The following is a 72089-nucleotide window of genomic DNA, read 5'->3' as shown; positions in this document are numbered from 1 at the left end:
CATGTTTAGAATAAAAGATCTCAGCTCACTGATTTGATCGGGGCAACAGTGCCTAAACTGTTGCATAATTTGGCTGAGAGATCTTTTACTTTGTGGTAATCTTAGATGAGTTGTTTTATGGACAAAACCCACCAGGTCATTCAGTGTTCCCTTAGTGCTAATGTATAAGAAATGTTGGTGTAGTATAACTGAAGTAATGTTGTTAAGTCCTTAAAGTCATATTCTTTTTTTGTCATGACTGTATTTTAAGCTATTTTTTTTTATTTTTGTATGATATCTGATTTATGTGGATTATGGTTGAAGTGAACTAAAGTATAAAATACTTAGTCAGTCATTTGTTTAATAGTAACTTAACATTATATAATTCACATATAAAACTATGAATTGTCATTTTAAATGGTTTAAAAGCATGTAGAATAGCATATGTAGGCAAGTTTATTTCTCCTTCTTTTTTCTTTTATCAAGAAGCAAAGACAAAAAGGAAAAAAAAGAAACAGGGCAGGGTTCGGTGGTTGAATCATCCGTCCCCACCAATGCCAAAACCAACTCTATGCCCTTGTTACATACACTTTATGGAGAAAACACAAAAACATTTTTTTTACTGTACAACATCAATTTAGAGTAAACTTGTTTTGTTTTAGATAAATAAATATTGAAATATATTTTGAATTAGTTAAATGTCAAAATAAAGAGAGAGAGAGAGCTGTCTATTTTTTATCACTTTCATGAAGGAGTACATATACACAAGTTTATTGTTAGTTAATAAGAAAACTCCAGACGATTCCATTCTGAGCTGAAGAAGCTTCTGATAGGTTTGTAGAGTCCATGTGAGTAAATTGGTGGCACAGCTGTGGATGCATATACGGCAAAACACAGAGCATGTTTCTTTGAAATGGGAAAATCAAGAGATGTCAACCAAAACACCAGGAAAAGAATTGTGGAGCTCCATAGTGTGGCTCAATTTTGAATACAATTTGGTGCCATTTACAATTAAGAAATAGAGATAGTTTATCTCTTTACTCTGAACGTTAACAAATATGTTTTTTACATTTATCAATCTAAAAATATTAACATTTAGTCTGATTTGATGTTACAACTAAAAAAGTGTTTTTATCTGAAGAGTTTGTAAATATCTGGTTTCAACTGTATATTTGATGATTGTCAGCACAAAGAAGGAGAGAGAGGAACAGAGAGGGAGATGGAACAAGAGCAGATTAGACAGACATGTTAGTCAAATGGTTGTTTACCAAAAGTATCACCGTATCATAGGTACTCATGTATCTTGTACCTAGTGTTTCTTTTTAGGTTTGTTATTTTTCAAATTCTATATTTATTAAGTTACGCAGGCTAAATAATTATATAAACTTTTCTCAATCTAAATATTGTACTTAAAAAATAAGTGTAGTGCAAGTCTATGATGATTTTTAGTGCTACTATCATCTAGTAGCACTAAATCCTTCAGGGCTAAGCCCCGGGTGTATCAAATGTCTGTCCCCGCCTCTGCACTGAACAATGATGCACCTTCTTTAGCAGCAGGTTTAGATGGGGAATTCCAAATTATTTAACTGGTTTATTCACTTATCCTCCAACCTCTGCCAATTTCTTAGAATTAAATGCATTAAATGTATAAACCTGTTTCCAGTCATATGCCCTCATATTGCCCTCAGCATTTAGCAGCAGAATTCAACCCACAACACTGACCTCAAGTAGTAATCTCCATGCCTACACAGTGCTGTTGGCCCTGTGTAGGCACAGCCACTCAGGGCTTGTGTGAGACAAATGTGGGTTTTCCCTATCCACACAGCCTCATCGTTCAGCTGCACCGACTCTCCTGGTATCTTTGGTCGACTCAAATGCCCAAGATTGATGTCAGTGCAAGTGGAGAACCTGCTTTTTAAACTTGCTATTCAAAGTTCAGAAGTTGAAGCTTCACCACCAGCTTATTTGAATCAACAGCTGATGTTCACCATCCAAAGCTCTGAAACCTGAGCTACCTCTAGAAACTAACACAAAAACACAAGCCTGACCCTGGTTTCTGGTTGTGGTTGTGTTCTTCGGTTTCTCTGGGATGTGAGTGTGTGACAGGCTACGGTTTCTCTTAAAATGTCTTCTAACAACAACTTTTTTACTCAGTTCTTTTTGGTATATATATACCAAAATACCAAAAAAGAACCATTATTACCTCTCACAAGTTGCCATAATAACTACAGTAATTTAAATGTTACACATAAAACTGAAAGGTGAGAGAAGTGATAAAGAATTGTACATGTGAGCAGTTATAATTGACTGATATCACTCATCGCGTGAGCCTGGACTTAACCACAGAGCATTACACTCTGACTGGATAGGTGAACCTGCTGCTTCTCTGTGATTCAGTTTTCACTTTGTGTCAGAAGGAAAGAAGAGACTCATAGCTGCTGACCTACTTGATTCAACTGAAGACGTCAGGTTTTTGTTGTAATTTCATTTTTTTTTTCCAGTTGTGATTAGTTTTCAGTAAATCAAAAGGAGGAAAAGACAAAAAAAAATAGATTAGACCTTTATTGTCACTGTTACCAGAACAATGAAACACAGTTTGGCATCTCTCCATTGGCAGCATGTAGTTTTACATTGTTTGTTTTAGGATAGGAGAAGTAGATAAAAATAGACATAAGTTTCAGGAGTATCTACTCAGGGAATGTGTGTAACACACTATAACATAAGTATCTACCCAATAACACAAGCATTTACATTTACACCAGAAAGATATGCACAAGTTATACATACACATGCGTACATATGCATACATATACACTTATACACAAATATATATGTATATACACATATATATGTGTATACACATATATATGTCTGTATACATATATATGTATATACACATATATATGTATACACACATATATATGTGTATACACATATATATATGTGTGTATACATATACATGTATATACGTATGTATATATGTAAGTTTTTGCATTTGTCACCCTGCAGTGTGAATGTTGAAGAAAAAGCACTTATTTGAATGTGCATGCATGGATGTGTAAATGGGACATGTTGTATAAAGTGCTGTACTCTAAAATAAGATGTCCATAGATATATCACCTGCTGTGTCCATGCAGGGTGAGATGGACACAGAGGGACAAGAGGCTGGTGACTCGTGTTCATCAGTGACTCAGTTTCTTGTCTCTTTCTCATATTGAAGATGCTAAAGTTACTGAAAAAAAAAAGACTTTTGAAAGCATCATCAGGAAAACGTTGATGATAGCCTGTGTGATTTTGATGTGAAAGTTTAGAATTAATGCAAAGCACAATAATGTCTGAGTCAAGATTGTTTCCAATGTGTGTCAAAAATAGATGATTAAAATACACAAAACACAAAATTAAGTAGGATCACCACAAAACAAATAAAATACAGCAATAATCAGAAGATCATTTGTGACTCTTTGACTGATTGCTCTTTTCAAAGAACCAGTAGTTATGTCATTGTTATTTACATCTCTGAAGTGACCACATCTTTTTTCTTGGTTATGTTGTCAAGAAAATGGATTGATGCTGCACATTGTAAACTTTGTTCTTAATCTTCTTTTAATAAACTTACAGGTGCTGAATGGTTGGTATGAATTCATGGAAAGTGTTTAACTGTACTGGGAAGTTCAGCACCTATGAGGACTTTTTTCTTTTTGTTTTTAATTGCCAGGCTTATTCTGAATTTAAATGACCAAACAAACAAATAAATAACTTCATAAAACTTAAAACAAAATGTAAAAACTCACTTCCACAAACTCGCCAGAACATGATCAAAACACTGTGATTTTGTCATTAAGGAAATACTACAATCTAACAGCTCACCTGTCACATGTGTGGAAGAACACATTAAAAAATAAATCCATGTTATTTCAACAGCACTGTCAAGTTTCCTCTGTGTGGTAACGTTCATCCAATATTTCTTAAACATTTATATTTCAGTTTCAGCCATGATAATAATGAAGGTGAAAACTTAGCTCTTTGTTTCACAAATCCCACTGCCATTTCAACACCTATGTCACCTTCCCCCCGTTTTATGTGAGAGTGCAGAGCCTGAAGTTGAAGTAGGTTAAAAAGTGAGAGAGCCACCATCAAGTTACACAGCAGGTTTTACCCTTTGTCAAATAACTACAAGCCTCAGGTGGGCAGGCTGAGTTCCTTGAAAGTACATTTTTTTAATGTTTGCTTTTCATATTGACATGAATATTGTGGAGTTAGAGTATTTCTCAAATTTAATTGCTGTTTTTTTAGTTTGTTATTGCCCTCGTACCTGTTGAAGGTAAACTATAATGCATATACACACAGACACACACATTTATGTGTTCCTTTATTTGTAATGGTAGAGGTGTTGGGGTAGTATTTGGTGACTAATCAGCGTGGGTGGCTCTAGGCTGCAAAACTTCGTGTTCAGCTCCCACTCTTTCATGAGTCATTACTCTCACACTCATCTTTCTGCTTCTAAACAATGCTGCTACTTTACAAAAACAGAACAGAGGAGAGGAGAAAGAAGAAGAGGAGAAAGAAGAGGGTCCCAATGCAAAGCACATAACGATGGTTATTGCAGGCAGCAACGTTTTATAAAGACCTGATGTAGTTTGCCATGTTTTGGGGTTTCAGTTGTGTCTCTTCTCTAGGGTTGGTTCAGCATGGAAACAATGACATATCCTGGGATATTACGTGGCATCCAGTAAGATGACCAGTAATGTCCTCATTTACACACTTGACACTGTTACAATTAAAACAAGTATGCCCAGGACCTGACTGTAGAAGATGATTTGTCTTCTTGTGAAGATGTTCAAACAGGCAGAAACGATTTTAGGATCTGCAGGTAAAGCTAATTTAACATTTGATAATGTGAGCAGTTATTGCTGACTAATATCACTCTGCATGGGTAATCGTGGGCTCTACCACAGAGCACTACGCCTTTCAAAGTGATGTAATCTAGCTGTTGCTAGAAATGAGGCTTGCAGTGGGCAGCGTGGGGGTGTAGCCTCACTCAAAAACCAGAAACTTTTTACCTTTCAGTGACAAGTTTCTGGTTTTTAATCTACCAGCCAACTGTGAAACATGCCTGTTCTCTTTTTTTTTTTTTTTTTTTTTTTTTTTTTTTTTTTCTTGCCTGTCCCGTTTGGCTCTTTTGCCATCAGAATTATTGTCTAAAGGCGAAGAAAGATGCCCAACGGATTTTCTTTACCAAATTGACCATCCCAGCTTTGCCGTAATGGTCCATTTGATTCACCTTTTATTCTTTATTTTATTTTCACTTGCTGAATACGGGACAGAAAGAAAAGGGAGAAAGAAAGAGGGAAAGAAAAACAGTTGAGAAGAGGGACGGGGGAGAAGGGCAAAAAACAAAAACCAACAGAATAAGCAGAAAAAAAATAAAAAAAAAATACATATATCAATCACCTGGATCACTTGTTGAGAAAGAAAAAAGAAAACAAGCAGAAGAAAACGAGAGTAATACAATAAACAACATCACAATGATATATGGGAATATGACAGTAAATACTAAATATTAAACATTATTGTGCAGCACGTAAGATCGACAGCCCAGTGTGCATTGAGGTAGGAGCCAAAAAGGGTGTAGTTTGTGTGTGTGATCACCCGTGTGTACACCTGTGAGCATGGACGCGCTTGTTTTCTTAAAAGGTTCCCTCATGTAATGATCTGCTAGAGGGTGTGGGGGGCCACTGCCCCGTCCTCCAGGGCATGAAGCAGGTATGGAGGAGATCAAAACTCCAGACATCCAGAGGCCCTCAGAACACAAGAGACCAAGGAAGACCAACAGAGGGGCAGCCGAGCTACTGTCCCAGAAAGAGCTGAGGAGAGTCCCAGATGAGGGGTCACCCAGCAGCCACGGAGCAGAAGCCAGGGGGGGTTGCAGTGACGTGCCCGTGAGCTCCGCCGGCAGCCAGCTGTGCCTGAGTGACCGAGCCCCAGGCCGAGAGGCTGGGGGCACCCCACCTCCAAAGTGCACTGTGTAGGCATGGAGATTACTACTTGAGGTCAGTGTTGTGGGTTGAATTCTCCAAACATGCCTGTTCTCTGTTTGACTTATCTTTAAAAAAGGTGAATTTTGGGGTATGTGTCATAAAAAAGTTTTTTCAAATATTCATGTATATCTATTATGTAGGTCATAGGGACAGCAGTCTAAGCAGAGATGCACACATCTCCACGTGCATGAACAACATCCCCAGATTCAGTTTTCAGTTTTATTTGTCATTTGCAAGTTAGCACAGGGTCAACATTGCAAGGAAATGTGTTTGACAAGCAGCAGTCACTCAGCAGCATGATACAGTAGGAGAAAATACACCCTATATTCAAGACGATCAAATGCCTTTTCCAGGTCCACAAATTCAAACTCCCACACACCTTTAAATATCCTCAAGAGTACAAAGAGCTGGTGCAGTGTTCTCCAACCAAGATGAAAACCACATTGTAGTTTTTATGTTCCATCTTTGGGGACTGAGAGAGTGAGTCATGGTGCTTTCCGACGTATGTTTCAGATCATTCATGATTGTGACTGATCTTTTTGTGAAGTTATAAAAGTTATATATAAAAGTTGATATGAAGTCACGGATAGTGTTTAATTTTACTGAGAAGTTCAACACCAGTGAGGATTTTCTTCTTTGTTTTTTTAATATCAAATTTAAATGACTTTCATTTTTCCCCCCTGAACTCAGGTCAGTTTTATGTGGTTGCGGGTGTCTGTGGCTCAGGTGGCAGAGCAGATCAACTACTGATTGGAAGATTGGTGATTTGATTCTTGGCTTCCCCAGTGTGCATGCCAAATATTCTTGGGCAAGATATTAACCCCAACTCCAATGAGTTTATCGGAGTGTGAATGTGTGAATGTTGGTTAGATTGCACTTGATGTTAGAAGTGCTTGTATGAGTGGGTGTGAATGGGGTGAATGAGGCTTGTTGTACACAGCGCTTTGAGAACGGGCGAGTAGAAAAGTGCTATATAACAATCAGTCCATTTACCATCTCTTCAGCCTACCGTGGCTACTCCAGCTGATGATGTCATCTTGCCTTGTCACATGGAAACAAAAGTTGATATAACTGAGTGTTCTAGCCCGACCTCCAGCCTGAACCCCACCGTCATCTGAGTTTAGATGAATATGATCATCTCAGCACAACAGGGAGGTGACTGACGTGAAGATCCAATCACACGTCAGGAGGAAGCTGTTGTTTACAGATGGCAAGATGGAAGATACAGAAGTTTTATCTCAACATCAAAGACTCAAAATCAGTCTTCGTTTCTGCTTTTTGCTTGCTGGTGAGTTAGAAAGAAAAGAGTTTTTCTTAAAAATGAAGAAAAAACACTTAGAGTCATTTTGGTAGTAACTTATTGCTCCTCAAAGAACTACTAAATATTGTTTTGTAAATAATTAAATGTCTTCTGATATTTCACCACCAAATAGCCATGACAACAGAGACAACTCTGAAACTCTGCAAACTCCTGATCTGATGTAGATGTAAGCTGCAGGTGAGAGCATGAGAACAAAAAAAACAAAACAAAGAGAGTGAAAATAATTTATCTAACACATTTATAGCAAGAGAGTAGAACACAATACACAACATTAAAAGACCAAAATAAAAGCAGACCTGATAGCCAGCTGGGGATTGGACCAGGGACTCCGCTCTGACCACTGACATCTATCCAGGCTGCGCTCAGCCCATTGGGCCCAGTGAGTTATTTGAACTGCCTCCCTAGGCCTGGCTCCAGGATGAGGTTTTAAGATCTGAAATTCCTGTTCATTTTAAAATCTCCAATTTAAAAAAAAAAAAAAGGAACTACAAAAACCATATGGGAGCCAAACCATTTAACAAGAAGTCACTCTCATGCTGCTCTGTGTATTTTCCTTTTGACAAAGCAAAGCTACTGTGCTTGAATCACTTTTAGAAAACGTCTACTTAAAAGCAGGTAAAAGTGCGGACTACCCAATTATTCTTTATTACTAACTGTCTGTCAAATTTCAAATGTGTGGGATGCAAGGATTCTGCTGTGCAAGCATGAACAGGAGGCTGCAAGCTTGACTGCTTGTCACTGCCTTTGTTGTCCTGTTATATTTTATATAGCACAGAGCAGATGGGTGAGTTTATTAAACTTCACTGAACAATCCGCAAATTTCATTAAAAGTTTAATAAACTGTCATCTTGTCTTAATTTTTAGGTAGCACATACCTTAAACACTTCAAGCTTTAAGCTAATGATAGTTATACAAGTGCAGATGCATGCTGGTGCAATAAGCTGAGAGGATTTCTATCCCTGTAAGTGGTTTGACCAAAATAGTGACAACAGGTTGAAGTACTGAAACAGCATCAATCATCATCATCACCAAAGAAGACAGTTAATTTCAAAAGTGTTAAGTGGTGTGTTGTCCAAGTTAGTGTTTTTCTGAGCTCATCTGCACACGAACATCAAAAAGCATTTATTGTGTTGTGTGGTGTTTTTTTGTCTGTTCATTTTGTTGCAGTAACAGTTCACAAAGGTCACAAACACAAACTGATTGTGGTCACAACTCAAAGTTTTAGCTTTGGTGCATTTTGGATTTTATAATGTGGATGCCATTTTAGAGTCACACTTCCTCTATGGGTGGTATGGTGATCCATTAGCTAGCACTGTTGCCCCTGGGATTAAATCCAGCCTGCTGTGTTTCTGTGTGGAGTTTTTAATGTTTTCTCTGTGCTTTGTGCATTTGGGGTTAGGGGAGGAAGTCGTGAGACAGACACACTGTGCAAGAGAGCCAGAGATGACTGCTTGCGGTTTGTGGATTCACCACAAAGTCCGGTTTGAACCTACAAGACCTGCAGGATGGGCTTTAGAAAGCCAAGCTCACAACTAAGGAGAAGTTGTGGGTGTTTCAAAAGAATTTTTCTGCGTCCTTTTACAGACTGTCGGTATAAAAAAAAAAACCCAGGGGGGGTGTGAGTGAGTAATTTTAGATATTTTACATTTTAGAGACATAAATAAGGATCTTTTAACAAATGTGTTCTTGTTCTCTAATCTTGTTTTCTAATTCAAACGTGCTTTTACCATTAAAGACCCCCCCCCCCCCATTTTTTTTTTAACCTGTGTGTATATTTATAGCATCCTCCTTATGCATTTCATGCATGTGTTATTTTCAGACATATGGGGGTTATGTCACCCCCCCTTCTCCTCATCAGTAATGATCTAGTCCGGTATTTACTTGGGCATGACTTAGCCAATTAACCAATACCTACCTATTATATGTCATCTGACCTATCTATGAAGTTTTGACTGGTTAATTTGAATTTTTTTCTTTTTCCTGTCTTGTATTTAAGCAATTTTTACAATGTTTTACTATGACCCTGATGAAGGCCACAAGCCGAAACGCATTGGTCTATTATTAAAGTTGTTCTTCTTCCACAAGTATTGCTGGAGTTCCTGCTTTGTGACAGACTGTCGGTATAACATAAGGCTAACACACAGAGACTTTGCAACCACACACTACACAGTAAGTTAAATAATAACTTTGAAAGCATGTGTTTCTCTATTGCTCTTAAAAAATGCCAGATGTAACTTGTTTTAATCAATAAGTTTTTCTTCTCATCAGGACAGTTTCATTTATTTTAGGCACCTCACCCAGTCAAGGCTACTTCAGATGATGGTGCCATCCTGCCGTGTCACATGGAGCCAAAGTTAAATGTGACAGACTGATGGTGGAGTGGTTGAGGCCCGACCTCCACCCGGACCCCAAAAATCATCTGAGCCTAAATGAATATGTTCATCTTTACCGGCACAATTGTGAGGTGACAGACATGAAGATCCCATCGTACATCGGGAGGACAGCGTTGTTCACAGAAGGCCTGAAAGAAGGAAACATCTCACTAAGAATCACTAATGTGACACTAGAAGAAAAGAAGAAAGATACAGATGTTTCATCCCAAAGTTAAAGAGTCAAACAAGGTTTTCAGTTGTCCGTCTGATTGTTGGTGAGTTATACCTAATGCCAAAAAATAGTAAGCAAATTCAGTGCCTCAAATAATTTTAGCAACAACTTATTTGGCCCCATGACTATTGTGTTATAAAATCTTGAACTTTTCTCAGCTAAACACAGAACAACAGAGATGCCACTCAATCCCAAAGATGTAAAAAGTCCTGCTCTGACTGAACAGATGGTTGGTAAAGGTGAGAAAATGAAAAAACAAAACAAAACAAAGCAACACCTCATAGATCAACATGTTTCAGTGTTATTTTTAAATAACAACTGTATAGTAGTGAGGTTTTCACAGTTTTTACTTTATTTGTTTTGTTTTGTTTTTTCCACACTTTTAAAAAATGAAATAAATTCTGGTTATTATTGTTAGCAGGTAAGTCTGGCACTGTTACATGGCTGTATGGTCAGGATCATAAGGATACAGGGTATAATGCTTTATGGACATCTTGATGATTTTTTAATCTAACTGAACACCAAATCTTCATGTTCTGTCTGATGTTACTGTATGTCTCATCTCTGATTTTTTCCTGGCAGGTGGTTTGTCTGATCGCAGCCAATGGATTACTTACAAAAAGCTGTTTGAATCTGAATTCATAGACACTCTGATGAAGGAATGGTCAAGTGACACCCAACAAAAGCAGTGACAGACAATATCAGTGATGTGGTGTTTCTTGGCACCTGATCATGAGAAAGGTCATTCTGTATCAACTTTACTTTTGACACCTGTAAGATGAGAATAATAGTGAAGAAGGGGGCAGAAAACAGGTTTCTAAGTGCAAACAGGTGGAGTAGCCTGGGATGTTTGTGTAAGATATTCCATTTATATCATAATAGAGCCCGGGGTTATCAAGGGGGGCAATGAATTGAATTGAATTCCATTTTATTTATGTAGCAACAAATTACAACAGATTAGTTTCAGCATCACTTTGAGACAGGATGTTTCTAGTTTTAGAGATATTGTCCAAATGCAAGAAATAAATACATATTTCTTTAATATGTGCATTGAAGTGCATATCCTGGTGTATCAAAAAATGATACAGTGAGTCCATTTAATCTCATATATAGAAATCTTAAAAAAAAAAAAGAAAAACCATTCCAATCTTGCAGTAGAAGAAGAGGATGACAGAGTGCTCAGTCTTTGTTTTTCAGCATGTGCTGGCAGTGTAGATAACAGCGTGATGATAAACCTATTCTGCTGCTTTGGAGGGAGCTGACTAATTGTAAAATGTACCTGATCTCATGAGAGTACTCCAGAATTACTTGACTAAGTCAGTCTCTTGCAACCCTTTTCTTTTCACGTCTCCAAATCAGAGTGAATATTCATTAATATACCTGTCACGCGTGGGTCTGTTTATAGAACCTGGGTAGATATGAACTTCCCACTAATTTACTCATGATGAACTCACCTCCTGTTTGATATTTACCTCTCATTTTTCCCACCAGTTTTCAGAAACTGCATTTAAAACTCTTCTTCCATTTTACCATCAAAAGCTTTAAAACACAAAATTAATGCTATGTACTTTCCAAAAAAACCCAAAAAAAACCTCCCCCACGTGTTTGGCTCAGGCTTCTCCACATAAGAAGAAACAATCCACGTGTCTTGGAACTATCTTGTCAACATGACATCATCATAAAAGTATCCTTATGAGAAAGCTTTTTTTTTTTTTTCCTGAAGAACAAAACGTGTCACATTAAAATCTGTTCTGAAGTATTTTTTCTAGTAGAAGATGAAAGGATGAGACGGCAGGAGACTTTAATGAGAGCAAATATACAAACTGGTTTCACTTTTAAGGGTCGAATTACAATCTCTGAAAACTCCACCTATTGTCAGCGCTTCCAGACTGCGGACTTTTTCAAATACAATACGGTTCTGCCCCCTAGTGGGCATTTCGAGCTAAACCTGTTTACTTTATTTTTCATAACAGATTCACCTGTGCAAAAAAGAAAAAAAAAATCTAAACCTTTTTCACAATTGTCAATAAATCAATAGTCAATTTAAAGACTGAGTCATCAAAATGTTATTTTTGGCTTTTTTTTTTTTTGTTTTGTTTTTGTCAAAACCTTACTGACGCTGCAAAAACTCTTTTAGGAGTGACAATCAGGACTCACCAGAAATGAGTACATCAGAGGAACAGCTCTGGTAGGAGAGAAAGTTAGAGAGTATCGAATATCTTGTATAAATTGTGCAAATGTTCATTTCTTTGCACTCTATTTATGTATGGTGTTGACTGTTTCTTACCTTTATTGCCTCAGTCTGATTTTACTGGTCTAAAACCAACTGTGATTGTACACAGCTCAAAGGTTAAAGAAACACTTTGAAAACATGTCAGATTTTAGTAGGTGGAAAATTCACACTCATGTGGACTGGGTGATGTGTTGGGAACTAAATGATTGGTTAATGGAAAAGAAAATGAGGAACCTACTGTGGGCTGAAGTAAAACTGGTGGATCTGCTAAATCTGGCACTATGATATTCTTCCAAATTCTAATCAAGCTCAATATGGCAGTGGGCAGTGAGCACAGGCCCACTAGGGCATCAGCCCCTCAACCTGAACTCATAAAATCTGTTTCTGATTATCTGGTCAGTGAAATTCACACCAGTGTCCTCCTTAAGGGTCATTTTGTAGCTCTGGCAGTGCCCATGCTGTTCAAGCTTGCAGTAAGGAGCAGATACTGGTCATGCTGATGGGTAAATGACCATATAGCAATGTCCAGTTCTCCTAGAGTCCTAGAGGATCTGTCTCCTGGAATTTCCTCCATACTTATGGGACTGTTAAAACCTTCTGGCAGTGGCTCGTATTGATGTGCCAGACAATATTGCTTTCAGATACTTTCCATCTGCTTTAGATATTTTGTAATTACACACTGCACACCATGCTAAAATATGCCGGGAGTTACTTTAAATAGTCTTTTGGGAAATCACCTTGTTGGTTTAAAAATAGCTGGTTCTTTATGAAGTTGTTTGTCATGTGTAGACACAATACTGGTTCATCCCTTGAGTAAGATCCCCTTTTCATGCTTGAATGATTCATAGGTCAGCGTTAAGTTGCTTAAGAGACAAACATTCCTGTAAAAATGGCCACATACAAGAACCGGACTGAAAGTAAGTGAAAAAGCAGCCAGTGTTCAAAGAAAACCATGAAAAACCTGGCAACACTGTATGATTTGCCCCACAACTAAGAGTGTAATTACACTGTAAATCTAATTTCAAGGTGCTTTACTGAAATTGGAGTGAAGATGGCACCTGTGTGTGTTATTTGCCGTCATCTGTTACCTGTTCTGTTTGTGGTCACTTTGTTTACATCTTTTTTTCTTCAAAAAGGTCTCTACTCTTCTGCTTTGTGACTTCTAATCACTCCTAAATATCCAAGCTGCTGTTGAAAAGCACTCCCAACTGGCCCCAAGATGTCAGCAATGTCATATACTTTTTATAATTTCATATAATTTTAATTTTAAAATCCAAATTTAAATACACTTAAATACACCGTTGACTAATACCTTTTTAAATTTTATCAACTCTTTTAATCTTGTTCAGTCAGTTAAAAGTCCAACACATGAACTTGGAAATACTTTGGATCTTGTGGTCTCTAGTTCCTTGCCTGTAATATTTGAGATACCCCTTTCACGTCACTCTGTCAGACCTGATGTGCCCAAATACCAATCTCACATCATTGCCTCAGATACAGCTGAGCTTGATTGTTTTATCAAAATTGTAATTATGCCTTACTTTTAAATAGGTCCATCAGCTTGACCCCTGACGACTTGCTTTCTCCGTTCAATTCAACCTGCTTGGAAATCCTGGATTACATTTCTCCTTTCACAACCAGGAGTCTAAAACCTAAAACCCAGTCTTGGTTGCACAATGCTACCTGATAACTAAGACAGGTGGGTAGAAAACCTGAGCAAAAATGGAAAAAAGGTAGACTTCAGGTGTCTTTTGATATACTAAGTGAATCTTTGTTAAATCATCAGAAGCCTGTAAGAGCACCAAAGGAAAGTACTTCTCTAAGATCAAATCTATTTATTATTTAATGTTATTTGAAATATATGCTCATAAAAGAGTTGATTAACCCCACAGTGTGAAGGGTTAACTAAGAGGGGTAGAAAGAGTTTCAGACAGGACAGGCTGCTAGGCCTTGGGTGTAGCATTAGTGAAGGTCACAGATGATCTTCCTATGTTCTCTGGCAGTGGACTCATCTCTGTGTGAGATGTGCTTGTCCTGTTAGACCTCAGTGCAGTGTTCATTACTGTTCACCATATTTTATTACAGTGATTAGAGCATGCTGTAGGTATTAAAGTGCTTTTCTACTGTCAGCACTTAAATCACTTTTGCTTTATTCACCGATTCACACCATCACTTTTTTTATGCTTTTTCTGTCTTACATTCACACACATTCATATTCCGATTGATGCATCGGAGAGGAACGTGCGGTTATTATATTGACCAAGGATATTTGGCATGCAGACAGGTATCAAACCACCAACCTCCTGATTAGTAGGTGACCTGCTTTATGTTCTGAGCAACAGCCCTCCATATCTATCTGATAGACTTCAATTTGTTTCATGTAAATGGAGTCACACACTAAGGTTAAATATGGAGTTCCACAGGGTTCCATGCTGGGACCAATTCATTTTGCATTATACATGCTTACCTTAGGCAGTATTATTAGATGGAATGGCATACATTTTCACTGCTATGCAGATAATACCAGACTTCTTATCTATCCTATATTGAGTTTTCTGTGTTGGCGTCCTGTTAAATCCTGAAACAAACTTAAAATCTCTCTCCTCAAATTCAAGGTCTTCAATATTTAGGCCCCATCTTATCATCAAAATCAGAATATTTTTTAACCCCAGGGGAAATTATTTATTATCTTAAAGACCTCATAGAACCATGTCACCCCAATAGAGCACTTCCCTCTCAGATTGCTTGCTCACTTGTGGTTCTTAGTATATTTAAAAACAGTATGGGAGGCAGAGCCTTCAACCAGGATTACATTTCACATCAGGTAGACTGTTAATCGTCATCATGCTCCTTATTTCCCACACGGCCATTGATGTCTTTCAGTAAGACAACTGAGTCACCAGATGAAGCACCCTTGTGAACCCCACCCAGGTCCCAAGAAGGCTGGGTACTATGAACTTGTTCTAAGCACAAATGAAAGACAGGACCCATTCCCTGATTGAAAGGCACAGGGAACCACCCGCTAGTCCACTGAGAAAAATCTTAATGTAGACACAGCATTCCTCTTACTGAGGGCAACTCCAGACTGGTACAAACTCGATCCCCTCTCCAGAAGACTGATCTGTGCAAAAGGTGAGGCCAACCATATCAGTGTCTCTCCCTAAGAGAAAGGTCATTTTCCATGTCCCATTAGCAAGCCTTGAAATCCAGGGATTGGACCACCAGCTCCTCCAGTTGGTAGTGGACCTAGAGAAGAGTGGACTGATGTACATTTTCTCACAGGGCACTCTCTATGAAGCTCACTTACAAGGCCTGGCTCCAGGGTAAGCCCTTAGTAAACCTATCCCAGGCAGTGCTAAACAGGTCCCTTGTTTTTTCCTCTGTTATAGAGGTCAATTGAATTGCTCTTTGTCTGACCCTTCACTTCACCAATTTACCTTGAAAGACCCCACCAGTGGGTGAAGCAAACTATCTGGTCAGCATAGCACCTGGGATCACTTGGGCACACAAACCTCTCCACCATGGTAATGGTGTTTTTTTATGTATTAAAATCCACTGTGGTGGTGTATAGGAACAACAGTAGAAAAACTGTGTTGTTGTCTGAGTATATGCAAACCACATTTACATAAGTGGGTATCAAAATTTTAGATAGAGCTTGTTGACATTATTTGTTTCTTACGCAATCCGGGATTGCAAAACAGCTCAAACACAAACTCCACAAATCTGAATAGAGGAAGACAGTAATTGATAAAAATCAGACAAAGAAATAACAAAAAACTCTATCTCATGTAACTTTATATTAAAAAACTCCCCAAAACTCTCAAAAAAGAAAAAAAATAATCAGTTATATATTTTTGATTCAAATTTTAAGATGGATTAAATATTCTATAACTTCACTTTGATATACTTTATATCTTTAGGGTGGAGAATGTAAGTGTTTGACACTTGCGGTTTTAAAAAATAAATTGATGACGTACATCTTGGTCAAGTGACTTTTTCACAGTCAGCACTGAGGTGTGAACAAACTCCCCTAAAACTGTCTGTGAGTCAAACACCTGCCAAGCAGCATGGAGATAACAGCTCTCTGCACTATTATTGGTATGTACTACTGTAAATGTGTGTGAGGTCTGTGATTTGTTTCTGTGTGGGCATCTGCTTTTGTTTTATAATTTATAATTTATAGTATTTTATTACAGGTTTTTATAATAGGTACATTACAAAAAGGTACTCTATGCAAGGTACTGTATTTCATGTCGATTTATTGTAGATTAATTTAGTTGAAATAAATACAGTACATGTAACTTGTATTTTCATTAGTTTTAAATGTGTAAACTCATCTTATAAATTTTATATGGCATCAATACAGCTACAAACTTATCTGCACAGATGAAAAACCAGATGTTCCAGTGTTTAAAATGAAACCTTGTGGGAGGTAATGGAGATACATCTTGCAACTATTTTGTGGGTAGCATGCAGAAGCTGCAAAGGTGTAAAGAGGAAGGAAATGTCAGTGTTGTGGGTTTAGTACCATGTTTGGTGGCAAGAATACAGTTAGTATAAGATCAGTAAAATTAAATTTGTTTGAGGTAGTGCTTCATCTGTGTTCCAAAATACAGCTGTCAGAGAAAAAAGTAACAACATTTTAAAAAGTTTTCATGTTCATTTTTGATTTTCTCAAATAAAAAAGGCAGCCCTTGTTATTATTTTGAATTTTATTTATTTCTGTTTCCCCAGTCAGTAATGTTTCCACGTTTGTTTTTATTTTGTCTATGTCAAGTTTGTTTGTTTCTGTCTTAGTGCTACTTTTCTAAATTATTTTAATAGTCCCTTGCCCTATGTGCATTGTGTTTATTTTAACTTGCCTCCTCCTGTGATTAGTGTCACATGTGCTCCCACCAGTTTCCTCTTCCTTAGTCACCTGCCTGAGTGTTTATTTAGTCTCTTTATCCTTTGCTGTCCCTGATCTGTTGCAAGTTCTGGGTTTTCCTCAAGCTTCCGAGTTTTATGGTGCTAGCTTCCTGCCCAGTTTGTGTGCAGGATGTATCTTGATTTAAAGAAATAGCTCATTTTTATGTTTACACACATTTTTATGAAATTTGGCATGGCATCTTATTACACTTCTGCTCACACACCACATATATGACAGCTCAGTTTCAAGAGCCAAGCAATTTTTTTAAAAGTTGAGCACTTTGCTTAAACTGGGATGGCAGAGAAATCAATATCTTAAAAAAAAAAAAAAAGGTGCATGGTAAATCAGTGTAGACTGAATAGTTATTTTTGGTGATTGGTAATCTCTGTGATATGCAGGTATGACTGTATATCTACACCATCACCTTTAATTAGCTTTTTTTAATGCAACACACAACTGAAAAAAACAATTATCAGCAATAAAACTCATAAGATTTTCTCAAATGAAGTGGGCAGTTACAATTGTTCATGGAAAAACAGCACAGCAAAATGTTATACTATAGTCGGGAGTTATACTATATAAATCCATATATCCATTTGAATTCAATTGTGAGGAGCCCCCTGCCAGTGTTTCCTTGGATGCATTGGGTGGCCAGACTAAACTGTGCCCACCTCATTGTTCTGCCCTTAAATACAGCTCTGTAAAGACAACTAACTTGTCTCACCTCTCTGTTTCTTTCAGCCACTCTAAGAATATTTCCCAACAGATCTCAGTTCTTCCTGTATGAGTCTGTTACACTGAGCTGTGGAGAGCATGAAAACTCTCCTGACTGGACAATAAAGAGAAACACGTCTATAAAAACAAATCATGAGTGTTCCAAACACTGGGGTTCAAAAAAATGAGTCACACTGCTTCATTCAAGATGCTTACCCCTCAGACAGCGGGTTGTACTGGTGTGAATCTGGAGCTGGAGCATGCAGTGAAGCTGTCAACATCACTGTGACTGGTGAGTTTATACAAACTACAGAGGATTACCATTAAATTCAACAGGGAAAAAAGCAAGACCAAAGCCATTCAATAATAGCCATATATAGTCTGTGATGTTTATATTGTTTCATCTATTAGCTTGTTACACTAATGGGCTAGTTACAAAACGTGCCATCAAAGTGACACTTTAAGGTTTAAGGTATAAAGTATGTATTTACTTTACTATGTAATTGAAAATACTCTTCCAAAAAAATTCCTCATTGATAGCAATAGATAGATAGTGTTTGAAAAGTGAATACTTGAAAAAAAAAACCAATTAAATACTTGCTGTGACAGTTGAAATAATTAGCTAATAGTACAATATGATATGTATTGATATTGAGCAATATGATATTGCTCATCTTGTAACCGGAAGGTTGCCAGTTTGATCCCCAGCTCTGTCCTGGTCGTTGTGTCCTTGGGCAAGACACTTTACCCTACCGCCTGCTGGTGTTGGCCAGAGGGGCCGATGGTGCGATATGGCAGCCTCGCTTCTGCCAGTCTGCCCCAGGGCAGCTGTGGCTACAACTGTAGCTTGCCTCACCAGTGTGTGAATGTGAGAGTGAATGAATAGTGGTATTGTAAAGCACTCTGGGTGCCTAGAAAAGCGCTATATGAATGCAATCTATTATAATTATTACGTTATGGTATGGTATGAATAAAAATGTTAGTTAGCTCAGTTATTAAGCTAAAAGTACAGGCAGCATTTAAAATAGTATAGGTCAAATTAATTTTTTTCCAGGGGAAATCGGTTACTAAGTATATTGAAATTAAAAGCTTCTAAAAGCATTATCATCTTGAAATGGTTGAAATGAATTCCTTCAAACGTGAAAGGTGTTGAGGTTGAAGAAAGGCATTTTTCTTTTAGCCCATATGATTGGAATATGTCTTTGCTTACGCAAGAAGCTCTATGAAAGTTTGGGCTTCACCTCTGCTGCATGAATTTCTTTTTTCAAAAGTGCACCTTTAAAGCTCTAAATATTTATTTTTTCATATAGGAGGCAAAGTGATTCTGGAGAGTCCGGTGCATCATCTGCAGGAGGGCGATGCCGTCACTCTGCATTGCACATATAGGGAGACTTCTTTATCCAACCTCACAGCTGCATTTTATAAAGATAACCTCCTCATTGGGCACAGCTCTACAGGAGTCATGACTATCCCAAAGATTTCAAAGGCTGATGAAGGTTCCTACAAGTGTAATATCTCTGGTACTGGAGAATCACCATACAGCTGGCTGGCTGTCAGAGGTGAGATGATGTTAGGACTTTTAAGCAAATATTTCAGATGTGCTCTCTGTACTTAGCTCAGCTAAAAGCCAACCACATAGCTATTGCTGTATTTGTATCGAGACCAAACTATATCTTTCTTTATTTCCTGTGTTGAAGGTGGGCAGCCTGAACCTTTTCACTCCCCTCTTCTGCATGACTCACTTCCTGTGTTGAGGGTTTCTGTCTCTCTGGCCGTGGTGATGGTGCTGCTGCTGTGAATCTACATCAGCCACAAAGATCAGTTTGTTTCTCAAACATTTGATGAATTTATTTTGAAATGAAATTAAAGAAATTGTAATGGCTAACATGTTCATTTGTTCCTCTGAGCTCTTAGAGTATTTTGTCAAAAAACTTCATTGACCATTCTGCTGCCAAAAAATACTCACTGTTCACTAATGCTAAAATTACTCATGCAAAAAAGTATCAGTGCACTTTATAATACAGCTTCAGATCTTTTTTAGGGAGATGTAAAATTGCCTTTGTGCTGTGTTATATGATAGTTCTTAACCTTTATGTCATGTGTAACTGTAGTTGTAGCCTGATTTCTTGTGATCAGAAAACTGTTGGTTGCCTACCAAAGTGGAAATGTTGAGTCAGTCGATTTTGAGAGTCATCATGCATCTTAAAAAACACATTGTCTTTAAACGTAACAAAGCTGAAACAATACATGTATTATTTGTGGTAGAATCACAGGGGAGTCCAAGGTTTCTTTTTTAATGGTGGTGTCTCTGTTGGGGACCAAGAACCAGACAGGGAGCCTTCATGTTTAATCAAAATCTAATTATTAGAAATTGTTTTAGTCTCTTTATCCTACTCCAGTTTGTCTTTTATGTTAATTGGTTTCTGTTTTCACACTGTTTGTTTATTTTGATGTTTCTTGTGGTTCCAGTGTTTACCTCTGTCTGTTCTGATATTTATGATAGCTGTCACCACTCAAACAAAAGTTTTGTATTTAAGCAGCTTAAATTAACATGAATGGTTTCCTTCCATGTACCAAAAATGTTTCTGATAACACCAGATTTACACAAAGGTTAATATGCTGTATCTTTATTTGATGTCATGAAGCCTGATGCAAAGAAGCAATTACAAACTGAATCAAATCAATAAACGTTATTCATATTCATCACAACATGTATAAATGTATAAAACTGATGATAGATCTCAGCCCTCAGTAGTTTATACATTTATGTTTTTATGGACAGTTGCAATCAGGGGAAAGTTGTTGGTGGAGCTCAGTGACAGTTGTTTCTCCAGGACATTGTCTTTCATCGAATGCTTCGATTCCCACTTTTATACGGAGGCTTTCCAACGTCTTAGTCTGTGTGTAATCTTCGTTATATTCATTGCTCCGGCCCCAGTGTGCACTTGCCAGCCATTTTTCAGCCTATCACTGTAGCAGCAGAATGCCGACCACAGCCTATGTGGAATATTGATCCTATTGTTATGGGTTTCTTGTGGCTGGACTGTGCTTCCGTCACTACAAAGGCTTCTGTACAGCTGTTGTTACCGCAGTAGTTATTCATAACACATTTAATGCAGTTCTCCACTCTCTTCCAGCTTCCCCTGTTGAATGAAGCATTTTGTGAAATAACATGATCAGGGTAAAAGTAGATCTTCTTTGAATTTCGGTAAATCCATAAGTACTTGGAAATAACTGTCCTTTGGTAAACCCGCTGCTATTGGCATAATCAATGTACTAGCCTGATTCTTCAAGCTGAAACTTGTTTCTTCTCTCATGTCTTCATTGTTTTCAAGCTGTGTAAATGGAAAGAGTACAATATTGATGTTGTTGTAATGTTGTGATGAAATACACTAACTGTTTCCAGAACATTGTGTTGTTTAAAACCTAATTACAGGTCCACTTAGGTTGTTACCTGCACTTGTAATATCTGATAATGTGGTCTGTTTTTATTATTATTATTATTATTATTATTATTATTATTATTATTATTATTATTATTATTATTATTATTATTATTATTATTATTATTATTTATGACGATTATTATACCCCTGGTTCAATCATCCATTTGTAACTGGATTTCCCACATTTTTCCCCTCTGAACTTTGTAGCAGAAAAAAATGGAATCTTGTTGCGGGTGTTGTAGAGCGTCACAAATGTAGTGGTGCCATTTAAAAACTCGCAAATCACTTTGTATCTGGCCTGGTCCAGGATGATGCTTCCCTCTAAAATCTTTGTGATGTTTGGTGAATTTTTGTTAAGAAAGAAACTGTCACATTCTGGCATTGATTTTACTACCTTAGTTTTGGTGGGAACAGAAGGAGGAGAGCAACGTGGGGCAGGAGATGGTGTGTCACCAGTGATGTCATTGTTGGACCTGTGCCAGCAGATCAGGGGAGAAAAAAGCAATTATACGACATGTTTTTCTTATCTGCTGTTATATAAACTCTTGCAATAGTATGTTATTTATATATATATATTTAACATCGACAGAATTACAAATAATGAGGTTGGTGTCTATAATATCACATGATTTACAAGCTTCGACTGCAGACTGCTCAAAAAGCATTCTGAATGTTTTCTACTCATGGGTTTGTCGGCTGTCTGTATAAAACACTGACTTTGCAGTTTTGATGTCACAAGTTTACAGTACCTTGAGTTTAGCAGTTGTAACATTCCTGTCTAGGTTTGTTTGAAAATTTAATGAATGACGGGTGGCTCTACAGATGCAGTCACTCAAAATTGTCACTTTCAGCTAGAGGTCAGTCGACTGTTAACTGACAGCCAGCTGCCAGCTGCCAATCAGGCTTTGAAGTCTGCCACTTGATTGCAAAATCCCAAGAAACGGTATAGAAAATGTATAAAACAGGTATCAGCTGTTAATAATCTCCTGGTTGCATAGTAAGAAAAAAAATTGTATTCTGTGGGGGCAGGGGGCACTGATTGTATAGTTGTTGTGCAATTGGAGCACATTTAATTTTGATTTTGCATTTTATCTAAGAACATTAGCAGTGCAATGAAACAATCATGCTTTCATTTCCATAAACGCAAGGCAGTAATAATCACTGACCGGTATGCACTACTGGTTTTTTATTTGCTGCAAACACATATCTATATCAATATTTGATAGAAAGGCTGAATCTGCCCTAATTATAAAATCCCTGAACAAATTTAAAACATATAAATATGGTGTGATATAATATGATATAAAAATGGTGTAGCGAGCCTTTAAATGAATGTGCCTCCACCACACTGCTCCCCCTAGTGGATACACAACATATTACCACTTGTTTTGTCTGTGAAGGTTCTCAGTCATCCAGGTCATCGTAGTCTAAGGAGCTTGAAAGAAAAGCGTCTGGACTTCTTTGAGTTGCTTGAAGACGTTTCACCTCTCATCCGAGAAGCTTCTTCAGTTCTAAGGTCAAATGGTGGAGAGTCCCAGATTTAAACCCAGTGGGAGTTTCCCTCCAAAGAGGGACAAAAGGACCCCCTGATGATCCTCTACCTAATCACATGAGCCAAGGTGTGAAACTGGATGTGGGTCACAATCAGCCAGGGTTTCGGGTGAGCTCATTGTGAAACCTGGCCCCACCCTATCATGTGATTTCCTGAGGTCAGATGGCCCAGGATGTGAGTGGGCGTTAACACGTCTGGGAAGGGAACTCAAAACTGGATTATAGATGGCAGACAGTTGGTGTCGTAAACCACCGCCTCTGTTCAAAGATGGTCGCTCACAGTGGACATAGATGTCTTCTTTCACTCCTCTTTCAAACCATCTGTCTTCTCTGTCCAAAATGTGAACGTTGGCATCCTCGAAAGAGTGTCCTTTATCCTTAAGATGCAGATGAACTGCTGAGTTTTGTCCCGTGGAGGTGGCTCAAAAAAAAAAAAAAAAAAAAACCCTGAGAATTGAACCATTTCCTCAAAGAGCATGCCCTCTTCACACCACTGTCACTCATTTGTACTCAGACCTTTCCTCTAACTGCAATTGCTCATCCACGTCAAGTGCATTTGCTCCTTTTACAAACACAGCCAAAGGAAATCAAGACTAAAACTTATTAGGATCAGACATTTAGGGTCAGATTTCTCTCAATTACTTTTTTATTCAGTCCTTTATTTCAGTCAGAAACAAAAGCTCTAATGGACTAATAACAGTCATCATAAAACTCTGTAGAGATTTGCATGCATTTCTATTTATTTTATTTATTTTTATTTTATTTTAAATGCATTTTTAATGTCTTTGGAGCAGAATTGTCTGAAATCATTGGCTTCTACAAGCTGAAAAATTAGAGATTTTAAAATGTACTCAAGCAGTGTGTGATTTTGTGAAACATTATGACATCATTGTAATGTTGTAGAGCATTGCATTGAAAAACCAAGTGTTCCTCTTGACCCTTTACATGATATATTACTCAAACATTTTTCTTTAAAATATTTTGCAAGATCAACTTTGACCTTGGGTGCCAACAGTAAGGGTCAACGTCAAATGCTTAGCCAGCTCAGGTACTCGTGTCCCCCCGAGCCAATCCATAAAATATTTGTGGGTAATATAACGTTTTTAATGATTTTTCATATTTTGAGTGACCTTTACTTGATTTTCACCAAACTTTAAATCAGTTACAGTTGCTACTGTCATCTAGATCACACAACACATTTTGAATATTGATGGGTTTAGATTTTATTATTGTCATTTGTATTAGGAAATATTTAACCATATATAAGAGGTGTATAATCGATTGTGTAGTGATAGGATGTGGGATCTTTAGAAGTCTGCAAAGGCTTTGTGTGCATTCCAGAGTGTTGTCTGTGAAGGTTCTCAGTCATCCAGGTCATCGTAGTCAAAGGAGTTTGCAAAGAAAAGCGTCTGGACTTCTTTAAGTTACTTGAAGACGTTTCACCTCTCATCCGAGAGGCTTCTTCAGTTCTAAGGTCAAATGGTGGAGAGTCCCAGATATAAACCTGGTGGGAGTGTCCCCCCCACAGAGGAACAAAAGGACCCCCTGATGATCCTCTAATCGCCTGAGCCAAGGTGTGGAACTGGGTGTGGGTCCCAATCAGCCAGAGTTTCGGGTGAGTTCATTGTGAAACCTGGCCCCACCTTATCATGCGAATTCCTGAGGTCAGATGGCCCAGGGTGTGAGTGGGCGTTAAGGCGTCTGGGAAGGGATCTCAAAACTGGATTATAGATGGCAGACAGTTGGTGTCGTAAACCACCGCCTCTGTTCAAAGATGGTCGCTCACAGTGGACATAGATGTCTTCTTTCACTCCTCTTTCAAACCATCTGTCCTCTCTGTCCAAAATGTGAACATTGGCATCCTCGAAAGAGTGTCCTTTATCCTTAAGATGCAGATGGACAGCTGAGTCTTGTCCTGTGGAGGTGGCTCTTCTGTGTTGTGCCATGCGCTTGTGAAGTGGCTGTTTGGTCTCTCCGATGTAGAGGTCTGGGCATTCCTCGCTGCACTGTACAGCATACACCACATTGTTAAGTCTGTGTTTTGGCGTTTTGTCTTTCGGGTGAACCAGTTTTTGTCTGAGTGTGTTGCTGGGTCTGAAGTCTGAAGTAAATTCCAGAGTGTTCTGGCATTCACACCTACACCCTGGGAGCATGGGAGAGGTCGTACCTTCTTTTATTGTTTTATGGTAGGATAAACGTAGCTATGTCAGTGCCTTTTGCTTAGATGAACTGCTGGACTTCCAGACCAGCAGGTTTAGGGAAGTCATTTATGGGGTCACACACTGACCACACACACACACACACACACACACACACACACACACACACACACACACACACACACACACACACACACACAGAGACAAGGTATTCTTTGTCCACATGTATACCTATATGAAACATCATATATTAATGAACCTATGCATATTCATGTAACCACAATAAAAGGAGCGCTATGGGGAACCTGGCCGAGAGTCCGACGGAGGCCAAGTGGGCGGAACGGCATCTGGCTCCGGTCTGGTCTCCCTCATGCATGAGTAACACAAAGAACTTTGCCTACTTGTGTCTTGCTTTTGCTGTGTAGTAAATTGTCCTTAACGTTCCAGCGAATAGGTTCATGCTACAAACCTATTAAATATGATATCTTGAAAACTGAGGACTGCTAGCAAACAGACAGACAGACAGCATGCACATTGTTGCTGTCACATTTAATGTCAAATATTACAAAATATCATGGAGGTTAGTAATTTTTATTTCATTGAATTTTTAGATTTAATGCATTCATTGTGAAATATGAGAAAGAAAACTTGAACAGTCTGTAAGTTAGTTTGGAACTACTAATAAATTGTCATAAGCAGAAGATTTTAAAGACAAAACAAATCACAAAAACAATTATTTTTACACTTATTGTCAATTAAGATGAGACAAATATACATCAGAATCAAGTACCAATGAGTGAAAATTATTTGTTATAACAATAATTTTGTTTAATATATTTCCCATGAAACCTTGTCACAAAAGTACAATTACATTTAATGGAATTTAATCAAATGACATTTACTGGATTGTTGTACATTCATTTATACTGAGCATACTTTCCTTAATGATTTTTTTTATTTGAATAAATAAGCTAGTTTTCATACATTTCAGTTGTATTTTACCCAGATGTACTGCTTCTCATTCACTGAGGGCAAAGAATTGCTTTTTTATGAATAATTGCTTTTATGGTATTGGTATAACATTTGGTAGTAGATGTGGGACATTGTGGTAGTAACATGGTCAAATGCAGGACTAGAAGTGCCCAATGTGGAAGATCAGTACTGGCACTGGGAGGGGCTGCTGCGTTAGCTTTAGAAGTGGAAGACACAGATATTGGACTTCAAGGGTTAGCAGTGGTTGTAGGAGAAGATGTACTTGGTGTGGGTGAGCAGTTGCAGTTAGAGGAGAGGTCTGAGTACAAGTGAGTGGCAGTGGTGTGAAGAGGACATTGCGTTTGAGGAAATGGTTCAATTCCCAGGGTTCTGTGGAGTTCTGTTAAGGTCTGTGTCTGCTGGTATTTAGGGCCATCGGCCACATTCTCCCCCCAGTGTCCACTTGCCAGCCAGCTGTTCTGCCTGTGACTGTAGCAGCAGAATGCTGACCAGAGCACTAAAGGAATATTGATCTTGTTATTGAGACTATTGTTGCTGGGCAGTGCTCCAGTAACTACAAAGCCTTCTATTTTTTCATTGTTGTTAAGGCAATATTCATTCAAAACACATTTGACACAGTTTTCCATTCTATTCCAGCTTCCCTGGTTGAAATTACTTATTTGTGGAACAATGTTAGTCAGTGTAAAAGTAGACCTTTTTTCAATAAGAGTGGATCCGTATGAGTTTGGAAATAGATGTCCTCTGTCAAACCCTTGGTTGTTTTTGAAATCTTCATTTCCAGCCTGGTAGTTGTAGATGATGTTTTTGTTTGATTTTCTCATAATGCCTTTGTCTCGTTTGTTTTCAAGCTGTCAAAATGTAAAAAGGGTAAGATAGTGATGAATGTATGGTTACTGCTAAATAAATTAACTGCACAGTTAATATTTTTTCATTTAAAGAAAAGAAAAGAGGACTTAAACCTCGGATAATTTCTGGCTGATAATGCTTGTTTTCATTTACTGAGCAAACTTGGGTTGACACAATTTAAGCTAATTTTAGCCAAACTCATTTAATGTAGGATGTCTTTAGGAAAACACATTGAACAATTCTGAATATCACAATGTAATGGAAAATATCTGTAGATTCCTGATTAGCTACAATTATAGCATGTAAGTAGGACTACACTCTCATAATATTTTATTTTAGTCTAAAATTAATTGTTAGTTTTACTGGTAACTAATATGTGTTATTGCTACTGATACCTGTGGTTCAATCATCCATTTATTCTTGGGCCTCTTGCCTCCAGCTCCCCCTCTGTACTTTGCAGCAGAAAAAACTGGAATCTTGTTCTGGGTGTCGTACAGCGTCACAAATGTTCTGGTGTTATTTAATGTCTGGCGAATCAGTTTGTATCTGTTTTGGTCCAGGATGATCCCTCCATCCAAAATTCCTGGGATGTGTGGTGGAGTTTGCTGAAGAAAAAACTCCTTACAGTCTTCCACTGATGCCACCACTTTAGTTTCAGTGGGAAAGACGGACAGAAGGAGGAGAGCAGCAAGGGGCAGGAGGTGCTTCGGTAATGACATCGCCAAACACTTGATCATCTGTGCAGAGGAAAATAACAAAAACAATTCTAAAATATTACTCTTAAAGGGAAACAATTATCTTCCTTTAGCTGCTCCATTTAGGGGTTGCCAGTGCAGATCGTCTTTTTTCATCTCACCCTATCCTCAGTATCCTCCTCTGTTGCACCAACTCTCTGTTTGCCCTGGCCTCATTAACATTTTATAAGCCTTTCCAGTCATGCTGCCTCCTTCTCCATCCACTCCACCTTGCCTTCATCGTCTTCTTCATCTTGCTTGTAGACTGTTTACCTTCACTAGCTCTGCTCCTTGTATCTTCACTGTTACATCCGTGTCCCTGTCATTCACAGACATGTATTCTGTTTTCTTTCTACTGAATTTCATCCCTCTTCTCTCCCAAGCATACCTCCACCTCTCCAGGCTCTCTTAAACCTGATGTAACCCCGGCCTTCAACCCATTGGTCGTTCCTGCACTGACCTCATGCATATCCCGCACCACTCTCACATAGTTCCCTGCCACTCCTGACTTCCTCCACAGTTTTTATCATAACTCTCTGTAAGCTGCAGTGTTGTTAAAATACATGGTTATTAATTATTAATCGGAATAAATAAATAAACGAAAACAAAAAAAATAACAAGTTGGGCCCATAGGGAGTTTATAGAGTGCCTCTTGGCAAATCTAATGTATTTGGATCAACAGTCTTTTCAGATCAGATGGTTCTGCTTACTAAAGCTGAAGAACAAGACAGGCTCAAAATAAATGGTCCCTTGCTATAACGCGCTTCACCTTTCGCGGCTTCGCTGTTTCGCAGAGTTTTTGTGTGCAATTTTGCATGCTTTTTTCTTTTTACAGCGCATTGTGTTCTGCGTCCTGATTGGCTGTAGACCAGTGTCAATCAATCTCCTCCTTGCCGTGTCTCCTGTACAGTACAGAATGCGTTCAGTTTGTCAAATTTACATAAATCTTCGGTCCCTAGCAGTGTGACTCTGAAGTGCTGTACTGTATGCTTGTAGGTTTTCTCCCAAACAAACACAACAATGTCGACCAAGCGATTTGCACCGTCAAAGGCACCTGCAGTAGCACCCAAAAGGCAGAGGAAGATGCTCACCATCGCACAAAAAGTTGGACTTCTGGACATGCTAAAGGAAGGTAGAAGTTACCGTATTTTTTTTGGATTATAAGGCACATTAAACGAAATAAAACAGTCCGATATGTGAAACTTTCCTCATCTTGTTCTACTTGCTTCCTCTACTTCCGTACCATGGATTCATTAATGTTGAATTCTCTCACAGCTGCTCTATTTCCATGTTCTGGACCTGAAAACAGGATTTGACCTTTGGTTTTATTCTAAAATACTGGACTTATTTTTCTATTAAAGTTTGAATTTTGAGAGTTTTTAAACACCAGAAAAAGTGTGAAAATGTTCATGCCTGTCTGAGTAAAGTGTATAAAGTGTGTAGTGAGGGGTTTTACTGCCTTAAAATATCTATAATAATTGTAAAATATAAAGTTCACTACTTCGCTGATTTCACCTATCGTGGGTTTTCTTTAGAACGTAACTCCGGCAATAAACGAGGGACCACTCTATTGAAATTATTTTTAAAAACTACAGTAAAACTAAAGCTCAATATGCCAGACTAAAAATATTAACTTGATCCAAAATACTACAAACAGTAACTTATTACATGGAAAACCAATAAGTAAAAACAGAAATCAAAGACTCAACAATATGACAAGAAGTCAGATTTGAACAAGGCGTCAAGAACTTTGAAACGTCTAGAACATTAACACACAACTGCTCAGTTACATTCACTGAGACTTCTTAACTCAGATACATCATTACTTTGAGATCATGACAGAAAGTGTCCACATGCAGACAGGACTGTATGAGTTACTTTTTCTTTGATAAATATTAGTTTCAGAAAATAAAAAATAGTAAATATTAGACATACCTACTGTGAAAGTAAACTTGAAGAGGGTTTATGTAGTAATTTCTCTCCATTTTAATTTGCAATCACCCAAATTATAAAGAAATTAAGAAGATTAATAAACTGAAAAAATTCTCACCACCACTTGTTTGTAAAAACCAGCTGAACTTCTGTTGTTAAAGGGTCATACAGCGGAGGAAACAAGACACCCAGTGAAGATCAGGAGTGCCTTCCTCAAATATAAATGGAGCCGAAGGAGGAAGTTAATTTTGTATCAATGAGTCCAGCTGACTGGAAGTGCTAGTAGGTTTCCACAGAACCCCGTCATACATTTTCACATGCATAGTTTCTTTTAGTAAAACTGACCACAGCTTCTGCTGCAGTTCTTTTAAAATAAAACAAAACATATTTCTTAAAAAGCAACTTTGTTACTGTAATAACACCTTTTTATAAAATCAAAATCAAAAGAAATAGGATATGGATGATTTACTAAACTTGTAGTCAAAGGAGCTTGAAAGAAAAGCGTCTGGACTTCTTTGAGTTGCTTGAAGACGTTTCACCTCTCATCCGAGAAGCTTCTTCAGTTCTAAGGTCAAATGGTGGAGAGTCCCAGATTTAAACCCAGTGGGAGTTTCCCTCCAAAGAGGGACAAAAGGACCCCCTGATGATCCTCTACCTAATCACATGAGCCAAGGTGTGAAACTGGATGTGGGTCCCAATCAACCAGAGTTTCGGGTGAGTTTATTGTGAAACCTGGCCCCACTTTATCATGCGAATTCCTGAGGTCAGATGGTCCAGGATGTGAGTGGGCGTTAAGGCGTCTGGGAAGGGATCTCAAAACTGGATTATAGATGGCAGAGAGTTGGTGTCGTAAACCACCGCCTCTGTTCAAAGATGGTCGCTCACAGTGGACATAGATGGCTTCTTTCACTCCTCTTCACTCCCGGTGCATTTCAGACCCAGCAACACGCTCAGACAAAAACTGGTTCACCCGAAAGACAAAACGCCAAAACACAGACTTAACAATGTGGTGTATGCTGTACAGTGCAGCGAGGAATGCCCAGACCTCTACATTGGAGAGACCAAACAGCCACTTCACAAGCGCATGGCACAACACAGAAGAGCCACCTCCACAAGACAAGACTCAGCAGTCCATCTGCATCTTAAGGATAAAGGACACTCTTTCGAGGATGCCAATGTTCACATTTTGGACAGAGAGGACAGATGGTTTGAAAGAGGAGTGAAAGAAGCCATTTATGTCCACTGTGAGCGACCACAGTGGCGGTGGTTTACGACACCAACTGTCTGCCATCTATAATCCAGTTTTGAGATCCCTTCCCAGACGCCTTAACGCCCACTCACATCCTGGGCCATCTGACCTCAGGAATTCGCATGATAAGGTGGGGCCAGGTTTCACAATAAACTCACCCGAAACCCTGGCTGATTGGGACCCACACCTATTTTCACACCTTGGCTCAGGCGATTAGAGGATCATCAGGGGGTCCTTTTGTCCCTCTGTGGGGGGACACTCCCACTAGGTTTATATCTGGGACTCCCCACCATTTGACCTTAGAACTGAAGAAGCTTCTCGGATGAGAGGTGAAACGTCTTCAAGTAACTTAAAGAAGTCCAGACGCTTTTCTTTGCAAACTCCTTTGACTACGATGACCTGGATGGCTGAGACCCTTCACAGACAACTAAACTTGTTATTTTAATGTCAATATATATAAAATATATTTTTCAGAAATATATCAAAATATCTCAATACAAGAAAAAAGAAAAAGTGGTTCCTGATGGAGAGCATATAAAACTACTTTAGTGTAGTCTGACAATAAAAAGGTGGAAAACTGAATGTGACATGAGGAGGTACGGGTGTCTTGACAGAAGACAGCGCACATTTAGCGATGATTTCCTTTTTCAAGGTTTCTGTTTTTGCCTGGTTCCAAACATGAGAGTACGTCTGTAAGTAACCTGCTTAAACATCCATATGTTTTCATTTCTAAACCGCAGGACTTTTATAGATAATTTTATGTAGAATTTTATAGATTTCTGCTCATGTTCAAATCTTTCTGCAAATTAAATGGTGACCCAAAATCCAAACAAATGAAAACAGATGCAGAGCATAAAAATACACTTGGAGAGTTGATTAGGAACAAGACAAAGATGAGAACAATCAGGACTAGGGATGGGTACCGGTGTCCGGTGCCATGATGGCACCGGTTCTGACATAAACGGTAGTAACCAGACCGAAAAGCAGTGCACATTTCGGTGCTTTATTTCGGTGCTTTTTTTTCCTGAGATGTAATACACTTTGAATTCTAGCCAATCATTTTACGTTTCCGAGGATAGTAGGCGGGTCCAGGTACGTACGTTCTTTTAGAGCAGAGCTACAGATTAAAAATGTCCAAGGCGAAGCGGTCAAAAGTCTGGCTGTACTTCACAGCAAAAGATGCAAACTCAGCAGCTGCAACAAGTGCTTTAAGCTGATACTGTGGAAAGGAGGTAACACCTGAAATCCGATGAAACACCTGGCGACGCTTAGCGTTTTTTTTAAAAGCCGAAAAATGCGCCGTATTTGATAGCTTGCTGCGAGACCTCACACCGAGCGTATCTACTGCAGGTGTGGTGCCTGTTATCGGACCCAGAGTTAGCAACATCCCCCAAAAAGCTGAAGAGTAGAGTCCTGGCCCCTAGCCCTGCCAGTGTAGCAGAAATGATGAGGATGATGATGATGCAGCAGCAGCCGTTCTTCTCTGCGTGAGTAGCTTAATGTTGTTCGTGTGTAATTTACGTTGAGTAGGCTAACCACGTTATTATATTAATGCATGTAAGGTGAACAGCAAACATCATCATAGCTACATGCGGCTGTCTTCTTGTTTGATGGCAGATACTCCCTTCACTCTGGCCAAAAAGGCTAAAATGACCAAAGAAAAAGTGGAAAACAGTTAAACATGAGAGGTTTTTGGACAAAGTTTTTGTTTTTTCCATTGATTAAGCACTGCTTCCAGCCAAGAGTGATACCATATATGCCCCATAGCTGCAGAAAAGCTGAATGAAAAAAAATGAAAACACACACGCACACAAATAAACACAAAAATATTACAAGGACTGGTCCCCAAGGCAGACTTTAAACTAAAGGTTATATTGCAAGCATAAATATTATGCTTTTTTGTAAGTGCTACGGTCTTCTGGATGGACTTTTGTTATACCATTAATTGTTATAAACATGACTTAATTAAGTGTACATTCAAAATTTTAAACCTTCTGCTTCTGCATGTCCTATTTAAAGTACTCCAAAACAATTTCCAACAGAAGAAACAAAATAAAAAGAAACAAGGAAACATTATGTTTCTCAGTTCAAGCTGAACATTTTTTGATTTGACCACTTTTACACCAGTCAAAATGTGTGTAGCCATAAATGGATTATAGTAATATTGTCACGTTTCGGGGTCATTTTGACCCAGTATCTTGAGTTTCCTGTGATTTGGTTTCTGTTTGTATTTTTAGCCCCTTTGTCCTGTGACTACCGTGGTCCCACGTGTCTGTGTTCCCTCTGTTGTCATGTCCGTGTTGTCATAGTGTCTACTTGTGGGTCTGAGTCTGTAAAATTCAGTGTACTTACAGTTTTACTTTGATAGTCTTCGGTCTGTGTGCGTGATGTTCTGTTTGTTCTCCCCTGTCTAGTCTGTGTGATTAGTGTCAGCCGTGTTTCCCAGATGTTTGCTCTTTGCCCTGTTCCTCTTCTGTATTTAGTGTCTGCATGTGTTCCTGCTCGTTGTCACGTCGTCCCTCATACTTGCCTGTGTGCTCTGTTTTCATCCACAGTTTCTAGCTGTCCCAGTTTCAGTTTTGTTTTGTCTTTTGCCAGCAATAAAGCTGTGGTTTTTGAGTTCTGCCTCTGTGAGTCTGCATATTGGATCCTTTTCCTTCCTGCCTGCACATGGTCATGACAAATATGAATGGTTTATACCCCACATGTGTATAATTACAATGGCTATGATACTTGTAGAACAGTAATTATTGTTAAAATTATGTTTGTTTTCCCTTAGACATAATTAAGGTTTATTTAAAAGATTAAACATTATAAATAATAATAAAAACATATTTCAGCAAGATGATTACACATATGCTGTGGGACATAACTTGCAGTGAATAATTAGTATTCTTTAAAATTATTATATTGGGTTAAAAACTTGTTGACATTAAGAGACTTTAGAGACATGTTTCAACAAAATCAAAGACAGTGTATTTAAAACTGATTTTAATTGTTATATTTGAAATTCAATTTGGTTGTCAAGAAGTTGGAACAAGAGAAAAATGACAATATGATGAGCCTTCAAACATCATCATGTCATACTGTTACATACATACATCATACTGTTTAGGCTCACCATGATTTCAGTGAAGAAGGCAAAACAGTGTGCTATTTTATTTTATGTTATTTGACAAACCTGTCAAAATGTTTTAGTACAACTTTGGTAAGCTACCAAGCCGCACCACTTGATGGATTGTCAGAACATTACGGCTACCGTAGTCAGGAGCCTTGTGGAGTAATACGTACTCTGCTTCAACATAATATTACCGTACTGTCTGTGTATAACAATCCCAAAATGGCACCTCTTAAGAGACATGCTTACAAAGCAGATTTCAAACTCAAGGCTGTCAGTCATGCAGTAGAACATGGGAATAGAGCAGCTGCGAGAGAATTCAGCATTAATGAATCAATGGGACGGAAGTGGAGGAAGCAAGAAGAATGAGTTTTGTTTCACTTAGTGCGCCTTATGTTAAGACAACTTATTCATTCTGAGTATTTAGTATATTAGTATATTTAGCTCTGCAAAAGAGAAGCGAGCAAAATTGTAATAACGTTTTTTTAACTGACATGCAACTTGAAAAGATGCCACAGACCTAGCAACAAACAAACGTTTTCTAACTTGTGGGTCCCGCATTGTGGAGCCATGGTGGGGCCCTCTTATCGCAGCCCACACCTGGAGTGTGAACTCTCAGAAATGGCAGACACAGCTTTTGTATGGGAAAGACAGATCGACGAAGTATGTCCGCACACAAACCCACCAATAAAACATGAAATCAGACAAATCGGACACGCTCTTTGGCTACTATTACTATGAATCGTTGTTTTGCATGTATGCACATCAAACTGTTGATATTGTTGAAAATGTATTTGGAATAAAACTAAATGTCTGAAGTTTGTCATAACCTTTATAGAAAACTGAAATCACTTAATATTTTGCCCTCTGGATTTCCTGTTCAGTCTACCTGCTGTGATCTGAAGTGTTCTTGTGACTGGAGGGCAGTAATCAGTTGACATGATATCATAAGTTCACTGACTTACTCATACATGAATAAATGGGGTCCATAATTTGCCTGACTCAGCTTTTTGCAGCACAGATTCTTCCCTCGAGTTCTCTGAATTTATTGTTTGTAGTGTCTGTGTGGTTTTGGCACTCCATTGTAATTCGTTATAACTTGCAGGTGTTTAAAGATTGTAATTTTGTTGTTTTAACTCGGCTGGTCATCTAGGTTTGCTTACGAGCACACCTCCAAAGTATAATTTTAGCTTAAGCAATTAAAAAGAGATGGCTGGTGTTGTTTGTGTATAAGTTATTTATAGCTGCCTGTTAATGCGGAGCTTGACGAGTCCTCAGGCATCAGTTTTTTTCAGTATGTGGGTATAGACCATAAAAGGTGTGATGGAGTGTGTTCAAGTTCTACGTGTTTTTACGCAAAGTCTACATAAGAGAGTCCAAAGCAATTGAGATGCTTCCAGATATTTTTACACACAGGATTCGATTTTGGGGAGGGGGGCTGGGTTTAAAAATATGCAAGGGACTCACCAGAGAGTTGATGTTCTAGTCCATTCTGATTGAGATTAAATAGATTCCCTTGACCTTTCCCCATTTCCTGAACCGTTTCCCTGAAGTCTGGCAGGGTGGTGTGGAGAAAGATCGTGAGCGTGAGTGTCTGAAGAGTGGAGTGTGTTTTTCCCTTCCTTCCCTTGCTCCTGCACTTAATATAGCTTCACATGGTGTTTTTGTAAATAAAACTTGTGACTGTTATTCTGAATTTTAGATTTAGCAGTTATACAAAGAACACCAGAAATTTCAGAGTTATTTAGATTTGTTTATTAGTATAGAACGTATGAGTCATTAGTCACTTTTGTTAATGATTGGGCACACAACACTTGAGGGTAGAGTTATAAAACAGGCTTCATTCTGGTCTTGACAACCCGTGAGAACTACTCAAAAACAATAAAACAAAACATCACATCAAAATGCACTCTTGCACTTAGTGTCAATCAATCAAAAGTCCTTAAATACAGAAAATAAAACATTTAAAATACACAAACCTCGTAAGCTAACATCCAAGAGGGGCTAAATAGTCCTTTATGGCCTTCTTTCTCACTTATTTCTTCTTTTTGAACGATATTTTCTTCACAAGCTGCAGCACGCAGACACCATGTGTGCCAGCATAAAGTGGCTGGGTGGAGATCCAACCTGCAAACAACTGAACCCTATATACTTCACCACCAGAGGGTGCAGAAGAGCAAAATCTGGACATGCAGCTCAACAAAACATAAAATGCAAAGTCATAAGCCGTGTGTTACTGTATAAAAGAGCTTCACAGCTGACAAGATGTTTCGTGAGACTTTTTTGACAAAGGTTTAGATTTAAAAAAAAGAAAAAAAAACTTGGCTAGAAAAGCCACGGGCATTAATGAGGTCAAGCTGCCAGTGAAAAAGGTCTACTTTTACTCCCTTTTTTTAGTTGTGTTCTTTCTTTTAGGTTAAGTAAATTCATATTTAGTTCTTTTTTCAGAGGAAATTACACATTATTTATACAGCTGGATCCACAGCATGCATAAAAATTGTGAACAAATATAAACAGACTGATGACTCTTAAAAAGGCATAATTAGAAACGGGTTAAGGAAATATTTTTCACATAGAAAGGTTCTTTTTGGGGTTTTTTTACAATATTACTGAGGAATTTATAGACAGGTGTGTAAATAAGAACTTTATGTTCACTGAAGTGATTCAAGTTGTAAAATGTGTTGGTTGCAAATTACATGATAGTTTCTGAAGGCTGTGTGTAATGATTCTCTTCAGTATTATTGCATAAAATCCATGCAATCCATATAATGTACTATGACTGTTTTATCAAAACAACAATAATACTTCTGCTAATCTCTAGGTACAATGCTTGGCTCTTTTACTCCACGAGCAAAGCACCGAGCGCCCAACTGACCCGATGTTTCCATCAACGTGACAACGTGCTCAACACATAAAGTGCTTCAATTGTGCATTCTTCTGCTCACCCAATTCAGGATATCAGAGCTATCACAGGATAAGAGGCGGGGTACGCCGTGCACAGGTCGCAAATCTGTCACGGGGCTAACATATGAAGACAGACACCATTCACGCTCACGTTTACACCTCTTATTAGGTGTTTTAGTAAACTAATATTAAGAAAATATCCTCACTAATACTGAATATCACAGTGTAAAGAAAAACATATGCTGAGCCCTTGAAACGTTAGCAGGATCACTGAATTAGTAAAAATGATAGCAGCAGCACTAGAGTTTTGGAGTAGGGATGGGTACCAGATAGTAGGCGGGCCCAGGTACGTACGTTCTTTTAGAGCAGAGCTACAGATTAAAAATGCCCAAGGCGAATCGGTCAAAGTCTGGCTGTACTTCACAGCAAAAGATGCAAACTCAGCAGCCTGCAACAAGTGCTTTAAGCTGATACTGTGCAAAGGAGGTAACTCCTCGAATCTGATGAAACATCTGGCGACGAATATCGTTTTTTTAAAAGCCGAGAAATGCGCCGTATTTGATAGATTGCTGCGAGACCTCACACCGAGCACATCTACTGCGGGTGTGGTGCCTGTTATTGGACCCGGAGTTAGCAACATCCCCCAAGAACCCAAAGAGGAGAGTCCTGGCCCCTAGCCCTGCCAGTGTAGCAGAAATGATGACGGATGATGATGGCAGCAGCAGCCGTTCTTCTCTGCGTGAGTAGCTTAATGTTGTTCGTGTGTAATTTATGTTTTTTTACAAAAAACAGCTAAACATAAGAGGTTTTTGGACAGTTTGTGTTCTCCATTCGTTTGCAAGAAAATTGCAATCAGAAATAAGTTGGATTTAACCCTATAAAGCCGGTCGGAGCTGGCACGCTCTGTTTTGCGTAACTATTTTTAAATCCCTGTAGAACCGGAACCGCGTAAGCTAGCGCAATAATTTTTTTTGCATATGAAACCGTACGAGTTGCACTTACATCTTATGCCATCAACTTGTCCTACATCACGGTTTCCTTTCCAAAAGTTGTATAAAAAGAGCTTGCAGGAACAAAAACATAATATTCCAGAAACACGATCCGATCAGCTGTTCGTAACACTTTACACATTGAAACAGAGGTGAGCGCTAATGACTGCATGTCCACCATTTCCTGCCCAAAACTGGAAGTGATGTCATTTTCGTAGAAAATGTATTTTTTCATTTGTAGGCGTTAAAAGCCTATACTGGTGTAGTCATGTTTGACTTTATGCTTTTCTGAATAGTTTCTGGGATGCTTAGAACTCGAATTGCACTGCTGGAAATAGTTTATTTTGATGCACATGCTGTTTTGTGCATCAAAAAACAGCATGTTTATGGGGGGTTAGAAATGACTGAAAGATTAATAGGCTCTGTTTTGAGTTTTGTTCAAAAAAGAATGACTTCATATAGGGAAAAAATATACATCACATATGCAGGACACCTTAAACTATTTTTTTTTAAATTAAGCAGCAAGGCAGAACAAAGTCGGGGCTGTATCAATACACGAGGACTAAACCCCAATTCAACCAGACCCAGAACTGATCCAGAATTAAAACAGGACTACAACAGTTCAAAATCAGGACTACTTAGGATTTAACCAAAACAGAACCAGAATCAAAACTAGATGATAGTAGCACTAAAAATCATCATAGACCTGCACTACACTTATTTTTTTAATTCTACCAAAGTACACTATTTAGATTGAGAAAACTTTATATAATTATTTAGCCTTGTTGTGCAAACAAGCCCGCATTACTTAATACATGCAGAATTTGAAAAATAACAAAACTAAAAAGAAACACTAGGTACGAGAAACATGAGTACCTATGATATGGTGATACTTTTGGTAAACAACCATTTGACTAACATGTGTCTCACCTGCTCTCTCTCCCTCTCTGTTCCTCTCTCTCTCTTTGTGCTGACAATCAAACCAAACACCAACATCATCAAATATACAGTTGAAACCAGATATTTACATACTCTTCAGATAAAAATTTTTAATTTAATTTTAATTTTTAATTGTAGCAAATCAGACTAAATGTTTTTTTTAGATTGATAGATATAAAAAACATATTTGTTAGCTTTAAGAGTAAAGACAGAAACTATCTGTATTTCTTAATTGTAAATGGCACCAACTTATATTCAAAACTGAGCCACACTTATGGAGCTCCACAATTCTTTTCCTGGTGTTTTGGTTGACTCTACTAACCTATCAGAAGCTTCTTCAGCTCAGAATGGAATCGTCTGGAGTTTTCTTATTAACTAACAATAAACTTAGTGTATGTACTCCTTAATGAAAGTGATAAAAAAAAAATAGACAGCTCTGTCTCTCTTTATTCTGACATTTAACTAATTCAAAAGATATTTCAATATTTATTTATCTAAAACAAAACAAGTTTACTCTAAATTGATGTTTAACAGTAAAAAAAAGGTTTTATGTTTTCTCCCTAAAGTGTATGTAAATATCTGGTTTAAACTGTGAATATACTGCTGTGTATTGAAATTCCTCGTTTTGCATAGAAATATACTGAACAACATACAAAGCATAATATATAAAATAACATCTACCAGAGTTTTTTCTTTGAAAGAAGCTCGCTTAGTGCCTGAGCTCGGATCATACCAATATTAGGGGGGATTTACGCACAGTCGTAAATTCCCACAGTGTGCACTATGTGCTTTGAATATTGTGTGTAGTTTTTTGTTTTATACAGTTGTCAGCCAGGCATCTAACTATGAAAAGATTACACTCCAAAAGACCCTGGGCTTCTGAAAAAACAACCCGGGCTTAAGCCCAGTAAGCCACTTGAACTGTGAGTCAAATAAAGCTACCATAAAATGTAGAGGTGGAATCCCACCTATATGAAGTTGTATTCTTATGAATTGCTAATCTCCAATTTGTATCTTGCATCTGCATCAGTTAAGAAATTCAGCAGAACGACAACTACAGTATGTTTCAGTGAAGCTTTCAGGCATTCAGAATCACTTCAAAATAATCAGTCTTAATTTTTCTTGCTTAATTATCACTACTGCTCAGATTTTCCAGAGATTACAGTAGGACTGTAAGTACCTTGCTTAAAGGTACGTGCCATTCTCATCAGTGATAGTCACTGACGTTTGATTTAGAAAATCCTGAATTTATGTTTATTAGTAACATTTCTACTCACGTTCAAAACGTTGCACAAAAGGCAAAAACAGACCCAAAATCCAAACTGATACAAAGCGTGCAGAACCAGAGCACAATGGGGAGGATTGATTGGACACAAGACACAGGTGAAGATAATAAAGATGTTGTGGATTAATAAATATTGGAATCTGAACTGATTTTCTGAGATTTATTGAAAGAAACTTTGCACATGCTAATGAAGTAAATGTTCCTTGTATAAGACAGGTATAACTACATATGTGTAGTACACAGAGCTTTGATGAATTGAGTAAAATACAAATTTTTCATCACATTGTCATCATTTGCAACCTTTTGATTATTTTTAATCACTCTTATGAGATACAATGTGTATGTAGTAGAGATAATAGGAATAATGATGAACAATAATAGTAATATAATAGTAAAATAATAATAGAAAACTAATAGTAATAAAAAAAATCCATAAAAAACTGCTTACACACCTAGGGTTCATATAAACGTATCATAAAACAATGAAATTAAATCATTTGTTCATTCTGGATCATCCTGTTGTTCATACAGATTTGCAAAGGGTTCTTACAATCAGGTCTCTAACACAGGGGATGACACAGTATCCACACAGTGTTAAGAGAGTTAAAGCTACAATGACACCCATCATGAGTGACAATAGCAAGGCTTTCCCTTTCCCGAAAATGCTCTCCAACCATTTAAAAATTGATATTTCTGTGCCGGCATTCTCTTTAAGTTCATCAGCCAATTTTTCCAATTTGTTGAGTGCTACTGTAAAAGAGCCATCAGCAGCAGTATTATTAGGGATAAAGGTACAACATGCATCACCGAACATCACACACACGCCGCCCGTTTCAGCTAACAACATGTCAAGCGCAATTCTGTTCTGCCATGTCATGAGACTAGTTGCATGCATTTGTTCTCCTAGAGCTTTGAGTGCATGTGTAGTGAAATTAACAAATCTCTGCTGGTTGTAATAGATATAATTTATCCATGCTGTGTTTTTGTTGGTTTCTATCACAGATCCAAATGGAATCCATGATGTAAATCCAGCAGCAATTTCATTACGCGCTTTATACTGATCAGGGACCCCTTGAGGGACATCTATGGAGTTTATATACACTTTTGGGTCATCCTCAAAGATGTGAGTGGAACGTTTAAACCTGCTGTGAAGGGGTATTGTCTGCGATTGAACGTGTGGATAAATCATGGTTTCTTGTATTAATTTAACTCTGATGCAAGTGCCTTTCCAATTTTGAGGTAAGACCGATCGCAGCCGTCCGTTTCCACACAGCCACCATACACCAACTGCTGTTTGATCTGGATTTTGCAACGAAGTGACAAATGGGCGCTTTGCTACCAACTCAGAGTGTCTGCAGGTCATGCAGTCTTTTGTAATTTTTACTGTAGTTTTGTAATTAGTCTTATATAACAGCGCACCATCACTGCTGCTATAGTGGTTGCGAACATCCCAGAGGTATTTACAACTGGCATTTACTGTGCCCACATCAGTGGTGCCGAAGTGAGAGATGAAACAATCAGTTACATTCAGCTCGGACGGTATAAATACATTCTGTGGTGGTTCAAAGAGTATTGGAGGCTTAATGAAATCCGTTGATTGAATGAAATGACCACAAGACTTGGACATTTTGGATGATGTTGTAGAATTTGTGTAGTATATATCACAGAGGAACTTACAGCTATAATTGCTATTGTTTCTAGAGAAATGAGGATCTGATGCACAGGTTTCTGAGGTGTCAGGAACCGGTGTCACCATAATAAGCGGTCTAGCTGCCATACAGAATGTGCATGAGTAATTTGTTAGTGAAGTGACTGTGAAATTTGCATACTGTAGCCACAAGTTATTTTTGATAACATCAGGACTAGAGAAGGGGTTGGAACTCTTTGAAAGGGAATGCCTTGAACAAGTTTTACAAGCCTTTCCTGTATCTGCAATGTTTGGAAAGTCATGTGTTTATCACGTGTAAAAATGACCAGACAGGTCAAACAAATAGCCACTGCAATCAGAAAACATGCTGAACCACTCAAGCAACAGCATCCTATTTGCTTAAACAATTGCCTGCATTCCATCCCTTGTTTGTGATCTGTATGTGACTTAGGAGGAAGGCTCACTCTAGTTGAAGGAGGGCACATTTTCATCATTCCAACAAAGCTGTAGGTTGAAAGGGCAGAGTAAATTGTACACATTTGTTGTCTTTCTCAACATCAATGTGGAAATATTTCAACCTTATGGGTTATTACTGTCATTGAGAAATCCAACTGCCATAAACCCAAGTGGGATTACCTTCGACCTTAACTGCTGTCTGTGTTACCAGTAGTTCCTGGATAGCTCCGATCAGGACACAGTATGCTGTGCTGAGAGTGTAGGTTTGTTTGGGCTGGTTGTGAAAGGACTGTTTTAACCTGCTCTGGAGAGAGGACAGAGGAGATGACAGTTACACAATAGCATAACTTTTCTTCTTCACATTGTTCTGTGGTTCAAAGAGGGTTTCCTGGGGGCCTTATCCCCATATTTGCTGGCTGTCCAAACTTAAAAGGGCTGAGACCATGGTAACTTTTACACTAGTTCTCATGTGCATTAACACTAGAGGAAAGGCTCTTAGCTGAGTCCTCTTTCTGAACAACACTTGCTTGGTTTAGTCTCTACAGAAGCATTCTCTCTTTCTAATTCCCAGTTCTAGCACAGTGATGTCTGATGTCTATCTAATCACTTTTTTAAAAGATGTGGTGGCAAAAGCTGCTTCAGTATTACTACTGAGCTTGCCTGAAATTCCCTGCCTTCAGATGATTTCTTGCAATAAGGTTTTGCCCACTACAACTGCATCTTGTTTGCTAGAAGGGAAAACTTCCATCAAATGGAATAAACTTCTTTCTTGCTTTTTTTTTCTTTCATTTGGACTAGTTTGATTTTACTTAATTTGAACCAGATTTTCTGCCTTGGATTTTAGTTCCAGGTAGTATCCACCTTTATCTCTAGATTCTCAGTGATAACCAATATTTATTTGTGAATTCATCTCCAATAGGTTGCCACTTACATAACCCACAAAGCTGTCATCCTGCATCTGCCCTCAGGTGATGAGCCAAAAACAACTATTTTTAAGAACTGTTTCTCTGAATGGCAGACCCTCTTACCAAACACCGAGCAATTTAAAATATCTTAAAATAAATTATTTGTCTTTAAAAAACTGATAGTGCAATAAAAAAAAAGTCAAGTTGGTCTCACCTGCTCTCCACACTGGATTCTTTATCAATTAAGATTATAGTAGTGACTCTAAGCACTCTTTCAGACTCCCTGCACCGGCACAGGTTTTCCTGGATTAAAACAAAAGCAGAGAAGAAGCTCATGTGAGAAATCCCATTTCTCATCACCATAATTGTTGTGGTAAAATAAGCAGAGCTTTTAAGCTGGACTGATTTTCTGAGATTCACTGAAAAAAACTTTTGAACAGGGATCATACAGCATGAACAGTCTTGCCACCATCACTGATACAAAAATAAATAAAAAAAAACCCTCTTTGATACCCATTTTATGGCTACAGCTTTTGTCTATTCAGCTGTAGGGAGCTCAGTTCTAACCATCATGTAGACACCAGCCTATTAATTAACCCTGAACTGACTTCCTTAAACCCTAATAATGAACTATTAACATAGAGTTCATTATTTTTCCGTCTTCACACAAACTTTCTTGGTACTAAAAGTTACAATTACATACTTATCACAGAGGCTTGAGCTGAAACAAAATTTTGATAAAAACTCAGATACACAAATATGCTGAGGCCATGACAGAATGTGTCCACACATACTGTCACAATATTATGAGTATTTTTTTGTTTTTGTTATAATGTAGTTCAAGAAAATATTTTAAAAAAATAGTCAAAACTACTAAATATTAGGGGTGCAACGATACACAAAATTCACGGTTCGGTTCGGTTCGATACTTTGGTGTCACGGTTCGATATTTTTTAGATACAAAAAAAAAATGTTCATGCTTTTTTTAATTTGTCATTTATTAAAATTATAAATATATATTTTAACTCAAAAGTACAGTTTTTAAATTTAATGTTGCTGAAACAACAAAGTAATAAAAAAATAAATCTATCTGATCGAGAAATCACTCATCTTTGGAAAAGAGAGTTTATTACAGAGAAATGGCTCTTTCCAAAATAAAAGCTATACTATACGCTTCTTCTGGGGTATATTCTCAGCAACATATTAAACATATCAGGTCCCCATAAGGAGAATCATGTGCTAACGGCTGTCTAAATGACTCAGGTAAAGTTTGTAGCATGCGTGCTTGTTGTTTTTGTCTGCTTCCACTTGTCTTTGCACTAGGATGATGTCGGAGTAAATGTGCAGTCATATTCGTTGTTTTCCCACTAGTGCTGTCAGCGTTAATCTGAAATGACGTTAACGCCACAACACGGCAAATCTCCGTTAACGAGCTACCGCGGATCGCCATGCGTGGAGCCAGACAGCCAACACGTTAACGAGCAAACCTGCTAACACACTAGTTCTCACCAATGTAATTGTCCATTGCGTTGCACATCCAACATACTGTTTTACTTTTGTCCATGACACGCTTACCTTCAGGGTCATACCTCACATGAAAACCAAAATAGTTCCAAACGGCAGATCTGAATGAGGGTAGGGGAGGTTCAATTTGCCATGTTGCAAGGAGAGCTTAACTTCTGTCTTGCTAGCTTGCCCTGCGCTCAGTGGATCTGCCTTCGACTACTCCGCCTAGGCTGCACTGTCGAGCGCAGATCCACTGAGCGCTCAACACAGACAGCACCATCAGAAGGAAAGTTGATAAAATAAATTAAAAATTTTGTATTGCTCGATACATATGCGTACCGAACCAAAAGCACTGTATCGAACGGTTCAATATCGATATGAGTATTGTTGCACCCCTACTAAATACATAAGTAAGATTAAAAACTGAGATTCACTGAAACTCCTAAACTCAGATACATAAATACCATACCACCATAACAGAATGTGTCCACACATGGAGACAGGACTTTCAAACAGAGTATTTTTATATAATAATATAAATTGTACATGAAAACTGACTACAATCACCTAAAATAAATATTGAAAGATTGATAAAGATGAAAGATGAAAAAATTCTTACCACCCCTTGTTTTCTGAAAACCAGCTGAACTGGTGTTGTTACAGGTTTATACAGCAGAAGACCCAAGACAGCTAGTGGGGACCTGGACTGACTTCCTTAAATATAAACTGAGCTGAAGGAGGAGGTCTAAGATTTGTTCAGTGAGTTAGAGCGGAAATTCTTTGTAGACTTTGTAATCTGGTATGGTGTTCTCTGTAATACTGAAGTATGAGAAATGCTAGACAAGAGAGATGTTTATGTTATTTCTTATTTGTATTAATTACAGAACCACATCCTTACTTGCCAGCGAGAGTGTGTGTTCGATGTGGGCTCGTGGCAAATAAAGTTCTTCCACTCTGACATCATTCCCCGTCTCTGACCGGACGTTATTACCAGGGAACAGTACCGAATCCCGTTTCAGAGATAGTGGTCCAGGGCGTCCACTATAACAAGTGGTCCTTCCAGACGGATTGATCCCTGTAATAAAAGCTTGGAAGAACAGCACACCAGGAGAAACCAGGCTCTTCCTGCCCACCTTAGAAGATATGACTTAAGTGACTATCTCCCCCGGAGGGATATAATACTCTTCATCTTTGCCTGACTGCCTCTTTTTCTTGGTCTTTGGTCGCTCTTCGCCATCTTCCTGCTGACCTCTTCTTTTACCACCTACCACCTCTGAAAACACCCCCTGGTGGAAATAGAAAGAATTACAAAGTGACAAAACATGATACAGAGATCCTACTATCTTCCTCTTCTAGTTTGTATACAACATCATCTACATCAAAACTGCACTTTATTTTGCTTCTTCTTCATCAGACAGCATAAACAACTTTCTCATTTTGACTCAAATATTGGTTTTGAATGAAAATGATGAAACAATCCAGGGTGTTTATTCAACTTGTGAGCAGGTTTTCTAATCCACCGTACTATTATTATTGACAGTAGTACATGTTCGTGCTGCTGGCAAACTAATACACTCAAGAACATATAGCAAAGCTAAAAAGTGAAAAGTAGGTCTTGCCTATATAAATAAACATAAGACAGTTGTGAGACTTTGACATAGTAACATCTGCAGTAATATTTACACCTGTGATGACATCTCACAAGCATTAGCCTTATTTTGAAACCAAGATTGTTTACACAGAGTTTGTAATTGCAGAGAAATGCTCCATTTATTTTGGTCATTTCATTTTTGAGCAGGAAGCTCACCTTTTTTGTTATAACCTTTAGATGAATAGAGAGTTTTTCAATTAAATACATATTCTTTAAATAATGTTCCCTCTTATAAAAAGTAGGATTATTTAAAAAAAATTTAAAAAAAATGTATTATACCTCTATTACTTAGAAAAAAAACTGTTTTTCTTCTGTTGTCTGTTATATAACATTAGAGATGCTTGTGGCAATTCATTTCTTAATCAGCTAAACAGGTCAGTTAAGAAACAGTCAAATATTAAGTTAAATTTGAAAACGGTTTAAAAAAAAATATCCCCATTCCAAAATGTCACATGACAATCTCATTGGCTCACGGAGTTATGATGTCACTACACTTTGATCCTTTGAAGTTTGTCCTTAAACAGGGGTGAGAAACAGCAATTTGTGGTTCGTGTCTTCGCAGCATTTGTGTTTGCAGCCTTCACACGTTCACCACAGAAACTTTTGGAAAACTTTTCAGAGTTGTCATTTACAACCTTCAACATGTATCCAACAAGACACCAACCAAGGCCAAAAGATTACGCCGCTTCTCCTTCCTGTCGTGGCCGGCCAAATGACCTCTTAGCCGTCCAAAGGGCATTACATGACAGTAAGAAGGAAAACTACCATCTCCAGAATAAAATTCAACAGATTGAAGAAGAGAAACTTCAACTGCAGGAGAAGTGTAGACAGATGGAAGCGCAAAATAAGAACCTGGAAGAAAGACAACAACGCCAGCCCGACATAACAATTATTAATGAGGGCTGGGGAATCAAGTTTGGACAAGCACGAGAGCAGATTGTCTTCCTAATTAAGGAAAACAAGCAAAAGAGCGCGGAACTAAAGGAGATGTCCAACCAGCTTAAAGACAACAAAGCTACTGTTGAGAAGACAGAACGGGATCTCCAATATATGGACCAAAAGAATCGGCTGCTCCAAACAAACTTCGATGAAGCTGTGAAAAAAAACAAAGAAATCCTCCAACAGAAGGAAGAACAGGAGACAAAGCAAAGAGACATGGAGCACAAACTCAAAGTCACGGAGGAAAAATACAGGATGCTGAAAATAAAGTTGGATGATACACTGCGCCAAAATAAAGACCTTCTTCAAGAGAAAGAGCAACAGCAAGACAGATTGAAAGAAGAGAAACGTATTGTCGAAGACTTTGAGGGTAAAAATCTAAAACTGCAACAGTTTTGTAGTGAACTGAAGGACAAAACAAGTCAACTAGAAGGGGAAAAAGAAAAACTGGACAAACAATGCTCACACATGCAGAAAAGGATGGGTGGCGATATAATGGCGAGAAACAACTCCGAGCTCACTAAGGGGATATTGTTGGAATACAACAACTTGAAGCGCAAACACACTGAAATGCAGGTGCAAAAGCAGGAACAAGACAACATACATGACGACCTGCAGCGTACGCTCCAAGATATCCACAGAAGAAATGAGGAGCTACAAGACATGTACAAAGAAGTACAACAGAGAAACGCAGACATGCACAAGGACAAGATAATGCAGGAGGCAACATCAAAAGAGCTCAAGGAAAAGCTTGAAGAAAAACGAGCAACACTGGAAGAGGTGGAGAAAACATGCAAGAAGCTTGAGATACAAAACGGAGAAACCATCGATGAGTTGAGAACCCTCATCCTGGAAAAAAAAGCTCTTGTAGAAAACTGCATGAAAAAGAAGAACAAACGTTTCCGCTGGCCCTGGAGGAGAGACTCTACTGCTTCCTCACCTGGTGTAGCCTCGTCTTGCTCCACCTCTGTTCACCTCCCCAACCAGTCCCGGCAGTTGACTGTCCCCTCCTGAGCCTGGTTCTGCCGGAGGTTTCTGCCCGTTTAAAGGCAGTTTTTCCTCCCCACTGTCGCCTAGTGCGTGCTCAGAGGGGATTGTTGGGGTTTTCGCTCCTCTACCTTGTTTCTTTATTTACTTGTTAACTTTTTGTTCTTACTTCATTTTACCTTTTTTCGTTATTTACTCGTTAACTTTTTGTTCTTACGTCATTTTACCTTGTTTCGTTATTTACTTGTTTAACTTTTTCTTTTTCAACTTATTTATAAAACAATAAACAATTGAATTTATACTTTGAGTATTTTTCATCTAATCTTTTCATCTATAACTTTTTCAAACATTCGTATCTGTCGTTTATCTTCTTCTTGAAACCTCATAAATGGTGAAGGAAAAATCCTGGAACATGGTTTGAAACACTGAAATTGTTTCAGCTGAAACCGGCAAAGTCATACGTGTGTGTGTGTGTGTGTGCGAGGGGGGGGGGGGGGGGGGGCACGCATGTGTGTGTGGATGTGTGACGAATTAGAACTGATATTTCTTGTTAAATGTCCTCTGGAAAATGATTTACTGTCAATGAGGATTTGGTACAACTCAGTAATTGAAATGAAATGTGAAAAAAATTGAATGCAAACTTTTCAAGATATATTTATTCTAAATGAAAAGTTTGGACTGATGGTAGTGCTAGACTTTCATTATCAAGGTGCTATTTATGTATTAAATGCATAAAACTGGAGGCCGAGGGTAAGTAATATTAGGGTTAGTAATATCTGAGGAGAATAATAGGGTTACAATAGGGAAACGCAACAGGTCAATTTAAGTTGTGAGTTGCAGTCATTTCTATGCAGTTATATAGAAATATACTGAGCAATGCCCTGCATAGTAAAACATGACTTTGTAGTGGAAAACATTATAGTAATTATAAAAAGGATAACTGAATGTAAAAATTGTTTAGTGCTGTAGGTGGCACTGTGAGCAGTTGATTTGATGTCCACATAGTGGGATAATATGATTCACTATAATAAATAAATGTTATTACAAGTACATAGCAGAACAATAGCATTATTTAGATTATTATTTAGATTTGTAAAAACAACCTGTGGTTCCATCTTCCAATTGGGATTAGGTCTCCTTCCTCTATCTCCTCCTCTGTACTTGGCAGCAGAAAAAAGTGGAATCTTGTTCAATGTGTCGTAGAGCGTCATAAATGTTCTTTTGTCATTAAAAGTCTGGCAAATTGGTTTGTATCTGTTCTGGTCCTGGATTTCCCCTTTTTCCAGAATTCCTGCGATGTTTGGTGGAGTTTTGTCAAGAAAAAAGTCAGGGCATTCTGTTATTGATGTCACCACTTTAGTTTCAGTGGGAACAATGTACAGGAGGATGACAGCAGCAAGGGGCAGGAGGTGCTGCACCTTCACTGATGGGCCCTATGCCAGGTAAAAGGAGAAAAAAGAAAAAGTAAAAACAAATTGTAAAGTGTTTTACTAATAGACTGATATAGATAGATACATATAGATATGGTGCATGTTCATATTTAATATCAACACATAATGAGATCAGTGTCTGTACAAGTAATCCCTGTTGAAAACAGTGTGATGTGGCTGTGATTTATGAACAAAGTGACAGCCTGTCAGAAGTAAAAAAGAGTCTGCAGCAAAGCCCAGTACAAGATACAATTTTGGGGAACTGTAAATTGTGCAGATTGAAGTAGAATTATCTTTCATTATCCAAAGAAAATGGTCAAAAACAACATAAACATTCAGTAAGGCCATTCTTTATTGTTTGAATATAATTATTTAAAAATTCTACCCTTGACTGTCATCACTGCAGAGTCATCACACATAAATACATTTCTAGTCATTTCAGTGACAGAAGAAGAAATACATTTCTTCTTCTGTCCTCTGTATTTGCATATTTCACACATGAGAGTCAGACTGTAAAGAGATGGCTGTTTTGATTTTGCCTGAAAATTGTGTATATGCATAGTGCATGTAGCAGCTATTCACATGAGTAAAAAAAAAATAATTGAAACGCTAAAACCAGTGGACTTCTTTGAACAGATTTCTGCATGTGTGCAAAACCTACACTTTGAAAACATGTCACATATACATGCAGTCTGGTATGAATTTTAGAACAATTAAGTTTAACCCAAAAGATTCAGTGCTGGGTTTCAGAGGGTTAATAAACTGATCCATATTCACAGAGAGTGAAAAAGATCGACTCAAAGATTGTTGCCTTTCCACTGAGAGCGGGGGACTTGTCATAACATGCTTTATCCCTGAAATTTACACCACAACAACTGCATGAGTCATCATAAAAATTATTTCTGTCCAAATAAACCATTTGAAAACCTCTTCTATTCTTTTATTTAACCAAATAAAAGCAATTTCCTTCTTATGCTAAAAAATCCATTACAAGCAAAAGTGTTGCTTCTATTGTATTCATATTGTTTTTAGAATTTACTATAAAATTTAATGTATTATAACATATTTTATAAATATCAGTTATAAAATGTTGTAAACCCCCCTTTTAAACAAGTTAAACAGCCATTGTAAATGTAAAAGTGAAATGGAAAGCTGTGAAACTTGTAAACTTGAATCACTTAAATTACTATAGCAAAGTTCTTACCATCTCTTCTCTCTTGAAAACTGGATAAACTAGTGTCCATACAGAAGGAGTAGCGGTCAGTGAGGAACAAGATGGTCTTCCAGGAATATAAACTTAATCTAAACAGGAAGTTTTGTAGCCAGTGTGTCAAAGTGGATTTGTGCACTACAATTTCTCAGAATTCGACTGCAGTTTTACAGGCAGTATTGCTCACATCCAGTCAAACTGCAGCCTTTATTTGATATCGTTTTAAAATAATGAAATGTATTTTTAAATAAATCAAGAAATTTAAAGCATTTCATAATAATTATGAAGGGTAAATCAATCTGGAGGTATAAATTGTATGTTTAGTTTTTTTCTGTTTTTTTTTAGTCTAATTTAAATTAGCTTTGAATAATCGGATTTTCATTTCTTGCTTTTCAATTAATCCATGTTGTACAAATTGCTTACACTTAGCACTTAGTTCCTCCTATGCCGAGCGGCGCATCAGGCAGCTAAGGATCTCCATCGACGTTGGTCAGCAGGGACTGCTTTAGCTTCATCCCAGGCGATGTTGACGGTTTTCAGATCATCTATAAACGTTCGACGCCATGTGATCTTTGGTCGGCCTTGCTTTTGCTTGTAAGTGCATGGGAACCATGTAATGGCGATCTTGGCCAGGCAATCAGGGGGTAGACGTAGAATATGGCTGTCAAAGCAGAACCGCCTTTCGGCAACAACATCAGCTAAGGGGTGGGTGCCTCGTCTTCGTAAGACCTCTGCGTTCGTTATCCGGTCCCGGTAGGAAGTTCTCAGAATTCGCCGCAGGCCACGTTGTTGAAGCATGTTCAGGCGTTGAGTGATCGCAATTGTTGAGCGCCAGGTTTCACTAATGTCATCGGCGTAACTTTGTGCTGAATATTGGGGCGGTCAAGATCTCTAAGTAAATAAATAAATCTGGGTAAATTCCCAGATGATTAAACATGCAGTTATTTTGCTGGTAATACCTGAAATGAGTAATGAAAATCAACAGCCTATTTATGCAAGATAATTCATAATTTTATGGGGGGGTTATATTGGTTGGGTCTGATTATTGGGGGGTCATAACCCCCACTAACCCCCCTGGAAATTACGCCTCTGACTAGCATACAGTGCAGTCAAAATGACAATAGCGTTCAATAGTCTGATTTTGATCCTGGCAAATACAAATTAGATAGTACAAATTCTAAAGTCCATATAAATTTTTAATATTTAATTGTAGAAAAAAGAACTTTTTGAGCACATTCTCTTGGCTTTTGAAAAGTGGTAAATAAAACAAGTTATGGTTACTAAAGTAGCCATATTTCTTCAGGGAATATGACATGTTTGCAGTTAACTCCATCCATTACTCCCTGTTAGTATAGTTGGCTGTGACACTAGCATTAGTTGGTAAAGAAATCAAAACATAACTGGAGATTAAGAAAGGGTATTCTGCATCACAGTGTTAATTGCCCAGTCCTTTATTTCAGTCAAAAACAAAACAGTGAGGCTGTCATAGGTTGAGGCTATTTTTTGAAGATGACAAGAAGCAAGTGTGTTATCAGTAGTTGATTTTGCTGTATATTCATTTCATATTAATATTAAGAAGCAATTTAAATTACTAGTTGCAGATATCCCAGAATGCAGCTAGTTGTTCTTCTGGTATTGATCTAACATTTGGTAGTAGGCAAGTATATTCTGGTAAAGATTAAAGGACTGTGTTCCACTTCCATCTCCACTTCCTAGTAATTCACTGCCCTCTTCACTTCCTAATGATGCACATTCATCTTCACTTCCTAATGATGCACTTCCATCTTCACCTTTGAATGAGGCACTTGCATTTTCACTTCCTAATGATGCATTTCCAACTCCGCCTAGTGCTACCACACTTCCAGCTCCGCCTACTCCTAATGCAAATCCAGTTCCACCTACTCCTAAAGCACTTCCAGCACCCTGTACTGCTGATGCACTTCCAGCTTCAACTACTGCTGATGCACTTCCAGCTTCAACTACTGCTGATGCACTTCCAGCTTCACCTACTGCTCTCACACTTCCAGCTCTCCCTACTTCTGATGCAAATCCAGTTCCACCTACTTCTAAAGCACTTCCAGCACCCTGTACTGCTGATGCACTTCCAGCTTCACCTACAGCTCCCACACTTCCCGCTCTCCCACTTTCTGATGCAAATCCAGTTCCACCTACTGGTAATACACTTCCAGCTCCACCTACTGGTAATACACTTCCAGCTCCACCTACTCCCAATGCACTTCCAGCTCCGACTATTCCCAAAGCACTTCCAACTGCAGCTAATACCCCAATTCCAGTTGTAATCAGTGTTTTTCCTAAATCAGCTTGTTCAAACGCATTAACTGAATTGGGAACTTGATTTACCTCATTTTGTCTATTAGTTCTTTCTTTTTTGCGTTCATGGTCATCTTGCTTCTTTTTAGTTGTGGTTGTAGTGGAAGGTTTTGTTGTAGCAGCAATAGTTTTGGCACTTGGAGGAAGTGTTGTTGGAATAGTAGAAGTCTGGGGTTTGATAGTTGGAAGTGGAGTGGTAGTAAGGAGAGTGGTAGTTAGCCGTAAAGTAGTTGTTAATGTGTCTTTAGGTGTAGGTCTGGATTTAGTACTAGGGTGGCCAGTGACAGAGGTGGAAGTGGCAGAAATGGTAGAAGGTGGACCAGATGTTGTAGTAAGAGGAAAAAATGTAGCTGTGAAATGGCCAGATGTGGCAGTGAAGGGGCCAGTTGTGGTAGAAGGTGGACCAGATGTTGTAGTAAGAGGAACAGACGTAGATGTGAAAATTCTAGATGTGGCAGTGAAGGGGCCAGATGTGGCAGTGAAGGAGCCAGATGTGGTAGAAGGTGGGGCAGATGTTGTAGTAAGAGGAGCAGAAGTAGATGTGAAAAGGCCAGAAGTGGTAGTTAAGGGGCCAGTTGTGGCAGTGAAGGGGCCAGTTGTGGTTGAAGGTGGACCAGATGTTGTAGTAAGAGGAACAGACGTAGATGTGAAAATTCTAGATGTGGCAGTGATGGGGCCAGATGTGGTAGAAGGTGGGGCAGATGTTGTAGTAAGAGGAGCAGAAGTAGATGTGAAATGGCCAGAAGTGGTAGTTAAGGGGCCAGTTGTGGCAGTGAAGGGGCCAGATGTGGTAGAAGGTGGGGCAGATGTTGTTGTAAGAAGAGCAGATGTAGATGTGAAAAGGCCAGAAGTGGTAGTTAAGGGGCCAGATGTGGTAAAAGGTGGGGCAGATGTTGTAGTAAGAGGAGCAGAAGTAGATGTGAAAAGGCCAGAAGTGGTAGTTAAGGGGCCAGATGTGGTAGAAGGTGGGGCAGATGTTGTTGTAAGAAGAGCAGATGTAGATGTGAAAAGGCCAGAAGTGGTAGTTAAGGGGCCAGATGTGGTAAAAGGTGGGGCAGATGTTGTAGTAAGAGGAGCAGAAGTAGATGTGAAAAGGCCAGAAGTGGTAGTTAAGGGGCCAGATGTGGTAAAAGGTGGGGCAGATGTTGTAGTAAGAGGAGCAGAAGTAGATGTGAAAAGGCCAGAAGTGGTAGTTAAGGGGCCAGATGTGGTAGAAGGTGGGGCAGATGTTGTTCTAAGAAGAGCAGAAGTAGATGTGAAAAGGCCAGAAGTGGTAGTTAAGGGGCCAGTTGTGGCAGTGAAGGGGCCAGTTGTGGTTGAAGGTGGACCAGATGTTGTAGTAAGAGGAACAGACGTAGATGTGAAAAGGCCAGAAGTGGTAGTTAAGGAGCCAGATGTGGTATAAGGTGGGGCAGATGTTGTTGTAAGAAGAGCAGATGTAGATGTGAAAAGGCCAGAAGTGGTAGTTAAGGGGCCAGATGTGGTAGAAGGTGGGGCAGATGTTGTAGTAAGAGGAGCAGAAGTAGATGTGAAAAGGCCAGAAGTGGTAGTTAATGGGCCAGTTGTGGCAGTGAAGGGGCCAGTTGTGGTTGAAGGTGGACCAGATGTTGTAGTAAGAGGAACAGACGTAGATGTGAAAATTCTAGATGTGGCAGTGATGGGGCCAGATGTGGTATAAGGTGGGGCAGATGTTGTAGTAAGAGGAGCAGAAGTAGATGTGAAAAGGCCAGCAGTGGTAGTTAAGGGGCCAGTTGTGGCAGTGAAGGGGCCAGTTGTGGTTGAAGGTGGACCAGATGTTGTAGTAAGAGGAACAGACGTAGATGTGAAAATTCTAGATGTGGCAGTGAAGGGGCCAGATGTGGTAGAAGGTGGGGCAGATTTTGTAGTAAGAGGAGCAGAAGTAGATGTGAAAAGGCCAGAAGTGGTAGTTAAGGGGCCAGATGTGGAGGTAGGAGGGGCAGATGTACTTAACAACTTTGTTGGGCAGCTGCAGGCAGGGTTAAGACCTGAGTAAAAGCGAGTGACAGTTGTGTCAAGAGGACATTGTGTTTGAGGAAATGGTTCAATTCCCAGGGTTCTGTGGAGTTCTGTTAAGGTCTGTGTCTGCAGGTATTTAGGGCCATCGGCCACATTCTCCCCCCAGTGTGCACTTGCCAGCCAGCTGTTCTGACTTTTACTGAAGCAGCAGAATGCTGACCAGAGCACTGAAGGAATATTGATCTTGTTGTTGAGATTACGGTTGCTGGGCAGTGCTCCTATTACTACAAAGCCTTCTATTTTGTCATTGTTGTTAATGCAGTATTCATCCAAAACACATTTGACACAGTTTTCCATTCTGTTCCAGCTTCCTTTGTTGAAATCGCCTTGTTGTGGAACAATGTTAGTCAGAGTAAAAGTCGACATTTTTTCAATCTGATCAGATCCATAAGAGCTTGGAAATAAATGTCCTCTGTCAAAATTTGGGTTGTTTCTGTAGTCTTGGTCGCCAGCCTGGTTGTTGCAGATGATGTTCTCGTTCTTGTTTTTCTTCTCATTTGCCCTTTTGGGCTTTTCTTGGATTTTCATATTGTCATTGTGTCCTGATTGTTCAAGCTGTCAAAATCAAAAGGGTAGATTAGTGATGTATGCATTGTTGTTCCAAAGTAGAATAAATATATTCTGCAAATCTCTGTCACTTAACCCTCATATCATCCTTGTGGTCAATTTGACCCCATTCAATGTTAATCATTCAAATAATAATAGTTAACTGTTTTTTTTTAGTTCACGTGTCTTTTCCTATTTTGATGAGGACAAATGATAAAGAGTAAATTTTTCATTATGATATTTTTTTCAATGAGTTGTACACATTTTGCATACATCGGTGGTTCTCTTGGGTCAATTTGGCTCCAATTTTTTTTTTTAGCTATGTAAAGCACGTCTGTCTATGTGTGTTACCTAAAATCCTTACACCTGCAGTTTGTCCTTTGAAGTTGATACAAGAAAGAGGGGTGGGCAGTACATTCCCATGAGAACTTTGATACTTCTCACAGTGTGGCTTGCGAATGGTTCAAATCCAAGTATTGTGTGTGTATGTGTGTGTGACTGATTTTACATATCTTTGTGGGGACTAAAAATTGAAAATTTACTATGCTTGTGGGGACCAACAGCCCCACAAGTTTCAAGGCAGTTTTCCATCTCAAAAAGGTTTAGGGTAAGGGTTAGGATTAGGTATTCAGTTTTGATATTTAGAATTAAATGTCCCCACAAAGACATGAAAACACGGTGTGTGTGTGTGTGTGTGTGTGTGTGGACGCGCGCATGTGTGTGTGGGTGTGTGACGAATTAGAACTGATATTTCTTGTGAAATGTCCTCTGGAAAATGATTTACTATCAATGAGGATTTGGTACAACTCAGTAATTGAAATGAAATGTGAAAAAAATCGAATGCAAACTTTTCAAGATATATTTATTCTAAATGAAAAGTTTGGACTGATGGTGTTGCTAGACTTTCATTATCAAGGTGCTATTTATGTATTAAATGCATAAAACTGGAGGCCGAGGGTAAGTAATATTAGGGTTAGTAATATCTGAGGAGAATAATAGGGTTACAATAGGGAAACGCAACAGGTCACTTTAAGTTGTGAGTTGCAGTCATTTCTATGCAGTTATATAGAAATATACTGAACAATGCCCTGCATAGTAAAACATGACTTTGTAGTGGAAAACATTATAGTAATTATAAAAAGGATAACTGAATGTAAAAATTGTTTAGTGCTGTAGGTGGCACTGTGAGCAGTTGATTTGATGTCCACATAGTGGGATAATAAGATTCACTATAATAAATAAATGTTATTACAAGTACATAGCAGAACAATAGCATTATTTAGATTATTATTTAGATTTGTAAAAACAACCTGTGGTTCAATCTTCCAATTGGGATTAGGTCTCCTTCCTCTATCTCCTCCTCTGTACTTGGCAGCAGAAAAAAGTGGAATCTTGTTCAATGTGTCGTAGAGCGTCATAAATGTTCTTTTGTCATTAAAAGTCTGGCAAATTGGTTTGTATCTGTTCTGGTCCTGGATTTCCCCTTTTTCCAGAATTCCTGCGATGTTTGGTGGAGTTTTGTCAAGAAAAAAGTCAAGGCATTCTGTTATTGATGTCACAACTTTAGTTTCAGTGGGAACAATGTACAGGAGGATGACAGCAGCAAGGGGCAGGAGGTGCTGCACCTTCACTGATGGGCCCTATGCCAGGTAAAAGGAGAAAAAAGAAAAAGTAAAAACAAATTGTAAAGTGTTTTACTAATAGACTGATATAGATAGATACATATAGATATGGTGCATGTTCATATTTAATATCAACACATAATGAGATCAGTGTCTGTACAAGTAATCCCTGTTGAAAACAGTGTGATGTGGCTGTGATTTATGAACAAAGTGACAGCCTATCAGAAGTAAAAAAAGAGTCTGCAGCAAAGCCCAGTACAAGATACAATTTTGGGGAACTGTAAATTGTGCAGATTGAGGTAGAATTATCTTTCATTATCCAAAGAAAATGGTCAAAAACAACATAAACATTCAGTAAGGCCATTCTTTATTGTTTGAATATAATTATTTAAAATATCTACCCTTGACTGTCATCACTGCAGAGTCATCACACATAAATACATTTCTAGTCATTTCAGTGACAGAAGAAGAAATACATTTCTTCTTCTGTCCTCTGTATTTGCATATTTCACACATGAGAGTCAGACTGTAAAGAGATGGCTGTTTTGATTTTGCCTGAAAATTGTGTATATGCATAGTGCATGTAGCAGCTATTCACATGAGTAAAAAAAAAATAATTGAAACGCTAAAACCAGTGGACTTCTTTGAACAGATTTCTGCATGTGTGCAAAACCTGCACTTTGAAAACATGTCACATATACATGCAGTCTGGTATGAATTTTAGGACAATTAAGTTTAACACAAAAGATTCAGTGCTGGGTTTCAGAGGGTTAATAAACTGATCCATATTCACAGAGAGTGAAAAAGATCGACTCAAAGATTGTTGCCTTTCCACTGAGCGCGGGGGACTTGTCATAACACGCTTTATCCCTGAAATTTACACCACAACAACTGCATGAGTCATCATAAAAATTATTTCTGTTCAAATAAACCATTTGAAAACCTCATCTATTCTTTTATTTAACCAAATAAAAGCAATTTCTTTCTTATGCTAAAAAATCGATTACAAGCTTCTATTGTATTCATATTGTATTCTATTGTTGCTTCTATTGTATTCATATTGTTTTTAGAATTTACTATAAAATTTAATGTATTATAACATATTTTATAAATATCAGTTATAAAATGTTGTAAACCCCCCTTTTAAACAAGTTAAACAGCCATTGTAAATGTAAAAGTGAAATGGAAAGCTGTGAAACTTGTAAACTTGCATCACTTAAATTACTATAGCAAAGTTCTTACCATCTCTTCTCTCTTGAAAACTGGATAAACTAGTGTCCATACAGAAGGAGTAGTGGTCAGTGAGGAACAAGATGGTCTTCCAGGAATATAAACTTAACCTAAACAGGAAGTTTTGTAGCCAGTGTGTCAAAGTGGATTTGTGCACTACAATTTCTCAGAATTCGACTGCAGTTTTACAGGCAGTATTGCTCACATCCAGTCAAACTGCAGCCTTTATTTGATATCGTTTTAAAATAATGAAATGTATTTTTAAATAAATCAAGAAATTTAAAGCATTTCATAATAATTATGAAGGGTAAATCAATCTGGAGGTATAAATTGTATGTTTAGTTTTTTTCTGGTTTTTTTTAGTCTAATTTAAATTAGCTTTGAATAATGGGATTTTCATTTCTTGCTTTTCAATTAATCCATGTTGTACAAATTGCTTACACTTAGCACTTAGTTCCTCCTATGCCGAGCGGCGCATCAGGCAGCTAAGGATCTCCATCGACGTTGGTCAGCAGGGACTGCTTTAGCTTCATCCCAGGCGATGTTGACGGTTTTCAGATCATCTATAAACGTTCGACGCCATGTGATCTTTGGTCGGCCTTGCTTTTGCTTGTAAGTGCATGGGAACCATGTAATGGCGATCTTGGCCAGGCAATCAGGGGGTAGACGTAGAATATGGCTGTCAAAGCAGAACCGCCTTTCGGCAACAACATCAGCTAAGGGGTGGGTGCCTCATCTTCGTAAGACCTCTGCGTTCGTTATCCGGTCCCGGTAGGAAGTTCTCAGAATTCGCCGCAGGCCACGTTGTTGAAGCATGTTCAGGCGTTGAGTGATCGCAATTGTTGAGCGCCAGGTTTCACTAATGTCATCGGCGTAACTTTGTGCTGAATATTGGGGCGGTCAAGATCTCTAAGTAAATAAATAAATCTGGGTAAATTCCCAGATGATTAAACATGCAGTTATTTTGCTGGTAATACCTGAAATGAGTAATGAAAATCAACAGCCTATTTATGCAAGATAATTCATAATTTTATGGGGGGGTTATATTGGTTGGGTCTGATTATTGGGGGGTCATAACCCCCACTAACCCCCCTGGAAATTACGCCTCTGACTAGCATACAGTGCAGTCAAAATGACAATAGCGTTCAATAGTCTGATTTTGATCCTGGCAAATACAAATTAGATAGTACAAATTCTAAAGTCCATATAAATTTTTAATATTTAATTGTAGAAAAAAGAACTTTTTGAGCACATTCTCTTGGCTTTTGAAAAGTGGTAAATAAAACAAGTTATGGTTACTAAAGTAGCCATATTTCTTCAGGGAATATGACATGTTTGCAGTTAACTCCATCCATTACTCCCTGTTAGTATAGTTGGCTGTGACACTAGCATTAGTTGGTAAAGAAATCAAAACATAACTGGAGATTAAGAAAGGGTATTCTGAATCACAGTGTTAATTGCCCAGTCCTTTATTTCAGTCAAAAACAAAACAGTGAGGCTGTCATAATGAGCACAGAGGCCATACTCAGTGGTTAGTCTTAGCATACTGACAGCATTTTAAATATTAAATATTAATAAATAAATATTTAACAGATTGCAGGTGTATTCAAGGGACTTTAAGGGCCCAGCTGGTGATTATTTTAAATGGCATGGAGGCAGTTACTTTAGGCTGCACTTGTTTTCTATTTTCCCCCCCAAAATTACTGTACCTGTTTTTGACCCAAAGTCGGTACTTGGCTTTAACATTTGTAAGTTTAGTTTTGCTAAAAAATACTTGCAGACAGCAATTCAAACTCTCTAAGGATAACAATAAATTAAATGGGAGCAAAATAAAAAGAAAGTTATGAGCCATGTTTTCTCTGAGAAAAAACGTTATTGGATTTTTTTTTTGAAGATGACAAGAAGCAAGTGTGTTATCAGTAGTTGATTTTGCTGTATATTCATTTCATATTAATATTAAGAAGCAATTTAAATTACTAGTTGCAGATATCCCAGAATGCAGCTAGTTGTTCTTCTGGTATTGATTTAACATTTGGCAGTAGGCAAGTATATTCTGGTAAAGATTAAAGGACTTTGTAATAGAAACAGATGGGATAGAAGATGTGGAGCAGGGAGAGCCATAGGTTGTGGCTGTGGTGTTAATGGTGAAGGCCTGGTGCTGGCAAGTCAAATGAGAGTCCATCATTACTGTAAGAACTGAAGGTCAGAAAATTGCTAAAACTTTGAATGTGTGGCCTCCACAATCATGTGAGCTAAACCCAGTCGAGATGGTTTAGGATGAGATGGACCGCAGAGTGAAGGCAAAAGTGCCCAGCATCTATCTTATCTATCTCAAATTTTCAAATTTATGACGAATGATTTTTTTCTTTGTCAGCTTGTGTTAAGCTTTACAAAGTGCTTAATGATAGAGTTAAGGCATGCTATGTGTGTTAGAAGTCTTTTGTAATTGCAAAAACAAACATGAACATTGTTCTATTTTGTAATTTCTACAAATTTATCACCACTCACATTCCAAATAAAAAAATAAAAACAAAAGGAATTCTTACTTACTTTCTCCGTCTCCTGAAAACCAGCTACATTGGTGTCCTCATAGGTCCATAGAATAGTACAAACAAGACAGTCAGTCTCAGGTACAAGACTGTTGTCTTCAAATATAAAATGATCCCAGTGAGGAGGTTTAATTTTTGCATCCAATAGACCATCAATCTTGACTTGCACAACACATTTCTCAATAGCCAACTCAAAATGATACATGGTTTGACATGCATCATTTCCATTTCATTTGACCTCTTTTTAAAATACAAAATTTATTTAATAAAATGCAATAATGTTATTTTATGAATGAAAGTATAATTTCATAATAACCATAAATTATTGATAAGTTATCATTTAATGAAACTTCAGCTAAAAGTTGTTACTTAATTATTTTTTTTAATAAACATCAAACAAAAGAGAGAGAGAGAGAGAGAGAGAGGGGGGGGAGGGGACTGGAGTACAGTTAGCAAAGTAAAATTTATGGGCTCCTGATTATGATGACCTTCATGCCTAGGGAAAATATATATAATGCAGCTCAAGATTGTAGTAATATTAAGTATGGGCTTCAGCTGCAGACTTCAGAAAGCACTTAAACTTTGACTGTGATCTGAAGGATAGAGATGATCCTTAAGCATTCAGTGTTTATGAGCAGCATTTAAAACGTGAAGAAACTATGGACAGAAATATAAAAATGAAACCTCAGTCGTTCTAACTGTGAATACAGTAAATATTTTAATGAAGTTAGCAAATTCTCTTTTAGATGTGATCTTTTGAAACTTAAACTGTCATTGTCACTGTGTTCCTCGAAGGGATTTATGTATTAAACACTTGTCTAATATTGATGTGTCTGTTGGATCCACTGCATTGTGGAGTTTTTAAATCAATTCAACCATAAGCTTTTATGTAAAACTACTTCATAGATATTTGCTTTATCTGACTTCCAATCACCACAGACAATATATATGGTTAATATATATTGTAGGAACAACATCCAAGATCTCTTTCCAGAAAAGTATGTATATTTATACTATATAGTATATATATGCACTCTGTGTTTTTCTGTCCATATTGGACACATACATTGCAGCTCTTTGTGTTGCTACTGGTTCTAGAACAGAACTTAAATCAGGGAAGATCTCATACTGAAGGTTAGAGTCTTTACTTGAGTCTGCCCCAGAACAGTTTCTGTGTGTCATTCTTCTTCACTCTCTCCTTGCCATCCTGTCTGTACTACAGTATCCAATGAAGGCAAAATAGTTCTAAAAACATCCTCTCTATCATTTTTCAAATCATCTTTCTTCTAAAATCAGAGGTTCTCTGGGCAGATTTTTTCTTTTTTTTTTGCTATCTTGACTGATAAGTAGCCACACAAAGAAAACTGCTGATTGTTGCCCCACACCCTCGGTTTGCAGCTGGGAGTGTGACAAACTGTAGAGCAGTTCCTTTAAGAGAGAGGGTGAAATGTGCAGGAATGTGGGAGCAAAGAGATGAAGGCATTTGAAGTGAAACAATATTGCGTGAGAAAAGTAGCAGCCGGAGTCATTGAAAATGTATTGATTTAATTGTTCAAAGAAATTTGAGGTTTAAATAGTAATGAATTGTACAAGTTTTTCTAATTAAAATTTTAAACAGGTTCAGCAGACCTGAGGACTACACAAGGGTTAATGTCGGAATTTCTGAAAAGCAGATTTCAAAGAAACCTCTTATTCCTCTTTCACATTGACAGTTTTAAATTTACAGTTGCATTCTAACAGGAATGGGTGTGGATAGAGATGATGTGTATTTACTTGAATTATTCAAACCTCACATTTATGATATGATTAAAATGGCTATAATAAATAAGGAAAAATAAAGTTTCCTTTTATACATGATAGTCATATAGTCTGGTTTAGAGACTGTGTACCAGACTGTTTTGCTTTTATCTCGTTTGTTTCTGAGAAGTAAGGTTGTTCCCCTCAAATATAAGCTGACCCCCAAGGAGGAAGTTTTATTTTTGTGGATAACAGTGTGTCGAAATAGATTTCCTCGATGCATTTTCTGCAGTTTTAAATGCTTTGTTCCCCAAATTAAGGCTGACTGCTGCTTTTATTTTTAAACCTCCTGTAATAAAAAGTATTTAGGTAATAATGAAACAAAGTGTAGCATCTCAAGGAGTCCTTGAGATAGTGAAACTAAAACCTGAATTTCTGAAAAGGAGCTTTCATAGAAATTGTCACGGCCCAAGGCCAGTAGGAAAACGGACTCTAAGGCAGACAACACTCGGAGGCGCAGGGACTGAGGGTGACAAAGCTTTATTTACAGTGATGCAATTAATGTAAACAGCAAATGACAGTGAGAGGTGCTCAAAGTGCTTACCATAACTCAGAATTGCTCAGCGTAAACAAGGAATAACTCAAAAACACTCACAAGAAACCGAGGACTAGCGGCAACCTAAACAAACTTAACACATGCTAGAAACTCCACTCTGGGACATGAATTTAAATATAACGTTAACTTAGAGGCACACTATGTTTCATAACACTCTGCTTGGAGACAAACAGTTTTAACTCAGAAATTCACAATCCTTTACTTTGAAACTCATGGCTGACTTGGCATTTCTATGAAACAAAACTAGAAGGTGCACTAGAAGTGTCTGTGGGGCTGCCGTGGATTGAATGGAGAATCCAACACTGGAAATCTGTCAGTGCAGGAACTCCTGAGGGGGGGGGGGGGGGGGCAGAGGTAAGGGTTTAGTCACTGAAAAGTTGGAAGAACAGGTGTTAAACGCAGGGCATGACAAGCTGGTCCAAAAACACTCGCAGTGGCAGTAAATAGTCTTACTCATAATTATTTATGCTTTAAAAATGTGCATTTATTATTACAGAATAACAAAGAATTTTAGCATCATGCTTATTTTTTTATGCATGATTAGCAATTTATGAAAATGTTGGCTTCCCCTCCAAGAGTGCTAACGTGAGTGTGTTACTCAGCAGTTTGTCAAAGGCTGTATCTTATGATTATCAGCTTGACACAGTATAGGCTTCGACTTTTTTAATTGAAATTCAAGCGGGTCTTGTCCGATGAATATGTTGAAATGGTACAAAGGTAAGTGCTGAAATTCGAGAGGTTAAGAAAAAAAGGTAGGGTTACCCAAAACTGAAATATAACCTAAATTTCAAGATTACTTTCTTGTCTGCCGAAGACGAGGCTGGCGTGGACTCTGCTCTAAAGAAGGAATTCTGGGCCTGCTGATGGACCCATAATGAACATGTGGCATAATTATAGCAGGGTTTTTAGTGAATGTAGAAAATGGTAGTTTTACGGGTTTTAGAATTGTTTTATTTAGTTTTAGTAGATTGACAACATTTTATTACATACATTTTAAGGGTATTTTTAGAGGAGGGCATCCTTCTTCTTCATGTTAACACTTTGAGATGTACTGTCACACTAATGTGGTTTGTTTAACGATGGTGATGCAGCAGTCTGTTTTCACAGTAAGTTACTTTATGTTAGTCTGAATGTTCTGCTTTTCTTGGTTCTCAGAAACATGACTGTGAAATGTGAGGCCGTCATTAAGTTTCTGTTCCTGTCATCTTGTTGTTTCATTTTGTTTTTGTGTCTCTTTGTATGTTGATCTCAAACAGACAAGAAACGGAATTAGAAATAATTAAGACTTTAAGATTTTTAAAAATCCTTGACCCAGTTTTTTTACTTCAATGCTTCATTTAATGCACGACTTTCTAGAGTCACTATGGAGACAGTATCATCCACAGCAGCAGCACTTGTAGCTGTAATCACAAGTGTCGATCTGCAGGACCTATGACCTCTATACAGAAGTCTGACTGATAGGATTTCACCCATCAGTCCCACCTGATAATCGTAGATCCCCTGTCGGTCATGGCACTTCTTATTTTTGGGCTTAACTTTAGAGGCCTGAACAGCAGGCCCTAAGGGAAGGTTATAATTAAAAATGTTAGAGTAACCTCTAAGAGCTATTTGCACTAATAAAGACGAATAAACTTCACTGTTCCTTTACTGTGCATGATGTCTGTATTCACTTTTGTCTACAAAAAGTGAATACAGACAGTAACTTATACAATTTCTGGTGATTTTTTTTCTTTTAACGTTTTCATGATTTTCAGCTTTTCCAATCACTTACAATTTAACTTTTACTTCTCACGTGATGCTTCCATGTAGTTTAACTGAAAAAAACGTATTTGTGAACCATAATTTTCCTCTTTTTAGCTCCAAGAAAATGTTTTTCTTCCAAGAGCCTGATGAGGAATCTCATCATTCTCATTTACTCTAACCTTTCTGACACGGGGGGTGAATGTACTAGAAGTTTGGACAGATCCACCAGTAGCAATGCTAGTTGTAGTACTCAAAGGACCAGATGTTGATTTGCCAGATGTGGTGAAAAGTGGAGCAGATGAAGGGAAAGATGTAGCATTGGTAGGGATCAGTGAATTAGATGTGGAAGAAGAAGACAAAGGTGTTGAATCTGAAGGAATAGCGGTGGTTGTAGGACAATGAAATATATTCTTCTTACTGTTCTCAGACTGTTCTCAGATGCATTCAGATTTACGGGCAGCTTCTGAGTCTAGGTGAGTGACATTTGTATTTGTAGGACATTCTGTTCCAGAAAATGCTTCAGTTCCCAGCTCTGTGTGGAGTTCTCCCAAGGTCTTTGTATCCAGATATTCATCTGTGTTGTTGCCCCAGTGTGCACTTGCCAGCCATTTGTTCTGACTGTCACTGTAACAGCCGACCAGAGTACTGAAGGAATATTGATCTTGTTGTCGGGCCTGTTGTTGCTGGGCTGTGCTCCAATAACTACAAAGCCTTCTTTATTGTTTTTCTTTTTTGTTTTGTTTATGCAAAACAATTCAGAACACATCTGATGCATTCCTCCATTCAGTTCCAGCTTTGTTGAACTGGCCTTGTTGGGGAACAATGTTAGTCAATGTAAAAGTAGATATTTTTACTAAATCAGTAGAGCTATAAGAGCTTGGAAACAAGTGTCTTCTGTCAAATCATTTTATGTTTTTGTAGTCTTCATTCATAGCCTGGTGGTTGTAGTCGATACTGTCATTTGATGTTCTCATATTCGGATTGTCAGTTATGTTTTCAAGCGGTCAAAATCAAAAGGATAGATTAGTGATGCATGCATGGTTGTTGCTAAATAGATTAACAGATTAAAAGAGTTAAGTTATCACCTCAGGATAATTTATTTCAGCTGGTTTAGCTTTTTTTATTTACAGAGCAAACTGTGAGGTCCTGCACACTGTAACCAGCAGATTTCAAACACAGCACCCCCAGGCCCTTTACCTGATCTCTGGGGACTTTAATCACTTTAATCATCCTAGGATATCTGTTCAATCTGAGCCTGTCGCTGGGGAAAGTTCCACAGCTGTGGAAGACCTTGTAAGGAATTTATTTCATTTATGTATTGATCACATTGTTTATTAGTAATGCTTTAAGGTCACTGTTTTTGCATGCCTACCTCACACCCTATTCAATCGCTTAGACAGATGGTGGGGGTCTGGTAAGGAAATGGGGACATTCACACGGGAAGCCTGGCAACACAGGCAGTGAAGCCTTTTGTCTTTTCTCCACTGTAAGAAGTAGCAAGTGAGTGGTAAACTTTGGCGGAAAGACCAAAGGTAAAGCTGTATACTCCCTTGTGTTCCTGTAGGAGGTATTTAAACCCAGGGCCATGCTGGGCTCAGGTAGAGACTCTGCCGATCCTCTGCCCCGCAATGATGGCTGCTCTCACCAAGCTTGGTTTCTGTTCTTTGTTTTGATTAAAGAATGTTAGCTATCGCTCACCGCTTGTCCGCAGGCTTTATTGAATGGAAAACTTCTTCTACAACCTTCAGTGTAGACCTCCCATCCCAAGGACCTCAGCAGCTACAGGCCAGTAGCCCTGACATCACATCTGATGAAGACCCTCAAGAGGTTGGTTCTAAACCATCTGCGCCCCCTGGTGAGGTCTTCATTGGATCCGCTGCAGTTTGCTTACCAGCCTGGAATTGGGGTGGAGGACGCCATCATCTACCACCTGCACCGAGCTCTGACTCACCTGGAGAAGCCTGGAAGCACTGTGAGGATCATGTTCTTTGATTTCTCCAGTGCTTTTAACACCATCCAGCCACGACTTCTGAGGGACAAGCTGGAGCTATCGGGAGTGGACCACCACATGTCCAAGTGGATACTGGACTACCTCACAGACCGCCCACAGTATGTGGGGTCACAGGGCTGTGTCTCTGATACGCTGGTCTGCAGTACAGGGGCCCAATAGGGAACGGTGCTGGCACCGTCCCTTTTTACCCTCTACACTACAGACTTCATCAACTCCCCACGCTGCCACCTACAGAAGTTCTCTCACGACTCTGCCATAGTCGGCCTCATCACAGGTGAGGACGACTCAGAGTACAGACAGCTGAGAAAATGAGGTTGGATAAACTCATCAGGAAGGCCAGCTCTGTTCTGGGATGCACCCTGGACCCAGTGCAGGTGGTGGGAGACAGAAGGACTCTGGCCAAAATAACATCTCTGATGGACAGAGTCTCCCACCCCATGCATGTAAATGTTGCTGAACTGCAGAGCTCCTTCAGTGACAGACTGCTGCATCCTGGATGCATGAAGGAGCGTTTCCACAGGTCCTTCCTCCCTGCAGCTGTCAGACTGTACAATCTGAACTGCTCCCAACAATCATAGATGATCAGCTTGTATCTGCTTTGGTTCAGGATATTCACTCCCTCCAAAATTCCTGAGATGTGTGGTGGAGTGTTTTGAAGAAAAAACCCATTACAGTCTTCCACTGATGTCACCACTCGAGATTCTGTGGCAGGGGTCATAAATAGTGATGGGATTTCCGGCTCTGTATAGAGAACCGGCTCTTTCGGCTCGGCTCACTTCAGGTTGTTTTGTTGCTTTAATTAATTTATTATTAACAATAATATAAAATTATGCACAAAAGGAATTACTAATGTAAAAAAAAAGTGGTTTTATTTATATATGTTTATATATAAATATATGCGGTGGCCCCAATACACAAAGCACGTACAAACTCCAAAACACATTTCTAGCTTTAACTGAACTTCCAAAACAGAGCTACCTAGAACACTTAAATTACACAACTGAAAGCATGTGTGTATTGTTTGTGTATTTATACACAAGCACTCATATATAAGCAAATAATTTAAAAAAAATGTTCATTTACCTGTTACTACCACACACCAAATCCGGTCGTTGGTACTTCCTGGCTTGTGTAGCCACTAGGTGACAAAAGCTCAACACTGCCCCTAGCATCCGGGATCACTTCTGTTGAGTTTTTATGTATTTTGGAGTTCGTACGTGATTTGAAGTTTGTATGTGCTTTGTCTGTAGGGGCCACCGTAAATATACTTTTATTTATTCACTCCACAGAAAATATAATAAATAAATCATATAATACAAAAACCAACTATTCACAGTTCAACTTTTAACTATTTAAATTTTCAGCTTTTTCCTTTTAAACAAATTTAAAGTGAAACAACACAAAACACTGTAAACCACAACACAATTAAATATAAATGTAAATATGAAAACAAAAAGAACATGCATATTCTCTGTCATATGGGCCTGCATGAATAAACTTTCTGAATCCTTTATCATCTGCAACTGAAAATAGTTGTGGATGATTACTATACCTTTCTAATGTGGCGTTGTTGTCCCTGGCTCTCTCTCTCTCTCTCTCTCCTGCTCTGTTCTTGTGCTACTGAGTGTAACTACCGCCCCTCCCCCCTCTTCCCAGCATAAAGCACAAGGCTCGCATGCTGAGTGAAGCAAAAGTGCGAGAGAGAGGGTGAAAGAAAGAAAAAACAAACAAACCACGGCTCGCGATAAGGAGCCGGCTCGCGTCGTTCACATCAAAGATCCGGCTCTAAGAGCCATTTCGTTCGCGACCGACACATCACTAGTCACCAACTCCACTCCTCGAGGGCTACTGTCCTGCATCTTTTAGATGCATCCTTGTTCCGACACACCTGAATCAAATGAATGGCTTGTTAACAGACCTTTGCCAAACTTCATGGCATGTTGAAGAGGTAATCCAATCATTTGATTCGGCTGTGTTTGAGTAGGGACGCATCTAAAAGCTGCAGGACGGTAGCCCTAGAGGACAGGAGTTGGTGACCCCTGGTCAACTTCCTCTTTTCTCCTTTCGTCTTTCATTCTCTATCTCTCTCTACACACACACACACACACACACACACACACACACACACACACACACACACACACACACACAGAGGTGTGTGACCACAGCTTTAAATACAGTTTAATAGTGTTTGTAGTCAGCAGGTCTGTTTCTACTGTGAAGGGAAAACTTGGAGTTGCAGGTTTGACAGGTCGAGTTGCAGCAAGCAAGGCATTGTTGTGTGTGTGAGACTCTTATTGGAGAAAAGACTTCAGGATTTTACATTAATTTGTTTTTCTTCTTCATGTTAACACTTTGAGATGTACTGTCACACTAATGTGGTTTGTTTGACGATGGTGACACAGCAGTCTGTTTTCACAGTAAGTTACTTTATTTTAGTCTGAATGTTCTGCTTTTCGTGGTTGTTCTCAGAAACATTATGACTGTGAAATGCAAGGCCTTCATTCAGTTTCTGTTCCTGTCACCTTGTTTTTCGTGTCGCTTTTGTGTCTCTTTGCATGTTGATCTCAAATAGGCAAGAAACAAAATTAGAAATTAGCTTGAATTAGGACTTTTAGGGTGAATTGTTAAATGTTTGTCATTTTTATGTTTGCCATTTGTACATTGTTTTAATTCTGTGAAAGGAATTCTTTCTGTCCTCCCCTCCCCAGATTCTCGAGGTTCTAGGTGGGGGGCTGTAGTCTTTTATCACAGACACATCCTTGTGCTTTTGATGTAAGCTTCCTGCGTTTACGACCCTTTGGTCAGCAGGAGGTCTACCACACACACACACACATTCTTACAGAAGTTCACACATACATACAATGCTTTGTCTTAGAACCATATGGGCGTGGCTTTGTTCTGACGTGTTTTGTGTGAACTGTCTCTCAATAAAGGCAGCAGGAAGAGGTCAGATCTGGGGGTCATTTTCGTGGTGGACACAGACGAGGCCTCCCTTGCGCAAATAATCGATCGATCAACTGTTTTGTTTTCTTCATGATGAATAAGTCTCTAGAATTAGCGGGGCTTGTGGAAACACAGACCCAACAAGGACTGCAATGGTTCATTGAGTAACAGGGGTGTGAATAAAAAGTATGACAACACTAAGCAAACTTGGGTTACAATGGCAGCAGTGAAGATGATGCTGTCATAGTTTAACATAGAGTCTGTCGACAGGCACACAGCGAAGATCAAAGAGGTGGAGCCGGGACTGGACTCGGTCAAAACATAGGTCCTGACATTTTTCGGAACATATTATGTATATATTTTATTTAGTTTGACAACTGATATTGAAATAGATTGTAATCAGGTCGGTAAAGCTGTTGTTCGATTAGTTACACTGCAGCATGTACTAATTAAAAAGCCAAACTTCAGCTATCAGCAGTGGTCAGATCTTAGAATTATACCTATATCATAACAAATGATCAGAGCAAATATTCATTATATCATTTCACGGGCAAAATGAAATTCCTTGCACGTAAATTCAACAATACAACTCAACAGCAGGTGGACAAATAAGCCATTGCACACACAAAAGTGTCTTCTTTGCAAGCGATGCTACAGTTTTACACCCCTGTGGGTAGCCCCACAGAGAAAAATCCTGTTCACACTCACAAACTTATTGTTGACTTTTTGCAGGTGGAACCCAAAACAGTAATGTGATTCGTTCCGGAAACTGTACTGACTGACACCTTTCTTTGAAATTTCTCTTTTTGTATAAATCTGAAATGTACATTATTATTTCGTTTTGTGTAACCTTGCCCCTTTTTAATCTGTGGCACTTCACCACTTAAGTTTGTACCATTTCATTGGACTTGAATTGCAATAAATAAGAAAGAAGAATTGGGGTACTGTAAAATTTTTGACTGGCAGTGTATGTACTATATATATATATATATATATATATACAGTGGGGCAAAAAAGTATTTAGTCAGCCACCGATTGTGCAAGTTCCCCCACTTAAAATGATGACAGAGGTCAGTAATTTGCACCAGAGGTACACTTCAACTGTGAGAGACAGAATGTGGAAAAAAAATCCATGAATTCACATGGTAGGATTTGTAAAGAATTTATTCGTAAATCAGGGTGGAAAATAAGTATTTGGTCAATAACAAAAATACAACTCAATACTTTGTAACATAACCTTTGTTGGCAATAACAGAGGTCAAACGTTTACTATAGGTCTTTACCAGGTTTGCACACACAGTAGCTGGTATTTTGGCCCATTCCTCCATGCAGATCTTCTCAAGAGCAGTGATGTTTTGGGGCTGTCGCCGAGCAACACGGACTTTCAACTCCCGCCACAGATTTTCTATGGGGTTGAGGTCTGGAGACTGGCTAGGCCACTCCAGGACTTTCAAATGCTTCTTACAGAGCCACTCCTTTGTTGCCCGGGCGGTGTGTTTTGGATCATTGTCATGTTGGAAGACCCAGCCTCGTTTCATCTTCAAAGTTCTCACTGATGGAAGGAGGTTTTGGCTCAAAATCTCACGATACTTGGCCCCATTCATTCTGTCCTTAACACGGATCAGTCGTCCTGTCCCCTTGGCAGAAAAACAGCCCCATAGCATGATGTTTCCACCCCCATGCTTCACAGTAGGTATGGTGTTCTTGGGATGCAACTCAGTATTCTTCTTCCTCCAAACACGACAAGTTGAGTTTATACCAAAAAGTTCTACTTTGGTTTCATCTGACCACATGACATTCTCCCAATCCTCTGCTGTATCATCCATGTGCTCTCTGGCAAAGTTCAGACGGGCCTGGACATGCACTGGCTTCAGCAGCGGAACACGTCTGGCACTGCGGGATTTGATTCCCTGCCGTTGTAGTGTGTTACTGATGGTGACCTTTGTTACTTTGGTCCCAGCTCTCTGCAGGTCATTCACCAGGTCCCCCCGTGTGGTTCTGGGATCTTTGCTCACCGTTCTCATGATCATTTTGACCCCACGGGAT

At 38.5% G+C, this 72089-nt stretch overlaps 3 protein-coding genes and 3 pseudogenes across 4 annotated transcripts; 1 reads left to right on the top strand and 5 right to left on the bottom strand.

The window, feature by feature from the left end:
• The first annotated feature begins 17846 nt into the window (after positions 1 to 17846).
• On the top strand, positions 17847 to 21274 carry LOC146522571 (low affinity immunoglobulin gamma Fc region receptor III-A-like). The gene is made up of 3 exons (XM_085151931.1): positions 17847 to 18090; positions 19109 to 19357; positions 19496 to 21274. Exons 1-3 carry the CDS (start codon positions 17952 to 17954, stop codon positions 19594 to 19596), a joined length of 489 nt encoding a protein of 162 aa, XP_085008057.1. The 5' UTR covers positions 17847 to 17951; the 3' UTR covers positions 19597 to 21274.
• Positions 20571 to 22016, bottom strand: LOC146522570 (uncharacterized; annotated as a pseudogene).
• Positions 22017 to 25834: 3818 nt separating this feature from the next.
• Positions 25835 to 29810, bottom strand: LOC146522569 (endonuclease domain-containing 1 protein-like). The gene is made up of 2 exons (XM_085154756.1): positions 27189 to 29810; positions 25835 to 26795 (listed from the first exon to the last, which is right to left on the bottom strand). The coding sequence occupies exons 1-2, from the start codon at positions 27528 to 27530 to the stop codon at positions 26175 to 26177; spliced, it is 963 nt and encodes a 320-aa protein (XP_085010882.1). The 5' UTR covers positions 27531 to 29810; the 3' UTR covers positions 25835 to 26174.
• Positions 29811 to 40824: 11014 nt separating this feature from the next.
• LOC146522568 (uncharacterized) lies at positions 40825 to 46259 on the bottom strand (annotated as a pseudogene). The gene is made up of 2 exons (XR_014873119.1): positions 42228 to 46259; positions 40825 to 42095 (listed from the first exon to the last, which is right to left on the bottom strand). The product of XR_014873119.1 is annotated as an uncharacterized LOC146522568 (transcript).
• Positions 46260 to 49158: 2899 nt separating this feature from the next.
• LOC146522567 (uncharacterized) lies at positions 49159 to 59165 on the bottom strand. The gene is made up of 4 exons (XM_085155480.1): positions 58454 to 59165; positions 56900 to 57229; positions 50670 to 55598; positions 49159 to 49468 (listed from the first exon to the last, which is right to left on the bottom strand). Exons 1-3 carry the CDS (start codon positions 58454 to 58456, stop codon positions 52293 to 52295), a joined length of 3639 nt encoding a protein of 1212 aa, XP_085011606.1. The 5' UTR covers positions 58457 to 59165; the 3' UTR covers positions 49159 to 49468; positions 50670 to 52292.
• A 5820-nt stretch (positions 59166 to 64985) lies between these two features.
• On the bottom strand, positions 64986 to 68095 carry LOC146522566 (uncharacterized; annotated as a pseudogene).
• Positions 68096 to 72089: the final 3994 nt, after the last annotated feature.

This window comes from Neolamprologus multifasciatus, chromosome 3 (assembly GCF_963576455.1).
Source record: "Neolamprologus multifasciatus chromosome 3, fNeoMul1.2, whole genome shotgun sequence".
In the NCBI taxonomy this organism is placed as follows: Eukaryota; Metazoa; Chordata; class Actinopteri; order Cichliformes; family Cichlidae; genus Neolamprologus; species Neolamprologus multifasciatus.
Note: the sequence above shows the minus strand (reverse complement) of the source record. Positions and strands in the feature narration are given on the sequence as shown.

Bases quoted from the DNA above. Each gene is read 5' to 3' on its own strand.
- LOC146522571 (XM_085151931.1), top strand. From the start codon at position 17,952: ATGAGTGTTCCAAACACTGGGGTTCAAAAAAATGAGTCACACTGCTTC. The intron at 18,091-19,108 runs GTGAGTTTATAC...TTTTTCATATAG, and splicing joins TGTCAACATCACTGTGACTG to GAGGCAAAGTGATTCTGGAG. The intron at 19,358-19,495 runs GTGAGATGATGT...CCTGTGTTGAAG, and splicing joins CAGCTGGCTGGCTGTCAGAG to GTGGGCAGCCTGAACCTTTT.
- LOC146522567 (XM_085155480.1), bottom strand. The intron at 55,599-56,899 runs GTTGTTTTTACA...TGATTTTGACAG, and splicing joins ATTGGAAGATTGAACCACAG to CTTGAACAATCAGGACACAA.
- LOC146522569 (XM_085154756.1), bottom strand. From the start codon at position 27,530: ATGATCAAGTGTTTGGCGATGTCATTACCGAAGCACCTCCTGCCCCTT. The intron at 26,796-27,188 runs GTATCAGTAGCA...ACATTTTGACAG, and splicing joins AATGGATGATTGAACCACAG to CTTGAAAACAAACGAGACAA.